The sequence below is a fragment of the Nicotiana tabacum genome, chromosome 24 (genome assembly GCF_000715075.1).
Source record: "Nicotiana tabacum cultivar K326 chromosome 24, ASM71507v2, whole genome shotgun sequence".
NCBI lineage: Eukaryota > Viridiplantae > Streptophyta > Magnoliopsida > Solanales > Solanaceae > Nicotiana > Nicotiana tabacum.
Window position 1 is genome coordinate 20,542,943 of NC_134103.1, and position 72,089 is coordinate 20,615,031.

The window sequence follows — 72,089 nt, forward strand, 5'->3', positions numbered from 1 at the left end:
AAATCAATATATAGAAGATTAAACCCATGACAACATATAGAAGGAAGAATTCTTAATCGCATATAGACATTTGCCAAAAGCACAAAGGACTAGAATCTTCTCCTCCTTTTGTCAATTGTCGTTGACTTAATATTTACTAATCTCTTTTTTTTTCTTTCGCTTATGCAGTTTTGAAGAGATGGTTCATTTCAGAGACTACACATCTCCATTCTCCAAGCGTAAGTATCTCATAATTGATGCTAAGAATGGGGGGGGGGGGGTATAACCAAGATGTTGACTTACCCTCCACTAGTTGGTCGATGTACAAATTTGTGGCCACCTCTACAGAATTCCCTCCATATGGTAGATTGGACTTTAGAGCACAACCAAAAGCCAACCAAAATGTGGTCCCTTCAGACTCCTTACCAACGAAAACTCAATATCGCGAGTACCCTTCCTTGCCTGGGACGGCGTATGATTCAAAGGAAAATACGTTGGGGAGATATTTTGAGAAATGACGGTGAATATCATCATATGCCGGGATATTGGGAATGGTCTAAGGACATACTTGGCAGAAGTCAACGGGCTTTGGAGACAACAAGAATTTATGATGCCGTCTATGCTTCTTTATTTACATATGATTGAAATTCAAACATCTTGCGAGCGTTTCTTGAAGCTCGGTGTCCCACAACAAATACCTTACTTACGTCAGCCAGAGAACTATTAATATCTCTTTGGGATTTACATACGATTGGCGGTTTGCCCATTGGAGATTCTCCCTACGAAGAAGTTGTGCCCAAAGCTATCGAACTCACAGGTGTTAATGAGAAGAATGAAAGATTTACTCCTCGAGCTTGTAGATACCCGTTTACCTCCTTTAACCATCTTAAAGAAGGGGAGAGTCATGATCCAAAGGTCTTATTTAGCAAGTGAATTGAATTTTGGTGCAAGAGAGACTTGAGATATAAACCTGCTCCAACAAGGAGGGAGAAAAGGTCTACCCGTTTGAAGTCAAGCACAACCCCACTGGAGCTATACCAGAAGTAGTTGCATGGTCTAGCGCGGATGAGACGATCTTGGGGTTCGACATGAAAAGAGAGAAGGCACGTATTTGGCAACATTCTTATCTTGTTGGTTATGTGCGTTTGTATTTCCTTCTCAAGATGGCGATTTCATTCGACCCGAGACCTTTAAAACAACGAGCATGATGGCATACAGATGGAAATTCAGCCTTGCAATCCTAGTTCTAGCGAGCATCTACTATGACTTGAACAAGATCTCCAAGTCCTCGCAGCTTGAGCATATCAAAATCTCTTTTTCCATTCATTATGTACACGGTTGGCTTCACGCATATATCCAACCAGGTACAACGGGCAGTTATGAAGAGTGTCACCTAGTAGAAGATCGTCATTTTTGAACATAACGTTTTCCTTGCATGCGTTAACTTCTTGAGGAATTGACTCGATGAGATTTTCTGAAGATCGTGCCAGCGGTAGGTCATCACTCTTTTCTTCCCCTTTCTCAGCATTTCAACAAGAGGTCTCAATACCATCACGAGAAATCTTCATGTAGAACCAACATGGCAAGAAATCCTCCAAGGTCACTGGATGTCGTGGCTTTTGAGGGTGGTGCACCTCCACTTTTTCTTTCTTCAAACGCCTAACTGGATTCTATTTCATTGGTCTTTTTACCATCATTTTCCTTGTTGGTTGTTCTATTGATTCTTTTCGAAGGCTCCTTGTGTGGCGCCAACGACTAGTCACCAACGTCCAACCTTCATCATCATCAGGTTGATTGACTTCAACTTTGTTGTTCTCCAGTAATTCTTCATTTTTACTTTCTTTAAAACCATATAATTAATCCAGATTGAATGAGCCAAAGGTTATAGAGACTTGGTTTGCGCTTGCTTTCTCATCTTCAAGAACGATCTTCTTTTCACGAGCCACGTCCATAACTTTGTCCTTGAAGACAAAACACTTCTCTAGAGGATGACTCACAAGTCGATGGTATTTGCAATAATTTGGGTCGTTTGTTTTACCAGCTTCATTTGGCCGCTTCATCTCCGGAAGCTCAATGAGATTTAACTCGAGGAGTTCTTCAAAAATTGCTGGCACATCAGAATCTATAAATGGGTACTCCTTCTCTTGCATTTCTTTTAGAGTCAACTTCCATCTTGGTTTATCTTGAAAATAAGTGGATTTCAAACTCTGCTTCTTGCTTACTTTCGTTGTGAACTTCACAGGTGATGTGTTGAAACTCATAGATTCTTTGTTTTCAGACCTCAATACAAACTGGCTCCATTTCCTGATTTCTTGCTTGTCGTTCCCATTGCGAGGCTCATAGATAGGCAACCTTTCGTTTCCAGCAGAGGCTATGCTTAACTCCATGTCGTGGGCACGAGTCGCAAGTTCTTCAAATGTTCTAGGCTTGATACCTTGCCGTGATGACCCAAAGTGTCATCTTTAAACTTAATAAGTAATTATGTGTTCTAAGACCTCTAAAAGTACTATTTATCATTCCTCGACTTGTATGCGCAGTCCGTACAATTTTCCGAAAAGGTTTTATGTGAAAAATGGATTAAAATGTGAAATAGATCTTTAAAACTCAACTGAATTGACTTTGGTCAACATTTTGAATAAACAGACTTGGATCAATGTTTTGGCAGTTCTGGTAGGTCCGTATCGTGATTTGGGACTTGGGCGTATGCCCGAAATCAAATTTCGAGGTACCTAGCCTGAGATATGGAATTTTGATAAAAAATTAAAAGTTTGAAAGCTTAATGATTTTAAGAATTGACCGTGAAAAATTAAAAGTTTGAAAGCTTAATGATTTTAAGAATTGACCGATGTTTGGTCTTGTTGATACCATATCTGTATTGTGATTTCGGAGCGTGGTACGGGTCCACTATAATATTTATGACTTGTCTGTCGAATTTGGTGAGAAAAGGAGTTGAATTTGACGTGATTTGGACGTCCGGTTGCGAAAATATAAGTTTTAAAGTTTTCTTAAACATTTCTTTTGAATTTGTGTCTGATTCGTAGTTCTAGTTGTTATTCTGGTGATTTGATCATGCGAGCAAGTTTGTATGATATTTTAAGACTTGGGTACATATTTGGTTTGGAGACCAGAGGGCTCGAGTGAGTTTCGGATAGTTAACGGGTTGAATTTTGGACTTGGAACTCTGCTGCAAAATTTTTTGATGCACTGTCTGGTTTTCTTCTTCGCGTTCGCGATAGAGGAATGACGTTCGCGAAGTGGAACTTGAGACAAATGAAGTTTACTCTTCGCATTCGCGAAGAGCGGGGCATGTTCGCGAAGGGTAGAAGGCGGTGTTCATCGCGAACGCGTGGAAGCGTTCGCATTCGCGTAAAAGGCGAGGCCTGGCTGGGCACCAAGCGATAAAGCTTCATGTTCGCGTAGGGTATATCGCGTTCGCGAAGGCCAAATTTGACAAGGCTTCGTGTTTGTGAAGTTACCTTCGCGTTCGCGAAGAGCAAAGTTTTGGCAGCACAAAATTGTGCTTCGCGAACACGAGGGTACTATCCCGTTCGCGAAGGGTAAAAATCCGAGAAACAGAACTTAAGTTGTGGCAACCATTTTCCATTTTTGAGCTCGGATAAGGCGCATTTTAGGCGATATTTACGGAAAAACATTGGGCTAAGTGTTCCTTATCCTATGTTGATTATATATCATGATTCCATACTTATTTATATCATGAATCCGTGAAATTGTAGGAGAAAAATCAGATTTTTATAAAATCTTCCGAAAATAAAAATTTAAGATTTGAAGGTCCATTTGACATCGGAATTTGATAATTGTTGTAATGTTGGACTCGTTTCGAAATGGGTGTTAGCATTTCGTAAGTTTTTCTGAGATTTGAGATGTGGGCCCCACTATCAATATTTAAAGTAAATTTTGGATTTAATCCGAAAAATTAGTAAATTCATATGGAATTAATTCCTATGATTCGTATTGAGTATATCGAATTGTTTATGAATAGATTTGAAACTTTTGGAGATAAATTTAAAAGGAAAAGATGTGGTCGAGTAATTGATTGAAATTGCAAAGCGAGGCAAGTGTCGTGGTTAACCTTGACTTGATGGAATAGAACCCTTAAATTATTTGTTATGAGAAATGCATGTGAACGACGTATAGGCGAGGTGACGAGTGTCTATACGTCGTCAAATTAATTGTTTGCATAATTATTTAAAAATCCTAAATTTGTTTTAATACATGAATTAATTGTTATGATAATTGTTTCTCTCATATTCTTTGTCAAATATTAATTCTTGAATTCCTGCAATAATTGTTACATGCTAATTTTATTTATGTGAATTAATTGTTACTTGACATTTAGCATATTAAATAGTAAACTACCTATTTTCTCCCTGATTTCCATAATAAATTGCTATTTGTCATTGTTTGTTTCATAATTGAATCATTATTATTGTATGCTTGTTGTCTTAAAATTTTTATATTAATTATTGCATTTATTGGTGCAATTTCTTCTACAAGAATTGGTAAATAGATATATTGGAGGAGCGGGTTGCACGTTGCAACAAACTTATTAAAAGTCGATATTGGGGGATCGGGTTGCACGTCGCAGCAAACTTATTAAAAGTCGATATTGGGGGATCGGGTTGCATGCCGTAACAAACTTATTAAAAGTCCATATTGGGGGATCGGGTTGCAAGTCGCAACAGACTTATTAAAAGTCCATATTGGGGGATCGGGTTGCACGCCGCAACAGACTTATTAAAAGTCCATATTGTGGGATCGGGTTGCTCGCCACAACAGATCTATTTAAAAGTCTATATAGACTTGATTAAAATAAATATATGGGAGGATTGAAAATGAATATGTTGTAGGAGCGGGATGCACGTTGCAACGGAAATTAATTAAAATAATAATTGGTTATGACTGCTGAGTTGGCTTCAACTATTAGAAGTGAGTTTCTTGATTTAATTCTATTATTATGGTTATTACTATTATTGCGTACATGTTAATGTAAGTGACCTGCCTTAGCCTCGTCACTACTTCGTTAAGGTTAGGCTTGATACTTTCCAGTACATGGGGTCGGTTGTACTGATACTACACTCTACACTTCTTGTGTAGCATTCGGAGTTGGTCCCAGCAGCGTACCATAGACTTTTTCGAATTTCAACTACTAGAGGAGACTTGAGGTATAATTGCACGACGTCCGCAGTTCTGAAGTCCCTGTCTACTTTACTTTAGCTGTGTGTTTGTTTTTAGACAGCTTTATTTTATTCAGACTTTTATTTGTATTATTCTAGAAGCTCGTGCACTTGTGACACCAATTTTGGGATAGTAATTAGAAATCGTTATTTTTATGGATTATTCACTACATTTTAGACTTTACTTCTGCATTTGTTTATTTGTTATTAATAAATTTAAAAATTGTTTTAAAATAGATAATATTATTCTAACGTTGGCTTGCCTAGCAAGTGAAATGTTAGGCACCATCACAGTTCGAAGGTGGGAATTTCGGGTCGTGGCAGTTGGTTTCAGAGCACTAGGTTACATAGGTCTCACAAGTCACGAGCAAGTTTAGTAGAGTCTGAAGGATCGGTACGGAGACGTCTGTACTTATCTCTCAGAGGCCATGAAGTTTAGGAATAATATCACTTCTTTCTTATTCTATCGTGCGAATTTATTCTATCATTGATGATTGAACCATTCTACTCTTATTCTCTCTCAGATGATGAGAACACATAATACATCCACCGATTGACTGGGACTAGAGCCCCCGATGGCAACTATGGCCAGGGGTAGAGGTCAAGGTCAAGGTCGTGCTAGGGGCCGAGGCAGAGGCAGAGGTAGAGATCAGTCTAGAGCTCGGGCTACAACACTTTTTGTAGAACCTGAGGTGGATATTCAGGAGGAGGTTCCCATTCAGACTGCTTCGGTTGGACCAGTTCAGGTCCCGAAAGGATTTATAGCTACTCCAGTGCTTCAGGACGCTTTAGTCCGTTTGGAAAGTCTTATGGAGGGCGTGGCCCATAATGGTATATTTTCAGTGGCACCAGCCGTCTCACAGGTTGGGGGGAGGAGCACAAACTCCCACTACTCCCACTCTTGAGCAGATGGCTCCATAGAATCAGGCTCTAGCAGTCCCGCCAGTTGGGGTAGTTCAGCCAGTTGTTGCGGCACAGACTGATGATAGGCCCGCCATGTCTTTTGAGGCCTTATTGATATTGGATAAGTTTACTAATCTCTTTCCAGTTCACTTCAGTGGTGCACCTTCTGAGTACCCACAGGATTATATTGACCGTTGCCATGAGGTTCTGCGGAACATGGGTATAGTTGAGACCAATGGGGTCGATTTTGTTGTATTTCAGATGACGGGTTCCACCAAGAGGTGTTGGAGAGATTATACATTGACTAGACTAGTTGGATCTCCTCCACTTACCTGGGAGTAGTTGTCTCAGCTATTTCTGGATAAATTCCTTCCTATCACACTAAGAGAGAATTACGGCAAGCAATTTGAGCATCTACAGTAGGGCAGTGTGACTGTTACTCAGTATGAGTCCCGTTTTGTGGATTTGGCCCCTCATGCTCTCCTTTTACTACCTACTGAGGGAGAGAGAGTGATGAGGTTTATTGAGGGACTCACTTACCTTATCAGGCTTTAGATGGCCAAGGAGGCCGGAAGTGAGATTTACTTTCAGGCGGCTGCTAATTTCGCGAGGAGGATCGAGATGGTTCTTGCACAGGAGAAAGGGAAGAGGTCTGATAAGAGGCCTCGTCAGTTCGGTGGTTTTAGTGGTGCCTCGTCTGGAGGCAAGGGTAATTTTGGTAGGGGTCATCCTCCCAGACAATTTTATTCAGTTCTTCATGCATCTCTCGATGCTTCAGGGAGTCACGGTCCTATTGTGCCTTACTCTGGGCAGCCAACATTTAGTGCATATTCAGTTCCTATAAGTGCACCACCACTCCAGAGTCACTACAGCGGTTATCTGGCCCATTCGGGTCAGCTTCAACAGCCATGGTATTAGGATGGGTGTTATGAGTGTGGAAATATTTGTCACATCAGGAGGTATTGCCCTAGGTTGGCGAGTAACATATCTCACCAGGATTCTCGTGCCATCATACTTGCACTGGTTGCTTCACTGCTTGCTTAGCTAACTAGAGGTAGGGGTCGGGCAACTAGAGGTAAGGGTCAGGCAACTAGAGGTGGAGGTCAGGCTATTAGAGGTGGAGGTCAGACCATTAGAGGTGTAGGCCAGCCAGCTAGAGGTTGTCCCAGGGACGCAGTTTAGAGTGGTGGGGGTCAACCCCGATTTTATGCTTTTCCAGCTAGGCCTGAAGCCGAGTCATCTTACGCTGTGATCACAGGTATTATTCGAGTTTTCCATAGAGACGCTTCAGTTCTATTTGATCCAGGATCTACTTATTCCTATGTGTCCTCCTATTTTGCTTCATATTTGGTTGTGCCTTGTGATTCTATGAGTGCTTCTGTGTGTGTATCTATACCGGTGGGAGACTCTGTTGTAGTAGATCATGTCTATCGTTCGTGTGTGGTTACTATTAATAGTCTTGAGACTAGTGTGGATCCTCTACTTCTTGATATGGTAGATTTTGATGTCATCTTGGGTATGGATTGGCTGTCACCTTATCATGCTATATTGGATTGTCATGTCAAGACAGTGACCCTATCCATGCCGGGGTTACCACGGTTAGAGTGGAAAGGAACTTCTGGCCATTCTGCCAGCAGGGTTATTTCTTATATGAAAGCTCGGCGTATGGTCGAGAATGGGTGCCTAACCTATTTGGCTTATATTCGCGATCCCAGCGCGGATATTCCTTCTATGGACTCAGTACCAGTGGTTCGTGAATTTCCAGATATATTTCTTGCAGATTTGCCGGGAATGCCACCCGACATAGATATTGACTTCTGTATTGATTTGGCTCCGGGCACTCAGTCCATTTCTATCCCACCATATCGTATGGCCCCGCCGGAGTTGAAAGATTTGAAGGAGCAGTTACATGACTTGCTTGATCAGGGATTCATTAGACCCAGTGTGTCACCTTGGGGTGCACCAGTACTATTTGTGAAGAAGAAAGATGGCTCTATGCGGATGTTTATAGATTATCGATAGCTGAACAAGGCCACTATCAAAAACAAATATCCGATGCGAAAAATCGATGACTTATTTGATCAGCTTCAGGGTGCCAAGGTATTTTCGAAGATCGATTTGAGGTCTGGTTACCATCAGTTGAAGATTAGGGCATCTAATGTCCTTAAGATAGATTTTCGGACTCGATATGGGCATTACAAATTCCTAATGATGTCATTTGGGTTGACAAGTGACCCAGTATCATTTATGAATTTGATAAATCAGGTGTTCAAGCCCTATTTGGATTCTTTTGTAGTTGTATTCATTGATGATATCTTGATTTGCTCCAGCAGTCGAGAGGAGCATGAGCAGCATCTTCAGAGTGAGCTTCAGACTTTGAAAAATAATCAGTTATTTGTTATGTGAAATGCATATGAATGACGTATAGGCGAGGTGACGAGTGTCTATACGTCGTCAAATTAATTGTTTGCATAATTATTAGAAAATCCTAAATTCAATTTAATACACGAATTAATTGTTATGATAATTGTTTCTCTCTTATTCTTTGTCAAATATTAATTCTTGAATTCCTGCAATAATTGCTACATGCTGATTTGATTTATGTGCATGAATTGCTACTTGACATTTAGCATATTAAATAGTAAACTACCTATTTTCTCCCTGATTTCCATAATAAATTGATATTTGTCATTGTTTGTTTCATAATTAAATCATAATTATTGTATGCTTGTTGTTTTAAAAATTTTATATTAATTGTTGCATTTATTGGCGCAGTTTCTTCTATAAGAATTGGTAAATGGATATATTGGAGTAGCGGGTTGCACGCCGCAACAGACTTATTAAAAGTCCATATTGGGGGATCGGGTTGCACGCCGCAGCAGACCTATTTAAAGTCCATATTGGGGAATCGGGATGCACGCCGCAACAGACTTATTAAAAGTCCATATTGAGGGATCGGGTTGCACGCCTAAATAGATTTATTAAAAGTCCATATTGGGGGATCGAGTTGTACGTCGCATCAGACTTGTTTAAAAGTCCATATTGGGGGATCGGGTTGCTAGCCGAAACAGACTTATTTAAAAGTCTATATATACTTGATTAAAATAAATATAAGGGAGGATTGAAAATGAATATGTTGTGGGAGCGGGTTTCACGGTGCAACGGAAATTAATTGAAATAATAATTGGTTATGACTGCTGAGTTGGCTTCAACTATTAGAAATGAGTGCCCGATTTGATTCTATTGTTGTGGTTATTACTATTATTGCGTACAGGTTAATGTAAGTGACCTGTCTTAGCCTCGTCACTACTTCGTCGCGGTTAGGCTCGGCACTTACCAGTACATGGGGTCGGTTGTACTGATATTACACTCTGCACTTGTGCAGATTTCAGAGTTGGTTCCAGTAGCATACCATAGACTTGCTCGGATTTCAGCTACTAGAGGAGACTTGAGGTAAAACTGCACGGCGTCCACAGATCTGAAGTCCCCGTCTACTTTACTTTAGCTGTGTATTTGTTTTCAGACAGCTTTATTTTATTCAGGCCTTTATTTGTATTATTCTAGAAGCTCGTGTACATGTGACACCAATTCTGGGATAGTAATTAGACACCGTTATTTTTATGGATTATTCACTACATTTCATACTTTACTTCCGCATTTGTTTCTTTGTTATTAATAAATTTAAAAATTGTTTTAAAATGGATAATATTATTCTAACGTTGGCTTGCCTAGCAAGTGAAATGTTAAGCGCCATCACGGTCCGAAAGTGGGAATTTTGGGTCATGACAGTTGGTATCAGAGCACTAGGTTACATAGGTCTCACGAGTCACGAGCAAACTTAGTAGAGTCTGAAAGATCGGTACAGAGATGTCTGTACTTATCTCTCAGAGGCTATGACATTTAGGAACGATATCACTCCTTTTTTATTGTGTCGTGCGAATTTATTCTATCATCGATGACTGAACCATTCTACTCTTATTCTCTCGCAGATGGTGAGAATGCGTAATACATCCATCGATGGACAGGAACCAGAACTCCCGGTGGTAACTATGGCCAGGGGTAGAGGTCGACTCTGAGGTCGTGCTAGGGGCTGAGGCAGAGGCAGAGGTAGAGCTCAGTCTAGAGCTCGAGAAACAACACCTGTTGCAGAACCTCAGGTGGATATTTAGGAGGAGGTTCCCGTTCAGACTGTTCCGGTTGGACCAGTTCAGGTCCCGAAAGAATTTTTAACTACTCTAGTGATTCAGGACACTCTGGTCCGTTTGGTATATCTTATGGAGGGCGTGGCCCATAATGGTACATTTCCAGTGGCACCAGCCGTCTCACAGGCTGAGGGAGGAGCACAAACTCCCACTACTCCCGCTCCAGATCAGATGGCCCCCCAGAATCAAGCTCCAACAGTCCCCCCAATTGGGGTAGTTTGGCCAGTTCTTGCGGCACAAACCGGTGATAGGCCCGCCATGTGTTTTTAGGCCTTATTCAGACGGGATAAGTTCACCAAGCTCTTTTCAGTTCACTTCAGTGGTACACCTTCTAAGGACCCACAGGATTATCTTGACCGCTGCCATGAGGTGCTGCGGAACATGGTATAGTTGAGACCAGTGAGGTTGATTTTGCTGTATTTCAGATGACAGGTTCCGCCAAGAGGTGGTGGAGAGATTATATATTGACTAGACCAGTTGGATCGCCGACACTGACCTGGGAGCAGTTCTCTCAGCTATTTCTGGAGAAATTCCTTCCTATCATACTGAGAGAGGATTACCGCAAGCAATTTGAGCGTCTACAGCACGGCAGTATGACTGTTACACAGTATGAGTCCCGTTTTACGGATTTGGCCCGTCATGCTCTCCTTTTACTACCTACTGAGGGAGAGAGAGTGAGGATGTTTATTGAGGGACTCACTCACCCTATCAAGCTTCAGATGGCCAAGGAGACCGGAAGTGAGATTTCCTTTCAGGCGGCTGCTAATGTTGCGAGGAGGATCAAGATGGTTCTTGCACAAGAGAAAGGGCAGAGGTCTGATAAGAGGCCTCGTCAGGTCAGTGGTTTCAGTGGTGCCTCGTCTGGAGGCAGGGGTAATTTTGGTGGGGATCATCCTCCCAGACCATTTTATTCAGCACTTCATGCATCTCCCGGTGCTTCAGGGAATCACGATCCTATTATGCCTTACTCTGGGCAGCCAGTATTTAGTGCACATTCAGCTCCTATCAGTGCACTACCACTCGAGAGTCACTACAATGGCTATCTGGCCCATTCGGGTCAGCTTCAGCAGCCACGGCATTAGGATGAGTGTTATGAGTGTGGGAACATTGGTCACATTAGGAGGTATTGCCCTAGGTTGGCGAGTAATATTTCTCGACAGGATTCTCGTGCCATCATACTGGCACTGATTGCTTCACCGCTTGCTCAGCCAGTTAGAGGTAGGGGTCAGACAGCTAGAGGTGGAGGTCAGGCCATTAGAGATGGAGGTCAGGCCATTAGAGATGGAGGTCAGGCCATTAGAGATGGAGGTCGGACCATTAGAGGTGGAGGCCAGCCAGCCAGAGGCCGTCCTAGGGACGCAATTCAGAGTGGTGGGGCTCAGCCCCGATTTTATGCTTTTCCAGCTAGGCATGAGGCCGAGTCATCTTATGCTGTGATCACAGTATTATTCCAGTTTTCCATAGAAATGCTTCAGTTCTATTTGATCCAGGATCTACTTATTCCTATGTGTTCTCTTATTTTGCTTCATATTTGGTTGTGCCTTGTGATTCTATGAGTGCTTCTGTGTGTGTATCTACACCGGTGGGAGACTCTGTTGTAGTAGATCATGCCTATCGTTCGTGTGTGGTTACTATTGGTAATCTTGAGACTAGTGTGGATCTTCTACTTCTTGATATGGTAGATTTTGATTTCATCTTGGGTATGGATTGGATGCCACTTTATCATGCTATATTGGATTGTCATGCCAAGACAGTGACCCTATCCATGCCGGGGTTACCTCGGTTAGAGTGGAAAGGAACTTCTGGCCATTCTGCTAGTAGGGTTATTTCTTATATGAAAGCTCGACGTATGGTCGAGAAAGGGTGTTTAGCCTATTTGGCTTATATTCGCGATCCCAGCGCGGATGTTCCTTCTATGGACTCAGTACCGGTGGTTCGTGAATTTCCAGAAATATTTCCTGCAGATTTGCCGGGAATGCCACCCGACAGAGATATTAACTTCTGTCTTGATTTGGCTCCGGGCACTCAGCCCATTTCTATCCCACCATACCGTATGGCCCCGCCGGAGTTGAAAGAATTGAATGAGCAGTTACAGGACTTGCTTGATCAGGGATTTATTAGACCTAGTGTCTCGCCCTGGGGTGTACCAGTACTATTTGTAAAGAAGAAAGATGGCTCTCTGTGGATGTGTATAGATTATCGACAGCTAAACAAGGCCACTATCAAAAACAAATATCCGCTGCCAAGAATTGATGACTTATTTGATCAGCTTCAGGGTGCCAAGGTATTTTTGAAGATCGATTTGAGGTCTGATCATCATCAATTGAAGATTAGGGCATCTGATGTCCCTAAGACAGCTCTTCGGACTCGATATGGGCAATACAAATTCCTAGTAATGTCATTTGCGTTGACAAATGCCCCAGCAGCATTTATGGATTTGATGAATCAGATGTTCAAGCCCTATTTGGATTCTTTTGTTGTTGTATTCATTGATGATATCTTGATTTACTCCAGCAGTCAAGATGATCATGAGCAGCATCTTTGGAGTGTGCTTCAAACTTTGAAAAATAATCAGTTATATGCTAAAGTTTTAAAATGTGAATTTTGGTTAGACTTAGTTGCCTTTTTGGGGCATGTTGTATCGGCAGAAGGCATAAAGGTGGATCCTAAGAAGATTGCGGCTGTTTAAAATTGGCCTAGACCTACTTCAGTTGCAGATATCCAAAATTTCCTAGGTTTAGCAGGTTACTATCGTCGGTTCTTAGAAGGATTTTCATCTATAGCAAGCCCATTGACCAGACTGACCCATAAAGGTGTCCCATTCAAATAGTCATACGAGTGTGAGTTGAGCTTTCAGAAGCTCAAGACCGCTTTGACTACAGCGCCAGTGTTAGTATTACCCACAGGTGGATCATATACTGTATATTGTGACGCATCTCACATTGGGCTTGGTGCAGTATTAATGCAAGGCGACAATATGATTGCATATATGTCGCGACAGTTGAAAGTTCACGAGAAGAATTATCTTGTTCATAACTTAGAATTGGCAACTATTGTTCATGCGCTGAAGATTTGGAGGCATTACCTCTAAGGTGTCTCGTGTGAGGTATTTACGGATCATTGTAGCCTTCAGTATCTATTCAAACAAAAAGATCTTAATTTGAGGTAGAGAAGACGGTTGGAATTGTTGAAAGACTATGATATCACCATTTTGTATCACCCCGAAAAAGCCAATATGGTGGCCGATGCTTTGAGTAGAAAGACTGTGAGTATGGGAAATCTTGCGTATATTCCGGTTGGTGAGAGGCCGTTAACTTCAGATGTTCAAACCTTGGCTAATCAGTTCGTGAGGTTAAATGTTTCAAAACCCAGTCGGGTTCTAGCTTGCACAGTCGCTATGTCTTCTTTATATGAGCGCATCAGAGAGCGACAGTATGACGATCCTCATTTACTTGTCCTTAAGGACACGGTGTGGCACAATGATTCCAAATAGGTTGCTATAGGGAAAGATGGAGTTCTGCGAATACAGGGTCGTATTTGTGTGCCTAATATTGACGGGCTTAGTGAATTAATTCTTGAAGAGGCACACAGTTCCAGGTATTCTATTCATCTAGGTACCGTCAAAATGTATCAAGATTTGTGGCAACATTATTGGTGGAGGAGAATGAAAAAGGATATAGTTGCATATGTACATCGGTGTCTGAATTGTCAGCAAGTTAAGTACGAGCATCAGAGACCTAGAGGTTTGCTTCAGAAGTTAGAAATTTCTGAGTGGAAATGGGAGCGTATCACTATGGATTTTTTAGTTGGACTCCCACATACTCAGAGAAAATTTGGCGCAGTTTGGGTCATTGTGGACAGGTTGACCAAGTCAGCACATTTCATTCCAGTGACAGTTACATATTCTTCAGAAAGGTTAGCTAGAATTTACATTCGTGAGATTGTCCGCCTTCACGGTGTGCCCCTGTCTATTATTTCAGATCGAGGTACACAGTTTACCTCAAACTTCTGGAGGGCTGTACAATGTGAGTTAGTCATGCGGGTTGAGTTGAGCACAACATTTCATCCATAGACAGACGGACAGTCAGAGCGCACTATTCAGATATTGGAAGATATGTTTCGCGCTTGTGTTATAGACTTTGGAGGTTCTTAGGATCAGTTCTTGCCACTTGCGGAGTTTGCTTATAATAATAGCTAACATTCGAGCATTCAAATGGCTCCATATAAGGCATTATATGGAAGGCGATGTCATTCGCCAGTTGGCTAGTTTGAACCAAGAGAGGCTTGATTGTTGGGTACCGATTTGGTACAGGATGCCTTGGATAAGGTCAAGATTATTCAGGATCGAATTCGCACAGCTTAGCCTAGGCAAAAGTGTTATGCTGATCGTAAAGTTCGTGATATTGCATTCATGGTTGGAGAAAGAATATTGCTCCGGGTTTCACCTATGAAAGGTGTAATGAGTTTCGGAAAGAAGGGCAAGTTGAGCCTAAGGTATATCGGACCCTTTAAAATTCTTGAAAGGGTAGGTGAAGTAGCATACAGGCTTGCATTACCACCTAGTTTACCAGCGGTTCATCCGATGTTCCATGTGTCTATGCTCCAGAAATATCATGGGGATCCGTCCCATGTGTTAAATTTTAGCTCAGACCAATTGGACAAAGATTTTGACTTATGAGGAGGAGTCGGTGGCTATTCCAGCCCGGCAGGTCCGGCAGTTGAGGTCTAAGAGATATCTTTCAGTTCGGGTGCAATGGAGAGGTCAGCCGGTAGAGGCATCTACCTAGGAGTCTGAGTCGAACATGCGGAGTAAATATCCACACATTTTCTCAATCTCAGGTACTTTTTTTAACTCCGTTCTAGCACGAACGTTTGTTTCAGAAGTGGAGAATATGATGACAAAAAGTGTCATCTTTAAATTTAATAAGTAATTCTGTGTTCTAAGACCTCGAAAAGCAGAATTTATCATTCCTCGACTTGCATGCACAGTCTGTACAATCTTCCGAAAAGTTTTTGTGTGAAAAATGGATTAAAATGTGAAATAGAGCTTTAAGTCTCAGACTTTGGTCAACATTTTAAGAAAATGGACTCGGATCAGTATTCTGACAGTTCTGGCAGGTCCGTATCATGATTTGGGACTTGGCGTATGCCCTAAATCAAATTCCGAGGTCCCCGGCTCGAGAGATAATGAATTGTGATGAAAAATTAAAAGTTTTAAAACTTAATGATTTTAAGAATTGACCGATGTTTGGTCTTATTGATACCGGGTCCGTATTGTGGTTCCGGAGGCCAGTACAGGTCCACTAAAATATTTATGACTTTTTTGTATAATTTTGTGAGAAAAGGAGTTGATTTGACGTGATTCGGACATCCGGTTGCGAAAATATAAGTTTTAAAGTTTTCTTGAAAATTTTATTTGATTTGGTGTCCGATTCGTAGTTCTAGGTGTTATTTTGGCGATTTGATCGCGCGAGCAAGTTCGTATGATGTTTTAAGACTTGGGTGCATGTTTTGTTTAGAGCCCCGAGGGCTCGGGTAGTTTCTGATGGTTAACGAGTTGAAGTTTGGACTTGGAACTCTGTTGGAAAATTTTCTGATGCACTGTCTGGTTTCCTTCTTCGTGTTCGCGATAGCGGAATCGCATTCGCAAAGTGGAACTTGAGGCAGGTGAAGTTTATTCTTCGCGTTTGTGGAGAGGGGGCCGCATTCACGAAGGGTAGAGGGAAGTGTTCATCGCGAACGCATGAAAGCATTCGCGTTCGCATAGAAGGCGAGGCCTGGCCGGGCACCAAGCGATAAAGCTTCGCGTTCGCGTAGGGTATATCGCGTTCGCGTAGGGTATATCGCGTTCGCGTAGAGAAAAGTTTTGGCATCACAAAAATGTGCTTTGCGAACGCAAGGGTGCTATCGCGTTCGCGAAGGGTAAAAATCCGAGAAATAGAACTTTAGTTCTAGAAAATGGGATTCATCCCATTTTCAACCATTTTCCATTTTTGAGCACGGATAAGGCGATATTTGGGCGATTTTTAGAGGAAAATATTGGAGTAAGTGTTCCATATCCTATATTGATTATATTTCATGATTCCATGCTTATTTATATCATGAATCCGTGAAATGTTGGGAGAAAAATCAGATTGTTATAAAATCTTCTAAAAATAAAAATTTAAGATTTGAAGGTCCATTTGACATCGGAATTTGATAATTTTTATATGGTTGGACTCGTCTCGGAATGGGTGTTCGGATTCATAAGTTTTTTCGAGATTTGAGACGTGGGCCCCACTGTCAATTTTTAAAGTGAATTTCGGATTTAATCCGGAAAATTAGTAAATTCATATGGAATTAATTCCTATAATTCGTATTGAGTATATCGAATTGTTTGTTAATAGATTTGAAGCTTTTGGAGACAAATTTAAAAGGAAAAGATGTGGTCGAGTAATTGATTGAAATTGCAAAGCGAGGTAAGTGTCGTGGTTAACCTTGACTTGAGGAAATAGAACACTTAAATTATTTGTTATGTGAAATGCATGTGAACGACGTATAGGCGAGGTGACGAGGATTTATACGTCGTCAAATTAATTGTTTGCATAATTATTTGAAAATCCTAAGTTGTTTTAATACATGAATTAATTATTATGATAATTGTTTCTCTCTTATTCTTAGTCAAATATTAATTCTTGAATTCCTGCAATAGTTCTTACATGCTTATTTGATTTATGTGCATTAATTGCTACTTGACATTTAGCATATTAAATAGTAAACTACCTATTTTCTCCCTGATTTCCATAATACATTGCTATTTGTCATTGTTTGTTTCATAATTAAATCATAATTATTGTATGCATATTGTCTTAAAAAATTATATTAATTGTTGCATTTATTGGGGCAATTTCTTCTATAAGAATTGATAAATGGATATATTGGAGGAGCGGGTTGCACGCTGCAACAGACTTATTAAAAGTCCATATTGGGGGATCGGGTTGCATGCCATAACAGACTTATTAAAAGTCCATATTGGGGGATCGGGTTGCACGCTGCAATGAAAATTGATTGGAATAATAATTGGTTATGACTGGTGAGTTGGCTTCAACTATTAGAAATGAGTTGCCTCATTTAATTCTATTATTGTGGTTATTACTATTATTGCGTACAGGTTAATGTAAGTGACCTACCTTAGCCTCGTCACTACTTCGTCGAGGTTAAGCTCGGCACTTACTAGTACATGGGGTCGATTGTACTGATACTACACTCTGCACTTCTTGTGCAGATTTCGGAGTTGGTCCCATCGGCGTGCCATAGACTTGCTCGGATTTCAGCTACTAGAGGAGACTTGAGGTATAACTGCACGGCGTCCGCAGTTCTAAAGTCCCCGTCTACTTTACTTTAGCTGTGTATTTTTTTTCTGATAGCTGTATTTTATTCAGACCTTTATTTGTATTATTCTAGAAGCTCGTGCACTTGTGACACCAATTCTGGGATAGTAATTAGACACCGTTATTTTTATGGATTATTCACTACATTTTAGACTTTACTTCTGCATTTGTTTCTTTGTTATTAATAAATTTAAAAATTATTTTAAAATGGATAATATTATTCTAATGTTGGCTTGCCTAGCAAGTGAAATGTTAGGTGTCATCACGGTCTGAAGGTGAAAAATTCGGGAAGTGACACTTGTAAGATGTAGCGGAGTCCCCAATGAATGCCTTGGATGCACATCTCTATGCCAGAAGCTTCACTAAGCCTCTCTTTGCCGTTGAGGCTTGCATTCCTCCAATGATTGATAAAGTTAATAACTGGTTCACCCTTTCGTTGACGAGTATTTGTAAGTTCTATCATACTTACAGTACGTCTCGTGCTATAAAAGCAATTGAGGAACTCTTGCTCTAATTGATCCCAGCTATCAATAGATCCAGTCTCGAGCATTTTCTTTTAGCGAGCAGACAAAATGCTTGACGAGGTAATCTCCATAAGTCCCAGCATTGTTGCATGTCTCAACGAAATACGCCACATGTCGCTTTAGATTACATTTACCATCAAACTGTTGAAACTTTGGAGGTCTATAACCAGCAGGCATCTTCAACATATCGACCCTTGCAGTGTATGGCTTTGAATATGTAAGGGAGGACTTGACAGCAACTTCATACTTGTTCTTAATGGTTCCTTTAATGAACTCCTTCAGTTGATCGATTGGAATCATCCCTTCATATGAGACAAGGATAGCTTTAGCGGATGCTACTTGTCTTGGGAGAGAATCACTCTCTGGAACTTCTAGGAGCTCGTCAGGTGCGTGGGTGGATTCTTCTTCCATCAAGATTCCCACCCTATCTTTAGCTTGTTGATTCTAGCATTTTGATTTTGCATGCACTTGGTCAAGCCAGCGATTGCTTCCGCCAAGTTTTCCAACTGCTCCTCCACAGATGAAGTGTTTGTCTCCATGGCTTGCATAATTATCGTGGACGATGGATAGTAGCATGTATTTTCACATAGATTGATCCTTGATTGGCTTACGCTATGTGGTGTAAGTAGGCAGGATCCATCACTTGAAGCATCATCATTTTCCTTCACAGCAGAGTGCTTGGATCCAGAGAGGTCAAGAAGAGCAAGAGTTTTCTTGATCTTTTCAGCAACATCTCTTCCTCCTTCGGGTGCGTTTGTGGAAGATCTTGCTCCTTTTGAGGGAAGATCCGAAAACAGAGGTTGATGCGGACGACACTTGGGGTGATTATTGTCCTAACAAGCTTGCTTTGCTCCTCGTAACTAGTCCAAAGCTTCCAAACGTAACATCGAGGATGCTTTCCACATCAGCATAGAACCTGGAATTAGCAGCCTTGGTGGAAATTGAACTGGAGTTGATTTTCTTTGAAGCCATTTCAATGTGCTTGAACTTTGGTGATTGAAAAGTTGAGATGAGAGGTAGAGATTGTCCCACCGGACGTGCCAGAATTTGTAGACAATAAATTTGCGTCAAGAAAATAAAATCAAGACCAAAAAATATTGCAACAATCGTAGTATTTGACTTCAAGTAATATGATTGTTACAATCTCTTTGATTCCCCTGATTCTACTCTTCTAATATAAATTCAAGGGCCTTTGAGCTTGATCTTGAATTTGAATTTGATTTATCATTCGCGAACACTTTAATTGTTGCCACGAATTGTATCACGAACAAGTAGCCTCGATCTTGAACGCCTTGTATTTGATTTGACTTCGTTCTTGATCTTGAATACTTGAAATTTGTGTTGAAGTGCTTGAATGCTTGAACACTTGCAGTTTGCAGAGAATTGTGGCCTTTGATCTACGAGCTCCCTTGTATTTTCTTGTTGTAACTTTTGTCCCTTTTTTGGGTTATGAAAACCCTTATTTATAGTTGGTAGTGTGTACGCAGGCCTCACCCCTACCCCGATAGAGTAGGGAGGCTATTTTCGATAGATCCTCGGCTCAAGAAGACAAGCAGTAATGGCATACCGATAAAAATAACAAAATACGCTCACAAAGATATTCAAGAAAAATATTAAAGGTTTTAATTACCCTTTTATCCTTTCTAAAAAGTTCTCTGACTTGGCTTTCTTCCTGCAATATTCAAGCAACAGGTCATGAATGCGACATGCCTATATCTTACCAGCAGAACTCTTTTTAGCAACAGTCACTAGGTTTCTATCAATAAGACTTCGTAGATAATCTTTTGCTATATCCTCCAGCAGCTTCTCTGTTTGAGTTGTCACAAAACCTTCGGATATCCACAACCAAGTTAACTTTGAGACTTGAATTTCTCTATCCTCTAGAAATACTCCAAAATACAGAAAGCATAGTTTCAAATGATGAGGTAAATTTTTGTAACTAAGATTTATTGTGCCTTCTGATTGAGTCTGAATTTGTTGACCTAAATTTGTAGCCAATTGTTCCAAACAATATTTTTTCTTCTCCATTCTTGCGAGGATACCTGCTAACAGAACAATTGAAAGAGGTAGCCCTCCACACTTTTGTGCTATTCTTTCACCAATATCCTGTAAGGCTCGGGGGCAGATATCTTCATTGAACACCTTATTCTTTAATAGCATCCAACTTTCAGCATTAGACAGCAATCGAAGAACAAGGGGATCTGTATCATGTGCATGAGAGGCATGTTAGGATCGGGAACCTTGGTAGCGCGAAATTTAGCCAAACAACGGTATAATGACAATAACAAAGACAATGGAAGTTGATAATAATGGCAATTAAAGAATATAAAGAAGACACAAATTTAACGTGGTTCGGTCAAGGTGACCTACGTCCACAAGCGGAGAGGAGCAATTTCACTATACCAACAAGAGTACAAAAGAGAGTACAAAATTAGAGTAAATACTCTAATTAATCCCAAATACCCCAAGAGAAAAACCTCAGAAGATCACTCTAAAGAAAGAGTTCACACAAGTATTTCTCAACACTCACTCTCTTACAAAATACTCTATAATGAAATAAAGGAGGAGAAAGAAAGAATATTATATCATGACAAATGTCATGATCCAAAAATTTGTTATAATGGATATTATGTCATGGCAAATGTCATGAACCACAAATTTGTTATAATGGATATTATATCATGGCAAATGTCATGAAAATTTGGCCATATTACAAATCTCCACCTTGGCCTAATTTCGGCTTATATATAGTAAATTTGCTCCACCTTTTCCGCAAAAACCCCAATGGGAAAAATCATTCTTCATAAATGCCAATCAAGTTCAGGCAGAGCTTGAACTTGGACACTGGAAGAGGTTTTGTGAACATGTCAGCAGGATTGTCTCTAGTGTTGATCTTCTGAACAGAGACTTTTCTTTCAGCAATGGTTTCTCGGATGAAATGATATTTTATATCAATGTATTTCGTCCTCTCATGATACATTTGATCTTTAGTCAAGTGAATGACACTTTGACTATCACAGAAAATGATAATACCACTTTGGTGTAAACTGAGTTCCGCAAATAGACCCTTCAACCATAAAGCTTCTTTGATCGCCTCGGTCACTGCCATATATTCTGCTTCGGTAGTAGATAAAGCTACTACATGTTGTAATGTAGCTTTCCAATTAATAGTGCAACCACCGATGCAAAATACATAGCCTGTCAGTATCTTCTTTTGTCAAGATCACCTGCATAATCTGAGTCTACAAAACCAACCAAAGTGTTAGTATTTCTCCCAAACTCCAAACATGTGTTTGGAGTACCTCGCAAGTATCTGAGAATCCATTTCACAGCATGCCAATTTGCTTTACCAGGGCAAGCCATATACTGGTTTACCACGCTAACTGCTTGTGAAATGTCTGGACGTGTACAAACCATTGCATACATAATACTGCCGACTGCACTGGAATAAGGAACTTGTGCCATGTACCTCTCTTCTTCCTCTGACTGTGGGGACTGAGCAGCTGATAACTTAAAATGAGCAGCAAGAGAGGTACTAACTGGTTTAGCATCTTTCATGCCAAACCTCTCCAAGACTTTCTCCAAGTACTTCTTCTAGGTCAGAAATAGCCTGTTGGCTTTTCGATCTCTTTTGATCTCCATGCCAAGGATTTTCTTAGCTGCTCCCAAATCTTTCATTTTAAATTCACATTTCAGCTGACTTTTCAAGTTGTGAATTTCTGTTAAATCCTTAGCAGCAATGAGCATGTCATCAACATATAATAATAGGTACACAAATGAACCATCATTTAACTTCCGGAAGTAAACACAACTATCATACATGCTCCTCGAATAACCATGACCCAACATAAAGGAATCAAACCTTTTATACCATTGTCTTGGAGACTGTTTTAATCCGTACAAGGATTTCATCAACAAGCAAACATGATCTTCTTTTCCTTCAATTTCAAATCCTTCGGGTTGATGCATATATATTTGTTCCTTAAGTTCGCCATGTAATAAAGTTGTCTTAACATCAAGTTGTTCGAATTCCAAATCATAAATGGCAACGAAGGCAAGCAAGACACGAATAGAGCTATGTTTAACAACAGGTGAGAAAATATCATTAAAATCAACTCCTTATACATGACTATAGCCCTTTGAAACTAATCGTGCCTTATGCCTCGCATCTTCAACCCCTGGTATGCCATCCTTTTTCTTGAAGACCCATTTGCAACCAACAATTCTTTTTCCTGATGGCGGCTTCACAAGAGACCAAGTACCATTCTTGTGGAGAGACTCAATTTCTTCATTCATTGCAATCAGCCACTTGGCTGAGTCAGCACCAGAAATTGCTTCTAAATATTTTGATGGTTCTCCAATTTCTTCAGTTTCCTGTGCAACTGAAAAAGCAAATGCAACATAATCTCCAAACCTTAATGGTTGTTTACCTTTTCTTCTTGGTCTATGTTTGGCTATAGAATACTCCTCTTCTTCTGGTTCAACTTCAGGAGTCTCAACTTCAGGAATTTCAGCTTCTGTCTCAACTTCAGGAGTTTCAATTGTATTTTGCTCCAAAGTTGATGAGCTTGGCTCAGAAGGAATGCCAATCTCAATCTCCACCTGATTCTGTGTACTCTTTCCTTTATCTGTATTACAAGAACTAAAAGGCTCTTTTCTAGAATGTAACATAGAGGATTCATCAAAGGTTATATCTCTGCTAATTATAAATTTTGGTGCCATGGGATCAGGATACCATAGTCAGTATCCTTTCATCCCAGATGCATACCCAAGGAAAATGCACTTTTTAGCCCTTGGCTCTAATTTTTCATCATTTACATGCATATATGCAGGGCAACCAAATATCTTTAAATCAGAATAATTAGCAGGAGTACCTGACCACATTTCCTCTGGAGTTTTAAAGTTCAAAGGTGCAGAAGGAGCTCGGTTGGCAATATAACAAGCTGTAGAGATAGTTTCTGCCCAAAAGGCGTTTGTCAACCCAGCATTTGAAATCATGCAACGAGCCCTTTCCAAAAGAGTTCTATTCATCCTTTCTGCCACACTATTTTGTTGAGGTGTCATTCTCACAGTACGATGTCGAACAATTCCTTCATTCTTGCAAAATTCGTTGAATTCATCATTAAAAAATTTCAAGCCATTATTTGTTCTAAGCCGCTTAACCTGTTTTCCTGTTTGCTTCTCAATCAAAACTTTCCATTGTTTGAAATTTAAGAAAACATCACTTTTATTTTTCAGGAAATAAACCCAAACTTTCCTTGAATAATCATCAATGAAAGTTAACATATACCTAGCACCACCTTTTGATGCGGTACGTGAAGGACCCCAAAGATCTGAATAAATGTAATCCAAAGTACCTTTTGTTCTATGAATCGCTGGAGATTTGAAGCTGACTCTTTTCTGCTTCCCGAACACACAATGTTCACAGAACTCCATATTTTCGCTACTTTGGCCACATAAGAGACCTCTTTTACTGAGGATGGAAAGACCTTTTTCACTCATATGCCCCAATCGCATATGCCACAATTTGGTGATGTCAGAATCTGATTTATCTGATATTGAAACTGCAGCAGCACCTGTAACAGTAGATCGCAAAAGAGTATATAACGTACCAGATTTGCGTGCTTTCATGATCACAAGAGCACCATGAGAAATTTTCAGAACTCCACCTTCACCTGTGTACTTGCACCCAAGAGATTCTAGAGTGCCCAAAGAGATGAGATTTTTATTCAAGTCAGGAACATGTCTAACATCAGTGATAGTTCTCACCACTCCATCGTGCATTTTGATTCGGACTGTACCTTTTCCAATAACTTTGCAGGCAGCATTGTTGCCCATCAAGACAACTCCACCTCCAATAAATTCATATGTGGTAAATAAATCCTGACTGGGACACATATGATAAGAACAACCTGAATCTAAAATCCACTCATTGTTAGATTTGAAACTATTATTAGTTACTAAAAAAATAGTTCTCTCAGTCTCATCAGCAGCTACACTTGCTTTGGCAGTGTCAGTATTTTTGTGCTCATTTTACTTTTCTGTATGCTTTTTTTGTTTTTCAATTTAAAGCATTCAAAAATAATGTGACCTTTCTTATGACAATATTTGCATATGACATTTCTGTATCTGGATTTTGACCTTGATTTATGTTTCTCACTACTTGAATCTTTCTTATTGGATCTACCTCTTATGAATAAGCCTTCCCCTTGGTTCCCACTAGTTTTTCCGGTAATATCTCTATCTATTTGTTCTTTTGATTTCAAAATAGATTTGATATCTTTATAAGAGATATTATCATTTCCATAAAGCATAGTATCTCTTATATGTTTAAACGACTGGGGTAAGGAAACAAGCAATAACACAGCTTGATCCTCATCTTTGATTTCCGCATCTATGTTACTTAAATCTATAAGAAGAGATTCAAAAGTATCAAGATGAGTAAGTATAGAGGTACCTTCAGCCATACGAAAAGTGTAGAGTTTTTGCTTTAGGTAAAACCTGTTTTCTACTGTTCTTTTCATATATATGGTGTTAAGCTTTTTTCATATGCCTCTGGCTGAGCTTTCTGCTGCAACTTCACGCAAAACCTCATTTAAAAGATTTAAAATAATACCAGTTTTTGCCTTTTTGTCTATGACGACAAACTACTCGTCCGTCATTTTATCCGGCATCTTCTCCTTTCCTTGCAGTGCCAAATCTAAGCCATCCTGAATTAGGATAGCTTACATCTTTAATTGTCACATTCCGAAGTTTGCACTTCGGTCAAATTTCTCAACATAAGACTTTGTTAGAGTCATTTTGGCTATTTAAAATAACTCGGTTAGATCTAGCTCTGATACCAATTTGTTAGGATCGGGAACCCGGGTAGTGCGAAATTTAGCCAAACAACGGTATAATGACAATAACAAAGACAATGGAAGTTGATAATAACGACAATTAAAGAATATAAAGAAGACACAAATTTAACGTGGTTCGGTCAAGGTGACCTACGTCTACAAGCGGAGAGGAGTAATTTTACTATACCAATAAGAGTACAAAAGAGAGTACAAAATTAGAGTAAATACTCTAATTAATCCCAAATACCCCAAGAGAATAACCTCACAAGATCACTCCAAAGAAAGGGTTCACACAAGTGTTTCCCAACACTCACTCTCTTATAAAATACTCTATAATGAAATAAAGGAGGAGAAAGAAAGACAAGAGTGAAAAGCTCTTGAATTGGTATGTTTGCAAATGAGGAGAAACTCCTCTATTTATAGCAAGAAATTCTTGGCCTAATAATGGATATTATGTCATGGCAAATGTCATGATCCACAAATTTGTTATAATGAATATTATGTCATGGCAAATGTCATGAAAATTTGGCCATATTACAAGGCAACATCACAATTCCGAGTCGTCAGAATAATTCTACTTCCCTTGTTGTCATCTGGGAAGCATAAATGTAAATCATCCCATGCATTAGTATGCCAGATATCATCAATGACGATAAGGTATCTTGTGCGTATTAATTTCTTCCGAAGTTTATATGCTAATACATTTTCAGCCTGTTTCTCAAGTTCAGCCGTCTCACCAACAAGATCACCTAGAATGGTTAATAATATGTCCTTTCGTGTATATTCTTGTGAGACACACATTTGGGCACGTATATCAAAAGGAGAGACAACTGACTGATCAAAGTATAGTCTGTTTGCCAAAGTTGTCTTTCCCACTCCAGGCATCCCAGCAATAGAGATGACATCAATCTTTGAAGATCCTTTAGTTAGTTTATGTCTTAGTTCGTCCATCACATCCTTACGGCCAACCAATTCTTCGTTCATGCCAGGAATCCTAGCAAAATGTGAATAAGTATCTGCATTGGTAGCATCTGTGGTGTTATGCAAAGCAAAGTCAAATGCATTCTTTTCTTGAACCTCTGCCACCTCTGCCATGAGCATTCTAATGTCCTCTCCGACATTCAAGATCCAGATAAGAAGACACCAGCCAGGAATATCTTTTTTCTTACAAGCATCAAATATATATTCTACCTCATACACCAAACCAATCACCTGTGTTGCAAAATGTTGAAGTCCGCCATGCTGTTTTACAACAGCTTGAAAGCACATAAGTTCTTTCTGGATTGTCTGAAGTTGGCTCTTCACAGACTCTACTGAATTTGAATAGAGGCTTAAAAACGTCTCCTTGTTGTCTAAAATGAAATCAGCAGAGCCTACTCCATCAATTCCAGGTAAGTTGAGCTGAAGGAGAAATGTTTTTCTGGTGATGAGGTAGATCATTGCTTGCATATTCTGAATTTTACCTTGGAGATCAAGAACTAGTACGTTGTTCGTTTCCCCCACAGCCGTGTCTTCCTTATCCTTCTCCTTTACAATTAATGAGTAAACCGGAAGTCCTGCATCAACAATCACAGAGTCGATATCTTGAAAATGAAACTCAAGGGCCTGTAGTTTGGTGAGATTGTCTCTCAAGAAGCTGAGCATCTCCTGAAGTTGTTTTATTGCTACGTTATTACTAGAAATTGATAGTTCTTCCAAATTGTGTAAGAGAGTCTCGAGAAATCCAACTTCACAATCGACTACATACTTAATCCTGATAACGGGATACCATCGTGACTGTACTATCTTTAGAGCTTGCAGGACATCAATATAGATCATGCAGATAGTGTTGAAATTGTCAAAAGTCCCACATCGGTGGATGACAATTTTGAATGGAAATTTCACCCTATAAAAGGAGGCCTAATGTTTAGGATTTAAACACACCTCTCATTTGCCTTTTATCTTCTTAAGGCATTTGTATCTTCTCTCTTTAGTATTATTTCACTTGTAATTTTGGAGTGGAATAAAATATTGATTGTGTCCGAGGAAGTAGGCAAAATTGGCCGAACCTCGTAAATTCTGGTGTTCTTTTATCGTTGTCTTATTGTCTTGTTTATTATTTAGCGGTTGTCATAATCTTTGGTATAGTAGTTGTGACTCATTCACACTATATACATTTTGCTTCCGCAACAATTGGTATCAGAGCCAAGGTACTGTCTAAGTATGCTCTGTGGTTGCAGCATAGTCTGATCTTCCACATCAGAAAAGATCTATCTTGGTAATTGAGTCAAGGTTCTGTCTGAGTATGCTCTGTGGTTGCAGCTTAGTCTAATCTTCCACACCAGAAAGGAAATAATCTTAATTTGTGTCGTCAGCTACTAAATAATATTTGTGTCAAAATGGAAGACAATAAACAAGAAGAATCTACATCAAGTGTCAATAATACGTCATCGTTGGCATCTTCGCTTATGACAAGAATTGTGTCAAATGTGAAATTTGCGGTAGAAATTTTTGACGGGTCAGGACATTTTGGGATGTGGCAAGGCGAGGTTCTAGATGTTCTTTTTAAACAAGGGCTAGATCTTGCCATTGAAGAAAAGAAGCCAGATGTTATTGGAGAAGAAGATTGGAAAATTATCAATCGTGTTGCTTGCGGTACCATTCGATTCTACCTTGCTAGAGAGCAGAAATATCCATACACAAAGGAAACTTCTGCAAGCAAATTATGGAAAGCATTGGAGGATAAATTTTTGAAGAAAAACAGTCAAAATAAATTGTATATGAAAAAGAGACTGTTTCGCTTCACCTATGTTCCTGGTACCACAATGAATGAACATATCACCAGTTTCAATAAGTTGGTCACAGATTTGTAAAATATGGATGCAACTTTTGATGATGGTGACTTGGCCTTGATGTTGTTGGGGTCACTTCCTAATGAGTACGAGCACCTTGAAACTACTCTACTCCATGGAAATGACGAAATTTCTCTCAGAGAAGTTTGTTCGGCTTTGTACAGCTATGAACAAAGAAAGGGAGAAAAACAGAAGGGCGGAGAAGGAGAAGCACTAATTGTGAGGGGTCATCCTCAAAATCAAACGAGGACTAAGAAGGGAAGATCCAAGTCGAGATCTAGACCCAGCAAAGATGAATGTGCCTTTTGTCGAGAAAAGTGGCACTGGAAGAAAGACTGTCCGAAGTTGAAGAATAAGGCCAGACATAACAATGGAAAGGCCATTATGGATTCAAATGTAGCTGATTGTGATGATTCAGACTTCTCATTAGTTACAACAGAGTTATCAACATCATCAGACATATGGTTGATGGACTCGGCTTGTAGCTTTCATATATGTCCCAACAAGGACTGGTTCGTGAATTTTCAAGAAGGAGAATATGGAGTCATCCACACAGCGGATAACAGCCCTCTTACCTCATATGGCATTGGTTCAATAAGATTAAGAAGCCATGATGGAATGATCAGAACATTAACAGATGTTCGATATGTACCGGGTTTGAAGAAGAATCTCATCTCTGTGGGAGCCCTAGAATCAAAAGGGTTCAAAATCATTGCAGAAAATGGAGTGATGAGAATATGCTCTGGTGCACTAGTGGTAATGAAGGCCAATCGGAAGAACAATAACATGTACCGCTATCGTGGTAGTACAGTTATTGGGACAGCGACAGTGACATCCAGTGATGACAAAGAGGCAGAAGCAACCAGGCTATGGCACATGCGCTTGGGACATGCTGGAGGGAAATCCTTGAAAGCTCTATCTGATCAAGGATTGTTAAAAGGCGTAAAGACTTGCAACTTGGAGTTTTGCGAGCATTGTGTCAAAGGGAAACAGACAAGGGTTAAATTTGGTACAGCGATCCATAATACTAAAGGCATTTTGGATTATGTACACTCTGATGTTTGGGGTTCTTCCAAAACACCTTCATTGGGTGGGAAGCACTATTTTGTAACCTTTGTTGATGATTTTTCCCGAAGAGTATGGGTGTATACAATGAAGAGGAAAGATGAAGTGTTGGGAATTTATCTCAAATGGAAGACGATGGTGGAGAATCAAACAGACAGGAGGATCAAGTGTATTCGCACAGACAATGGAGGTGAATACAAAAATGATCATTTCAATAAGGTCTGTGAAAATGATGGCATCGTCCGACACTTCACTGTCAGACATACACCACAACAGAATGGAGTGGCAGAACGTATGAACCGGACTTTACTGGAGAAGGTACGGTGTATGTTGTCCAATGCTGGCTTGGGCAAAGAATTTTGGGCTGAAGCAATTACATATGCATGCCACCTCATTAATCGTCTACCATCTGCTGCTATTGATGGCAAGATACCATTTGAAAAATGGTATGGAAAACCTGCTGTAGATTATGACTCTTTGCACGTGTTTGGCTCAATTGCATACTATCATGTGAAAGAGTCAAAATTGGATCCGAGAGCAAAGAAGGCTATATTTATGGGGATTACTTCTGGAGTCAAAGGATACCGCTTATGGTGTCCAAAGACAAGGAATATTATATTCAGCAGAGATGTTACCTTTGATGAATCTGCCATAACAGATAGGGTGACAGTTGAAGATGTCAAACAAACTGGTGGTGCATCAAAGCAGGTGGAGTGTGAGGGAAAATTTATTTTTCCTACACAAGAAGCAGAGGAGGAAACTCATGAAGATTATCCTCTGGAAGAAGAGCCAGTAGAGAGGGAGATTCCAACTCAGGAACCTCGACAACAACTTGAATCAATAGCAACCAGCAGGCCAAAAAGGACAATAACGAAGCTTGTTCGTCTCATAGAGACGGTTGCTTGCGCAACCTCAATTGTAGCTGATGGTGTTCCTACCACTTATAAAGACGCAATCCAAAGTTCAGAAGAAGATAAGTGGAGGATTGCCATGAATGAAGAAATGCAGTCCCTTCATCAGAATCATACATGGAAATTGGCCAATCTCCCGAAGGGAAAGAAAACAATTGGGTGCAAATGAGTATTTGCAAAGAAAGAAGGATTTCCTAACCAAGAAGATGTTCGCTACAAAGCAAGATTGGTGGCCAAAGGATATGCTCAGAAGGAGGGAATTGATTACAATGAAGTATTTTCTCCAGTTGTAAAACATTCCTCCATTAGAATTATGTTGGCTTTGGTAGCACAATTGGATTTGGAACTAGTTCAGATGGATGTAAAAACTGCATTTTTACATGGAAACTTGGAGGAGGAAATCTACATGAATCAGCCAGAAGGATTCAAAGTTGCTGGAAAAGAAAATATGGTATGCAAACTTGAAAAATCATTGTACGGATTGAAACAATCTTCTAGACAATGGTACAAACGATTTGACAAGTTTATGTTGCGCCAAGGGTACAAGAGAAGCAAATACGATCATTGTGTGTATTTGCGCAAACTTAATGATGGTTCCTTTGTATATCTTCTCCTATATGTTGATGATATGTTGATAACTTCCAAGAATTCAGAAGAAATTGATAAGTTGAAGATTCAACTGAAGGAGGAGTTCGAGATGAAGGATCTGGGTGAGGCAAAGAAAATTCTTGGCATGGAGATAATAAGATATAGACGTTCAAAGAAACTCTGTTTATCTCAGAAAGAATATTTGAAGAGAGTACTACAGCGTTTTGGCATAGATAAGAAGACTAAGCCAATTAGTACGCCACTTGCTCCCCATTTTAAGCTAAGTACTACTATGTCGCCAAGGGATGAAACTGAACAGGAGTATATGTCAAGGGTACCATACGCAAATGCTGTTGGTAGCTTGATGTATGCAATGGTTTGTACGAGACCTGACATTTCACAAGCCGTTGGAGTTATTAGCAGATATATGCATAATCCAGGAAAGGAGCATTGGCAAGCTGTGAAATGGATTCTACGGTATATTCATAGTACTGTAGATGTTGGGTTAGTTTTTGAGCAGGAAGGCAATCGGTCTGTAGTTGGATATTGTGACTCAGATTTTGCGGGTGATCTGGACAAACGAAGGTCAACTACTGGTTATGTGTTTACTTTTGCAAAGGCACCAGTTAGTTGGAAGTCTACTTTGCAGTCAACAGTTGCTTTGTCTACAACAGAGGCAGAGTACATGGCTATTACAAAGGCTGTAAAGGAGGCAATTTGGCTTCAGGGGTTGCTAAAGGAGCTTGGTATTGAACAAAAAAATATTACAATTTTTTGTGATAGTCAAAGTGCTATTCAATTAGCGAAGAACCAAGTTTATCATGCAAGGACGAAGCACATTGATGTTCGGTATCATTTTGTACGAGAAATCATAGAAGAAGGTGGAGTCACGGTGAAGAAAATTCATACTACGGAGAACCCTGCTGATATGCTGACAAAAGTGGTGACTGCGGTCAAGTTTCAACATTGTTTGGATTTGATCAACATTGTTGAACACTAAAGATTGAAGATGAAGACACAACCAAAATTTGTTATTGAGAGAAAATTGAAGATGTGGAATTTTGCCAAGGTGGAGATTTGTTGAAATTGTCAAAAGTCCCACATCGGTGGATGACAATTTTGAATGGAAATTTCACCCTATAAAAGGAGGCCTAATGTTTAGGATTTAAACACACCTCTCATTTGCCTTTTATCTTCTTAAGGCATTTGTATCTTCTCTCTTTAGTATTATTTCACTTGTAATTTTGGAGTGGAATAAAATATTGATTGTGTCTGAGGAAGTAGGCAAAATTGGCCGAACCTCGTAAATTCTGGTGTTCTTTTATCGTTGTCTTATTGTCTTGTTTATTATTTAGCGGTTGTCATAATCTTTGGTATAGTAGTTGTGACTCATTCACACTATATACATTTTGCTTCCGCAACAGATAGTTGGCTCAATAGGCTTAAATTTGCTTCCAAGTATATTAGAAAACAAGGAATTCATTTCATCTAGAGCTGAATCCTCACATTCGTATTCATTACTCGGAAAATACAACCAGGTAAACATTATTGTGTGCCAAGCTACTTCTAAAACGTGAGCGAAAAAGTTGAGTTGGCTCCGAGGCTCTATGCTAATGTCTGAAACAAAGCAGACAAAAGTTTTAAGGAATTTCAACTCCTTTAAAGCCTTTTCAATTTGACACATGAGTCCCCCAACACAAACTGGTGAACTTGGATCATTAAATTTCAGTAAATCACTGAGATTGTCTGCGACAGTACCAATGAATTCCATGACAAAATTGGGAACAACAAAACCATCTTTGTTGGCTGGAAGTTGTAATGCTCTTTATTCCATCTAATTATATATTGCAGACAATTCATAACATAAGTAAACAGTTTACTCCATGGCCTTATTTTCTTATAGGATAACTCTCTGAGATCAGCTGCAGCATATTGAAACAAGGTTTGGAGATTATACGAGTCATTTATGAAGCACTGCAGTTTGAGAGTAATATCTAAGAATTTGAGATCCTTTTTAAGGTACATAAAATCATCCTTTGTATTCAGATATGAATGTTGAAACTCATAGAATGAACCCCATTCCTCTTCAATCCGCAGCATAGTTTCAAAGAAATGAGATTCCTTTGAAGACAGATATTCTTGTTTAAACACATGGAACGAACCACATTTCTCCTCAATCTGCTGCAGAGTTTCAAAGGTATCAGATTCCTCCAAAATCATAAAGAAAGAACGACATGCCACTTCAATCCATTGATTAATTTCAAGGGGATGGGATTCCTCTGAAGACAAACGGAACGAACCCCATTGTTGTTCAATCTGCTGCAGATTTTTAAGGAGATGAGATATCTTTGGAGACAGATATTTCTTCCTTGAAGACATCTCCTTAATCATTCCGGAGAAATTATGATAACAGAAGCTATTATGGAATTGAACTTCAACTAAGCTTTTAGATCAGACATTTGACTTAGCCTCTTAAAACAACATTAAAATCCTTCAGAGGTTTGTCATCTTACTGCTACACACATACTTTATTAGTTGCTTCAAATTTGACCAGCCTGATTGTGACCCTCAATGAATTACTATAACTAAAATATGATATTGACTCTTCTAAGATTCAAAAGACAGCACAAAACTGTGTAGTAGATGATTTTCACCCTGCTTAATTTTTCAGATGAATTTTATTAGTGAATTCGAGAAGAAATATATGGACACAAAATTACCATTATCTGGAGCTTCATACTTGATATTTCATACCATTGTGTTAGAAATATGGATACAAAATTACACATACAAGAGGAAAAATAACAACAACAACAACAACAAAAAACTCAGTATAATCCCACAAGTGGGTTCTGGAGAGGGTAGCGTGTACGCAGACCTTACCCCTACGTTCAAGAAGGCAGAGAGGTTGTTTCCGGAAGACACTCGACTTAGGATAAGTAAAGGGAAGGGCAACAACAAGCATAACAATTAGAAAACCGAAGCAAAACTATAAAACTAAATACACTAAGTACTGCAGTCAAAAAGCCGATAAGAAAGTAACAACAAGAATCCAAGTCAAGGAAACAAGAGGAAAAATAAGTTACTCATATTTATTCCTCCATTGTTCTTTATCAGTAAATATATATATCAAGGACAGTTGACTTTATGCTACAATTGTATCTGGTCATATCACATGGATTTAATAGATCAAGACGTATTTGATAAAGTAAGATAAATGTCTGGAATAACTGAAAACAGCTCATTTTGCCATTGTTTAAACGGAGATCAGACGTAGAACTAAAGCAAATTTAATCTGGTAATCTATTTGTTTAATTCGTCCAAACATCTTTCAAATTTAACAACGGACAGACTTTATAGTGTTTTTATTTGTAATTGTTGGGCTAAATTAGTCTAAAAGATATTTTTAACATGATGTGACAATATTCATTTTGGGCTAAACTCCCACCATTTTGACTCTGGTTCTTTGTAATGTTCTAGGGCCCTATTAGCAATCCATAAATACTTGTTAACTTCTTTCAAAGTTACTAATCTTTTCTTCTTTTTGTCGTACATCTTATAAAAACATAAAGTCTTTAACTAAGAACCTTATTGTTCTTTTTAGGAAAAATAGGATGCCAAAGAAAAGCTCAAATTACTGTGGTCAGCAATAATAAGAGAGTGAAAGGGACTTTAGGGACAATAGGGTACACTAAAGAAAGTTTATTGTCAAGCCTTGCAGGTGTTGACCTGAGTTGCAATATTTGTTTATCATTGTTCTCTTTTTGGTAGGCCCTAAGCTAAAGATTTTACACTAACAAATTAATGTCAGATGGCTCCATAAAATAAGGTTAACTACCCTGTCTAATGACACTTCAACTGTTGATTTCGACTACCTTTGTCTAGTGACACTCCAACTGTTGATTCCAACTATTGATTCCTCCTAACTTGTCTGTTCACATTCCAACTATATATTGACTCCTCAACATTTTTAAAGTTACTAATCTTTTCTTCTTTTTTGTCTCATTCTTTTTTCTGATTGCTTCTGCTATAGGCTACAATTTTGTTCCCTATCCTAGAAGATGAGAAATTAGAACAGGACCTTTCTTGGGTTTCTTTATCTTGCTTTCTTTTTGAGAACTGAAACCCGGCCTGAATACACTGAAAGAATTTCAGGAAGTGCTGGTGATGTTTTGGAAGATAATCCAATAGGAAGGTTAAAAGTTTGTGTGTATGAACTTTCCAGCAAATATAACAAGAAAACTCTTCAGAGAGATTCGAGATGCCTCAATTACATGCTTGCAGCCGAGATATATATGCATCGTTTCCTGTTATCCAGTCCTGTTCGAACTCTTAATCCAGAGGACGCGGATTGGTTTTATACTCCAGTTTACACAACTTGTGAGTACTTGACACCACATGGTCATCCTTTACCTTTCAAGTCACCTCTTATGATGAGAAGCGCGATTCAGCTTATTGCTTCTACCTGGCCATACTGGAATAGGACACAAGGCGTGGATCACTTCTTTATTGTACCACATGATTGTTGGGATTTTAAGCTTGTGTAGCTTAAAGAGTGTGAATCAGAAATGGAAGGAAAATGAAATATTTGAGTTTCCTTTAGAAAAGAGACATTGTCCCATATCGGAGTAAGAAAGGGCTTTTGATGGGTATATATATAATTGCTCTTCTTCTAGCTCTTAAAAAGTTAAGGAGAAGGCAAGCCTCGCGCCGTCGTCGTCGCTCGGCTTCGGCTTCGGTTTCGGTCAAAGATTGATTGATTAATCTTTTTGGACAAAATTTCTTTCAATTATTTAATTAAATAATTAACGAAAAATTCAATCCGGAATAACCCGTGACCCGCGACCTGGTTCGGTCAGGCCCATTTTCTTTTCCGGATTATTTTAAATACATTTTTCTCGCAATATTTCAAACACCCCTTATAAATAGAGTTTGAATCCCAGAATCTTTCCTTACGAAATTTTCTGAGCTTCTTCTTCTTCTTCTTCTGCACAATATTTTCCAGTGTGTTTTACGACCATTGAGTGGTTCGCAGTTCATCAGAGTTTTTGGTACCAATACACTGGTGAGTTAAATCGTTCTATCCTGGGAGGATATATTCCAGCACCTCGGGTACTTGAGGGGAATAATTTTCTTAAGGACACACTGTGTATTCAGTGGGCTCGATTTATTCCTATACTGTTTTTTCCAGAATTTATTTCGTTAAACAAGTATTACTAGCTTTCTGTTTTGTTTTTTCAGAAAGTTTAATTGTTTATTACAGCAATACAGAATTATAACATTCTTAAGGAAATTATTTTTTTTTATATTCTGTATTTTGTTTGTGGAGATTAAAACCTGCGTGGTTTTCTACTCCTTCTGAATTTTATTATTCTGATTTGAAGATATAAAAACTTCATCAAAGTATTGAAATTCGTAAAATGATTTGAAGAACATAAAAACTTCATCGTTTTTCTGTAAAACAGTATATAAAAACTCCGGTTTTATTTATTATACATACTGTTTTTGTTAATAACAGTATTGTTTACTGTTCTGATTTTGCCATTAATTGAACTCTTCTGTTGTTTACAGTGAGAAATGACAATTGATAACGGAAATTCTTCTGCGACTATTGCGGCAACGACGATAGCCTAGTCAAGCCGGACTGCTGTTCCACCGGCAGAGAAACCGGAGAAATTTTTCGGAGCCAACTTCAAAGGATGGCAGCAAAGGGTGTTCTTCTGGCTTACCACACTTGGTATGCAGAAATTCACTAGTGAAGAACCTCCAGTGCCTGCTGTGGACATGCCGGACAACGAGAAATTCATGATTGTTGAGGCGTGGAAGCAGGCAGATTTTCTTTGCAAAGGCTATATCTTAAGCGCTTTAGAGGATGACTTGTACAATGTGTACAGTGCGATAAATACTTCGAAAGAATTATGGGACGCACTTGAGAAGAAGTACAAGACTGAAGATGCATGCTTGAAGAAGTTCGTGGTTGCCAAGTTTCTAGACTATAAAATGATAGACAGCAAAACTGTTGAAACCCAAGTTCAGGAGCTTCAACTTATTTTTCATGACCTTATTGCTGAAGGTATAGTCGTGAATGAAGCATTTCAAGTGGCTGCAATGATTGAAAAATTGCCTCCTTCGTGGAGAGATTTCAAGAACTATCTTAAGCACAAACTCAAAGAAATGAAGTTGGAAGATCTTGTCATTCGTCTCAAGATTGAGGAAGACAACAAAACAGCCGAGAAGAACTCTCGTGTAAATTCAACGATCATGGGAGCTAATATCGTTGAGGAGACTGCTCCAAAAAGTAAGAAGAGAAAGAGGTCTTCTGGACAGACTAAGGAGCAGAACAAAAAGAAATTCAAGGGCAGCTGCTACAATTATGAAAGAACCGATCACAAAACCCCTGATTGTCGTCTCCCGAAAAAGTATAAGAAGAAGGGACAGGCTAACATAGTGGAGAAGAATGATGACATTGATGATCTGTGTGCAATACTTTCGGAATGCAACCTAGTTGAAAATCCGAATGAGTGGTGGATTGACTCTGGAGCCACTCGACATGTTTGTGTTGTCAAGGAAGCATTTGCGACTTACTCTACTGCTGGTCCCGAAGAAGAACTTTCCATGGGAAATACTGCAAAAGCTAAGATTGAAGGTTATGGGAAGATATTCCTGAAGATGACTTCCGGCAAGGTGTTAACGCTCAACAACGTTCTTCATGTTCCTACTATTAGGAAGAATTTAGTTTCTACATCTTCGCTTGTTAAGAATGGATTTAAATGTGTATTTATTTCTGATAAAGTTGTTGTAAGCAAGAATAAAATGTATGTTGGAAAGGGCTACCTCACAGAGGGCCTCTTCAAACTAAATATAATGGTTGTTGACAGTATGAATAAAATTACAGCTTCTTCTTATTTATTGGAGTCAAATGATTTATGGCATATTCGTTTAGGACATGTCAATTACAAAACCTTGCGGAAGTTAATTAATTTAGAAGTGTCGCCTAAATTCGAGTGTAATAAATTAAAATGTCAAATATGTGTTGAGTCTAAGTTTGTAAAATATCCTTATAAGTCTATTGAAAGGAATTCAAATCCTTTAGACTTAATTCATACTGACACTTGTGATATGAAGTCGACACCATCTCGAGGTGGGAAAAAGTATTTTATTACTTTTATTGACGACTGCACTCGATATTATTATGTTTATTTGCTTAATAGTAAGGATGAAGCAATTGAAGCATTTAAGCAATACAAGAATGAAGTGGAGAATCAATTGAATAAAAAGATCAAAATAATTAGAAGTGATCGGGGTGGAGAATATGAATTTCCATTTGCAGAAATATGTTCGGAATATGGAATTATCCATCAAACTACTGCACCTTACACACCTCAATCCAATGGAATTGCAGAAAGGAAAAATCGGACATTAAAGGAAAATGATGAATTCTTTATTAATAAGTTCTGGATTACCGCAGAGTTTGTGGGGCGAAACTATCCTTACAGCTAACCGAATACTCAACAGAGTACCCCACAGCAAAACGCAATCTATTCCATATGAAAAATAAAAAGGTAGAAAACCCAACTTGAAATATTTCAAAGTGTGGGAGTGTCTAGCAAAGGTACAAGTTCCTTTACCTAAAAGGGTTAAAATCAGACCAAAAACTATTGATTGCGTTTTCATTGGATATTCTACAAACAGTAAAGCATGTCGGTTTTTGGTTCATAAATCCGATAATCCCGAAATTCACATTAATACGGTAATGGAATCAGATAATGCTGAATTCTTTGAAAACATCTATCCGTATAAAACTGAATGTGAGTCGTTAAGTGAAAGACCTAAACGACCTCGGGAAGAACCAAAGGAAAATACTCCATGTATAGAAGATCCAAGGCGTAGCAAACGTCAAAGAACATCTACTTCCTTTGGACCAGATTTTGTGACATTCTTGCTTGAAAATAAGCCTCAAACTTTTAAAGCAGCTATGTCATCTTCTGATTCAGCATTTTGGAAAAAGGCAGTCAATAGTGAGATTCAATCATTTTGGATAACCATACATGGAAATTGGTAGATCTTCCTCCGAAAAATAAGCCTTTAGGTTCGAAATGGATCATTAAACGGAAAGTGAAAGCTGATGGCACTATTGACAAATATAAGGCAAGACTTGTCATCAAAGGTTATAGACAAAAGGAAGGCCTTGATTACTTTGACACTTACTCTCCAGTAACGAGGATAACATCTATTAGGGTGTTAGTGGCACTAGCGGCTGTGTATGGTCTTGAAATCCATCAAATGGATGTTAAAACAGCTTTCTTAAATAGAGAATTAGAGGAAGAGATTTACATGGAACAACCTGAGGGTTTTGTGATAACTGGTAAAGAAAAGAAAGTGTGCAAACTTGTTAAGTCACTTTATGGACTTAAACAAGCACCCAAACAATGGCATGCCAAATTTGACCAAACAATATTGGCAAATGGGTTTAAAATCAACAAGTGCGACAAATGTGTTTACATTAAAAACACTCCAGGTCATGAAGTCATTGTTTGTTTATATGTTGATGACATATTGATAATGAACAAAAACATGGCAGATATAAATGCTACTAAGCGCGTGTTGGCCAGCAAATTCGATATGAAAGACTTAGGAGTTGCTGATGTGATCTTAGGAATCAGAATTCACAAGACTCCACAAGGTCTAGCATTATCACAGTCTCACTACATTGAAAAGATACTTGACAAGTTCAAGTATTTGGATTTCAAAATTCCCAAGACTCCAATTGACGTGAGTTATACACTTCAAAAGAATGAAGGTGAAAGTGACTCACAACTGGATTATGCAAGAGTATTGGGAAGTTTGATGTATATCATGAATTGTACACGACCAGATATAGCATGTGCTATTAGTAAACTGAGTCGGTTTACAAGTAATCCCAATCACATACATTTGATGACAATGAAACGAGTTTTGGGGTATCTCAAATATACCCAAAATTATGCTTTGCATTATAACAAATATCCCTCCGTGATCGAGGGATTGAGTGATGCAAATTGGATCACTGGATCATCTGAAGTTAAATCCACGAGTGGATATGTTTTCACAATTGGGGGTGGAGCAGTGCCTTGGAAATCATCCAAACAAACGTGCATCGCCCGTTCTACAATGGAATCTGAATTCATAGCTTTAGATAAGGCCGGTGAAGAAGCTGAATGGCTCCGGAATTTCTTGGAAAATATTCCATTTTGGCCCAAACCTTTGGCACCTATTTGTATACATTGTGATAGTCAAGCGGCAATAGGCAGGGCAGGGAGCGTTATGTATAACGAAAAATCTCGTCATATACGACGGAGACACAATACCGTTAGACAACTACTCTCTAGTGGTGTTATCACAATTGACTACATAAAGTCAAGAGATAACGTGTCAGATCCACTTACAAAAGGCCTATCTAGAGAGGCAGTTGAAAGATCATCAAAGGGAATGGGGTTAAGGTCTAGGACAAGTCATCATGACGGTAACTCTACCTAGCAGACTGGAGATCCCACGAGCTAGGTTCAAAGAGATCAAACAAAGTTATGAATGACAGTTCAACATTGTCAAATAACTCAACCCATTCTCGTGATGAAGACAATGTTCAGAAATCGAGGTAAAGCATTAAGGCTTTTTGATGAGTCAACAAAGCTTAAAGATTTTTTAATGATTTGCTAAGTCTGGCAGGATATGACCAGATAGTGTGTCTACAGGATTACACGTTTAGAAATCACTTATGTGAGTGTGAAGTGTAAGCCGCTTCAAGGGGAATGAAAGTAAAGGTCCATTCTCTAAGCACTCATGAAACCAGGCGGTGTTCATGGCTGAAACGAACACAACCGTGAGAACCATAGATGGTTAAGGATTGATTGTGTGACTTATGTTGTCTACGTATACAACAAAGCTCGACGGTTCAAAGATATCAAAAATCTACAGATTAACCGAATATATCCGATATAAGTTCACCACGGAAAGTTCAAAGGGAAGCCTACTTATCCAGATGCAATTAATTCTTGCATGTAAAACACATACGCGTCCGTGCATTCCTTTATTTTATATCCATTCCCCATTCATGTGGGGGATTGTTGGGATTTTAAGCTTGTGTAGCTTAAAGAGGGTGAATAAGAAATGGAGGAAAAGTGAAATATTTGAGTTTCCCTTGGAAAAGGGACATTGTCCCATATCGGAGGAAGAAAAGGCTTTTGATGGGTATATATATAATTGCTCTTCTTCTAGCTCTTAAAGAGTTAAGAAGAAGGCAAGCCTCGCGCCGTCGTCGTCGTCGCTCGCTCGGCTCGGCTTCGGCTTCGGATTTGGTCAAAGATTGATTGATTAATCTTTTTGGACAAAATTTCTTTCAATTATTTAATTAATTAATTAAATAATTAACGAAAAATTCAATCCGGAATAACCCATGACCCGTGATCCGGTTCGGTCAGGCCCGTTTTCTTTCCCGAATTATTTTAAATATATTTTTCCCGCAATATTTCAAATACCCCTTTTCCAACAGCCATGGCTGTTTCTGAAAGGTTGCAAACCTTTTCAGAAACAATGCCAGCAACTCTATAAATAGAGTTTGAGTCCCAGAATCTTTCTTTACGAAATTTTCTGAGCTGCTTCTTCTTCTTCTTCTTCTTCTTCTTCTTCTTCTTCTGCACAATATTTTCCAGTGTGTTTTACGACCATTGAGTGGTTCGCAGTTCATCAGAGTTTTTGGTACCAATACACTGGTGAGTTAAATCGTTCTATCCTGGGAGGATATATTCCAGCACCTCGGGTACTTGAGGGGAATAATTTTCTTAAGGACACACTGTGTATTCAGTGGGCTCGATTTATTCCTATACTGTTTTTTCCAGAATTTATTTCGTTAAACAAGTATCACTAACTTTCTGTTTTGTTTTTCCAGAAAGTTTAATTGTTTATTACAGCAATACAGAATTATAACAATGATTTTGGTGCATGTTTTCACTTTCAAGAAGAGAAAGCTAGTGAAAGAGGAATTCTTCCGTTGCTGCAGCATGCTACCTTGATTCAAACATTCGGGCAACGAGGCGGGTACTACGCAAGAGGAGCTCGAGCAGCAGTTTGAGAGAACTTTAAGAACAATCCTCTCTTTGATATTTCTACAGATCATCCAACTACATACTACGAAGACATGCAACGAGCTATCTTTTGCTTGTGCCCTCTCGGATGGGCTCCGTGGAGTCCAAGACTGGTTGAAGCTGTTATATTCGGATGCATCCCCGTTATAATAGCAGATGACATCGTGTTACCATTTGCTGATGCAATTCCTTGGGAAGATATCGGATTGTTTGTAGAAGAGAAGGATATTCCCTATTTGGATAACATTCTCACTACTGTTCCACCACAAGAAATATTGAGGAAGCAGAGATTGCTTGCCAATCCTACAATGAAGAAGGCAATGTTATTTCTACAACCTGCTCAACCAAGTGATGCTTTCCACCAAATTTTGAATGAACTTGCTCGTAAATTACCTCATCACAAGACAATATACGGCGACAACATCTTCTTAAACTGGACTGCTGGTCCAGTTGGGTGATCTAAAACCTTGGTAGGATCGAGCTGCTTATGGATAGGTGATTGCTTTCATTCCTTAGTCTCAGCTTCGAACTTTTATTCTGTATCAGAGGTGATGAATTTCATCACAAGTGCAAATTTATATTATGTGAGAGATCCACCAGTTATCATATCCACATTCTGAGACCTAACCGTTTTACCTATCATAGACTAATCCATCTATATTAGGACAGATTTGATCTGAAAGATTAATTCTTCTTCATATTCAATTAGGACTGGTTCTGTACTGTAGGATGGTGAGAGAACTTGACATTACTGAACAGACCTGGGAATCCGTATGTCCATCTAAAAAATGTAAAACGAAGGAAGAATAGTAATTTGGTATCTTTTCAGATGTAAGTTTAGACCAACCTAATGTCTTATTCATTTTGTTAGAATAGCCGAGACGGAAAAAACTCAAAACTAACCACAACACGATAAAGAGGAAATAACAAAATTATTAATGAACGATAAATAAAAAATTGACACCATGCTTTTATAATATCTATTGATCATTCAAGCAATCTCAATCCATAAAAAGTAAAGAAAGCCGTAAATTTTAGATTGGACAACTGATACTATATCAATCTGTAAAATTAGTTGGGCGCGACATCGTAAGTTGTGGTTTAAACGAAAATATGATCATTCAAAAACAGCTTAACTTGATGGCCAACTGATACTATTTCAATAAAGTTGCTTATTTTTTATCTACTGCAATAACATTCACTCAGTAGTCCTGACGGAGTTGATTATAAAGACGGAAAATTAGCATTTCAGCGTCCAACCATCAATACTCTGTCATGAGTTGAATATATGAAGCTAATTGGTCTGAGCAGAGAATAGTTATTAGCAATGTGGGCTTCCTAAATTTTAGATTTAACAAAAGGACTCTTAGATTTAGTCCACCTTTGACTGGTTGTTGCATCATCATAATTTGAAGGTAAAAGAGCCAAATATACTTCTCTACTTTCATATATTGTTACGTTTAACTTCTTTTATACTATCGAGCCAAATTTACCCCTACTGTTATATTATCGGACTGGATTTACCCCTACAATCAGCAAACTTTAAAATATACCCCTTGACCTGTTAAGTAATCCAAAATCTCCCAAATTTCTTTTATTTAAATCACTTGTTGTTCTTCTTGGTCCACTATTTTTGAAATAATTGGCATTTACCTGCTTTATGAATTAGAGAAAAAAAATAAGAGAAAAAAATATTAAATAATACAACCGAATAAATAAAGTATAGTAAATTGAAAAATCTAAATTAAGTAGCTTTTCTAAATTCTAAAAGTATTTACAACATCCGAATTTTAATGAATTCGTTGCACCAAATGTATAGAAACTTTGCAAGTATTAGTGATTGAAGTTGAAGTTTATCGGAGACTTTACATTATCTAATTCAACTTTGCTTTAATTAAAAGCATACACATTGTGCACTCTTAAGTTTGTCGATCGGACTCTATACTAACCGGGCAATGATAAAATATATTTGAATATACATGTACATACACGATGATCAGCCGCACACAATAAATAGACCCACTAAATTCTACGGCGTGCATATGATTGAAAAATAAATAAAATTTTAAACTAATTTTATTTATTAAAAAAAGAGAAATTGGTGCATTGGTAATTAAAAAAATTATGAATAATTTGTATAGTCTAGTAGCTTTAGCATTCACATCAATGGTAATTTTTAAAAATAGTGGACCAAGAAGAACAACAAGTGATTTAAAAATAAAAGGAATTTTGGAGATTTTAGATTACTTAACAGATCAAGGAGTATTTTTTAAAGTTTGCTGATTGTAGGGGTAACTCTGTCATGAGTTGAATATATGAAGCTAATTGGCCTGAGCAGAGAATAGTTATTAGCAATGTGGGCTTCCTAAATTTAGATTTGACAAAAGGACTCTTAGATGTAGTCCACCTTTGACTGGTAGAGCTGAAAGCATCATCATAATTTGAATGATCGTTCTACCATTTCATAATGAGAAGTAAGTTAGTGTAGCAGAAGAAGTTTTAAGCTCGAACAGGGCGTCAAAACGAATACTCAATAAGCTACTGTTGCACTGGATCAACAACGTGCCCTATTCTTTTGCTGCTTGTGGATGAAGACCTCGAAACCAGAAGTTCCCGAATTTTCAATAGATATTTCCCTGACGGCCTTGACTGACTTGGCAAGTGATTCATTGCATGATATTATCTCAACTGATTTCAAAGAGGTGGTATCCTCAAAACAAGAAGCAATCGCCTTAAGATGCCGACATCTTTTCAGTACCAAGTATTCAAGGCGTGGAAAGGCATTATCTGAGGCATCCCATTCTGAAAAAGAAGGATTTTCTAGTTTCAAGAATTTGAGTTGAAGGAACTGCGCATCATTCACTTCCCATACATTAGAACTAATGGTAACTCCTAGCAGCTTGAGCACCTCGAGTTTTGGATGGTTTGCAACTTCAGTAAGATGTATGTGAAGATTGGATAGTGTCAACTTCTTCAAGCTTGACGGCAACTTTAACTGATTGATCCAAGTCAATCTAGTACCGGAAGAAATCTTGAGCATTTCAAGCTTTGTAAGGTTGTTAAAGGTAGGAAACGAGCCATCAATTTTCAAAACATCACATCTCAGCTTTTGAAGATTTGGTGTCATTGCCAAGATCTTATTAGCATTGTCCACACTAGAAAAATATACCGAGGAAAAAGATTGCAAATCATCCATTTTCGAGGGGCTTTCTAATTCTTTTGCACCACCTAAAGTGAAAGATGCTTTCTGGTATATGTGTAGATGTCGCAACTTAACACTCTCCCAAATGGTATCTGGTACTGATACTCGTCCTCCAATTCCTTGAACTATCAATGTTTCAAGGTATCGAAGATTGACCGGGAGTGATAATGCATCTTCTGCAGTCCGAAAAGCAAGATACTTCAAAAGGGTTAATTCTTGTGGGATAGAATCAATCGTGGTGAATTCAAAGTCTAATACCCTTAGAAACTTGAACCTTTTAAAAGTATTTGAAACAGAGTCTATTGAAGAGCATGCAATATTTCTAGCCTCTCTGAACTGAAAAGATTTCACATGGGAGAAAAACAAACACCATTTTGGAAGATTTTCACTTTGAGAATAAAGGTATAAGCGGCGTGTAGCATTGCACATTGGAAGGAAAAATTGAGAAGGATGTGAATCTCTGTCCCTGTTAATGGAGAAATAGGTATAATTAGAAGAAGCCTTATAGATTGAAAAGATAAAATTAATTAGTGTTTTTATTACCTTATCCTTTCTAAAAAGTTCTCCAACTTTGCTTTCTTCCTGCAAAATTCAAGCACCAGGTCATGAATGCGACATGTCTTGATCATTCCATCAGAGCTCTTTTTAGCAACCATCACTAGGTTTCTCCCAATAAGATTTTCCAAGTAAAATTTTGCTACATCCTCAGAAAGCTTCTCCGTGTGCGTGTTAATCAAACCTTCCGCTATCCACAACCATGTTAATTTTGAGACTCGAATCTCTCTGTCCTCTGGAAATACTCCCATATATAAAAAACACGGTTTCAAATAATGTGGTAGATTCTGATAACTCAGATTTAGTGTGCCCTCCGATTGAGCCTGAATATTTGGACCTAAGTTTGTTGATACTTGTTCCCAGCAATGTTTTTCCTTCTTCATTCTTGTGAGGATACCTGCTACCAGAACCATTGAAAGAGGAAGCCCTCCACACTTTTGTGCTATGCTTTTGCCGACAACCTCTAAGACCTTGGGACATCTTTCTTTGTTGAACACCTTATTCTGTAATAACGTCCAACTTTCATCAATACTGAAAAATCGAAGCTTATGGGGATCACTAATGTGTTTAGCATAAGATGCAACTTCATAATGCCGAGTTGTTAGAATAATTCTACTTCCTTTGTTATTTTCAGGGAAGCATGACTGTAAATCATCCCATGCACTCATTTTCCAGACATCATCAACGAGGACAAGGTATCTCTTGGGCTTTAAAAGTTTCTGAAGCTTGTCTGCTAATTCATTTTCAGTCTCTCTATCAAGTTTAGCTGTATCATCAGTAACATCACGTAGAAGGGCTAGTAACAAGTCCTTCCGTTTATATTCTTGAGAGACACAACAGTGAGCACGGATATCAAAATAAGAGACAACTAACTCATCAAAATATAGTTCGTGCGCCAGAGTTGTCTTGCCTAATCCAGGCATTCCAACAATTGAAACGACATCAAGATTTACTGATCCTTTGACTAGTTTGGCTCTTAGTTCGTTCATCACATCCTTGAAGCCCACCATCTCTTCATTCGTGCTTGGATTGCTGGCAAATCTTGAAGAAGTATGTGTAGGGGCAGCATCTGTGATGTTATGCAATACCAAGTCAAACGCGGTATTTTCTTGAACCTCTGCTACCTCTGCCATGAGCATTCTAATATCCTCTCCAATGTTCAAGATCCATAGAAATAAACACCAATCAGGAACATCTTTTTTCTTACAAGCATCAAATACATATTCTACCTCATACACCAAACCATTTGTATGTGTTACAAAATGTTGAAGTCCGACTTGTGTTTCTACAACAGCTTGAAAGCACTTGAGTTCTTTCTGAATTGTCTGAAGTTGGCTCTTGACAGAAACAACTGAATTTGAATAGAGGCTTAGAAACTTCTCCATGTTGTCTAAAATTAAATCAGCAGAGCCCACTCTATCAATTCCAGACAAGTTGGACTGAAGGAGAAATGTCTTTCTTGCGATGAGATAGATCATTGCTTGCAGATTCTGAACTTTGACTCTGAAATCAAGATCACCCTTCTCCTTTATGTTTAATGAGTAAACAAGAATTCCTGCATCAACAATCACAGAATCTATATCTTGAAGATAAAATTCAGAGACCTGTATTAGTAGACGGGCTCTCAAGAAGTTGAGCATCTCCTTTATCTCTAGTCCACTTAAAATGAATGGTAACTCTTCCAAATTGTGTAGGAGAGTCTCCACAAATCCAACTTCACAGTCTACCACATACTTAATTTGGATAACGGGATACCATTGTGACTGCTGTAACTTTATAGCTTTCAGGACATCAATATAGATCTTGGAGATGCTTGGCTCAATAGGCTGAATTTTGCTTCGCAGTAGATCAGAAAACAAAGGATACCCTTCAGCTGGAGTAGAGTCTGGATCTGGACATCCGCCGGCATGGCTTGGAAGATACAACCAGGTAACCACTATTGTGAGCCAGGCCACTTCTAAAACATGAGTGAAGAAAGTACGCTGGACCTCAGGCTCTACGCATCTGTCTGAAACAAAGGAGACAAAACTAAAAAGGAACTTCAACTCCTTCAAAACCTTTTCAACTTGATCCACGAGTCCCTCAACATGAAGGGGTGAACTTGAATCATCAAGTTTCAGTAGATCATTGAGATTCTCTATCACGGTATCAATGAATTCCATAACAGAATTTGGAGTAACAGTACCATCATTGTTGGCTAAAAGTTGAAATGATATTTCCGGGAAGGAGTATTTAGCTCTGATTTCCAACTTAGTCTGCCAAAACTCATTTTGCAAGTCGGAGACACAGTGGCTCTCTGGTATTACTTGCGAGCGGTAGATGGGGAAGAGATAAACTGTAGCAACTTGAAACAGAGCTTGGAATTTTCTTATGAGATCTGGTTCACCTATTAAGATCTGCAAGTTGAGAACGATATCCAACAACTTGAAATCCCTTTTAAGGAAGTTGAAATTCCTTTCAAGGAGCTTAAATTCATCAAATGCAAACAGATCTCGTTCGAGATAATCACATTCATCTTTGATCCTCTGCAGAGTTTCAAAGGGGAAAGATTCCAGATATTTCTCTGAAAATATAAGTAAAGAACAGCATTCCTCTAAAGTCTGCCAAAGATTGTCTTGGACACGACGTATCTTGTGCTGCAGAGTGGCAAGGGAATCAGATTCCTCTGAGAGAAATACAATAGGGAATGAGCTGCATTCATCTTCAGTCTGCTTCAGAGTTTCACGTAAATGAGATAACTTTGACAGATACTCGTCTGAGAACTCAAGGAATGAGCCCCAATCCTCTTCAATCCTGTGCAGTGTGTCAAGGGAACAAGATCCCTCTGAAAATTGATATCCGTCCAAAACCATATAGAGTGAACGACATTCCTCTGCAATCCGTTTCAGAGTTGTAGGAATATGAGCATAGGAACTCCATTTCTGTTCAATACGCTGCAGCGTTTCAAGGGGATTAGGTATGTCCGAAGACGTTGATGTGGATGAGACGAACGAATTACCACAGCAGAGCTTGTAGATCATATGCTTGATTAAACCTCTCATAACGAACACTAACAGTACGTCTTCAGAGGTTTCTTTCTTCTCTTCTTCTTTCTGGATTGATAGGACGTGGCCAATTGTTTGACAAGCATTTCTTTCTGTATAACGAGACTATGTACTTCTTCAGAAACAAACCTGTTTCCAAAAACAGTTGAGTTTTCATTTCTTGTTTTTTTTTTTTTATTTATTTTTTTTTTTATTTTTTTTATTAAGAGTGTTTTGTACTAGAGTTAGTGTTGGGAAGCACTTGTGTGAATCCTTTCTTTGGAGTGATCTTGTGAGATTATTCTTTTAGGGTATTTGAGATTAATTAGAGTATTTACCCCTTTCCGCTTGTGAACGTAGGTCACTTTGACCGAACCACGTTAAATTTGTGTCTTCTTTATCTACTTTAATTGTCGTTGTTATCAACTTCCATTGTCTTTGTTATTGCCATTATAACGTTGTTTGGCTATATTCCGCACTACCCGAATTCCCGATCATAATAACTTCAAAATTTGACGTATTCATTCCGACAGAAACAACTACCAAAATTAAAATGGTCTCCACTGTTCCTTCATTATTTTATCAGCCAATTAATGACAAGATTTTTTACTTTTCCAAGTTATAGAGACCAACAACAACAAACCTAGCTAGAGGAGATAGCAGAGAGATCAATGATGGGGGTGACGTGTGATATGTTAAATTACTCATTGACTTGGAGGACCAAAAACATATGGAGCAATTTCTTTTTCTAGAGACGTCCAAATACTGTATATTCTTTTAGCTGTTAGTAACTCGTTTTGTATTTATTTCTTGAGCTTAACTAAGTTTTGGCGTGGATTAGGTGAATTTACGTGCCAAAATATTTTAGAAAATTATCTAAAGTTACATGTGTGATTTAAATATGGTTTAAAATTACTCGCCTATATATTTTGGTTAAAGTCCAACCTGAAGCTCGTTAAGGTCAAGGACAAATATACGATCATTTGACTTTTGCTGACAATAAGGTTATGAATTGCCACAATCCACAAAGTATACGACAACAACAACTCAGTATAATTTTATTAGTGGGGTCTGGAGAGGGTAGTGTCTTGCTCTTGGGGTGACTCGAACTCACAACCTCTTGATTGAAAGTGGAGGGTGCCCACCACTAGAGCAACCCACTCTTATCCAATCCACAAAGTATACCGGATGATAAAATTAAGATATTTCTGATTATTTTTTAACCTTTTTTTTCTTTTTCTGTAAAGGTAGTGTTCGAGTTGGACCAATTTGTCTTTCCCCAATTATTCCACTAAATACTTGTGATTCACCTTTTTTCTCTACTAGATTTGAACTTTAGCCTTTTATAATTTTCGCAAACTTCATTAATCGTTAGGTCACACTCTTCCTTGAGTGCAACAAATAACACATTCATCTTATACCCAATAATATTTTTTTCTTTTTTGAATTTGGTATTTTAAATTGTAAACCCTTAACTCCCCTCGAAACGCCAAAATTTTATGTAGCAATTTGCTCACATCAATTACCATATCAGGAAATTGTGTACAGTTATAATGCACCATTTATTTAGAAATCATGTAAATACCTTGACATTGGTAAATGCTTGTAAAAATGTTTTTTTTTTAACCATTGACACAATTTTAATGCATAGAAGTAAAGAAAAACGCCAAAGTAATCCATAAATGCTTGCCAAAATAGTAATACAACAGGAATTCAACTAATATACATGTCATACATATTATAAAAATACATGAAGTCTTCTTAAAATTCAAGATTTTCCGAATTGCTCCGGCTAATGTAAAATTCCTCAATATACAACAACAACAACATATCTAGTAATATCTCACACCGTGAGGTCTGGGGAGGATATTGTGTACACAGACCTTACCTCTACCTTGTGAGGATAGAGATGTTGTTTGACCATCGGCTTAGGAACAATATCAGTAAATAAAAAACAAATTAAATTAGTACGCGGGAACCTCGTGAGTTATGGTTGAGGTAAAAATAATTTCATTCACAAAAGCTTAATTTCATGGTACAATTGAAGCAATGCTAGTACTATTGCAAATAATTAATGTTGCTTAATATTTATTAGCTATTATATAACATTAATTCAGTAATTTCGGTTAAGTTGAGAAGTTATGTAACATTAACATTTGTTCCCACTATTACTTCTCTAACTAGTGTACTTTGCCCGCGCGAATATCAAAATTTAAAATATAGCTAAACATTATCAATGTTTAAATAAAAAAAACTAATCTACTATTTAAATATCTTTTTATCTTTTTTAATAGCTTGAATAAAATTCTTTAACAAAAAGAAGTATGTGAGAAGCATTCCAAGTTAATAGAAATGACAGAATGAGTTCCAAACCTGTTGTAACAATCAAAAGTGTCACATCAAAAATAAATTACAGCTATGACTTCTCCATAATCCGAAATGAATGTTTGCCTTTTTCATCATCGAGTAAATTTTTACACAAATTTATTGTGAGACAATTGCCCAATTTATGAGAAAACTAATGTTAGTTTTTGAAAATTTGCTCTTTAATTGCATTTTTTACTATTCTACATTATTGTACCTCCCTTTTACTATAAATTGGTTCGATCCGAAAAGTCGAGTTTTTCGGTTTCCCTCCTCATGTGGTCGGCTTTCTTACCAGTCTGTTTCCTTTCACTTGACGGAATATATCAATACACGATTTTGAAAATTATTTATGTGTCCAAGTCAATTAGAGGCTCGACTTTCTTCCCTACCTTTTAGCCTCCTAGACCCCTGGAAAACAAATAAAGAAAATTGAAATCAAAAATTAAAAAAAAAGAAATTGGGCCATCTTTCCCGAGAGAGGCAATGTACCAATTGTCTTTCATTATACTTATTCCTTTTATTTGTTATGGACTTTTAAAAAAATATGCAAGCAACAAGAAGGTTGAAAATAGGATTAAAAAACTGTCTCTAAAATTTTATTAATCTTAAGGCTTTAAATAGCCGAATAAATAAAGTAGTATACTCCTCCTACAACTAAATTACTAAACTCTTACTATAACTAAAATTCTGAATCTTCTAGCAGACTCCTCCTAAAACTAAACAACTAATTATTCTAGAAAACAGTAGCAGTAACAGATGCAAAATCCAACACTCCTCCTTGCTTCTGTTGCTGCAGTCTAAAGAAGGCCATCCTCAATTCCTTCTTCTGCTATTAGTGCTTGTGCATGAGTATCTTTGAACTTGCACACTTTTGTAACATGACCTTTTTATTTGCAATTTTCACATAATACATCAGGTCTCCACCAACAAAATTATTTTAAGTGTGTTTTCTTTTTGCAATAAGGATAATCGACTTTTTCTTTTTGGTATTTCGCATAAAAAATACTCTCAGTAACTTTGTCTTGTCTGAAGGCCCTTCTTTGCTCTTGTGCTTGAAGAGCACTTATTAATTTTGCAACAGAGATGGTAGAAAGATCTTTAGACTCTTCCAGAGAGGAAATTTTGGATTCAAATCTCTCGGAAATTTTCACAAGAATTTTTCAGCTATCCTGTCATCTTTAAAATCCTCGCCAAGTAACCTGATTTTATTGACAATTAAATAAATTCGGTCAGAATACTTAGCGATGGTCTCATCATCTTGCATTCTAAGAGATTCAAAATCTCTTTTCAAATTTAAAATCTGATTTTGTCTGCCTCGTTCACTTCCTTAATACTCCTGTTTGAGTGTTTTCCAAGCTTCTTTTGTTGTCTCACATGCAATAATTTTAGAGAAGATTGAATCTGCAATTGAATTTTGAATTATAGTTTTAGCTTTGTATTTTTTGATTTTCTCATCTGAATGAGCTTTGATTTAGGCAAGGGTAGGATTTGCAGGAAGTGGTTGTATAAGTTTGTCTTCCATTACAACTTCCCATAGATCATAAGCTTCAAGATAAGATTTCATCTTCACTGACCAAATCTGATAGTTTTTAACAGTGAAAGTTTGTGGGGTATTCAAAGAGAGACCGCTGCTTGCCATTGTTAAAAAATTGGTTAAAAATTGGTATGGGTAAAAATGCGTATGGTTTAAAAGTGGTTGAAATTGATTGTTTTTCAGCGAATTCAGAGATCTGTCAAGATCAATGGAGGCTATGATACCACTGTTATAGATTTTAGAAAAAATATGCAAGCAGCAAGAAGGTTGAAAACATGATTGAAAAATTATCTCTAAAATTTTATTAATCATAGGGCTTTAAATAGCCAAATAAATAAAGTAGTAGACCTCTCCTACAACTAAATTACTAAACTCTTACTATAATTAAAATTCTGAATCTTCTAGCAGACTCCTCCTAAAACTAAACAACTAATTATTCTAGAAACAGTAGCAGTAACAGATGCAAAATCCAACATTATTCTCCTTCCACTTAGCAATGAACTAACATGATTAAATCTATAATTAGGAAAATAAGAAAAAGATAAGTGTTGTGTAGTATTTTTCCATATGTTGTATACTTATAGACTTGCAGTCACACTTGTGAATTGTTCTTTGTTCTCATGGTTTCCTTTCCGGCTGTCCTCGCACCATAAATTAGCACAAAGAATTATGGATTCTCATTCTTTAATGAAATGAAGAAGAGAAAAATAAGACAGACTATAATTTTCTTCACATGTGTAACTTACCTAGATGAAATATTAAGAAAGAATAAAAAGTCACACTCTAGCACACATTAGAAAGCATTTTAACTCGCTTATAAGAATAAAACAAAATTAGAGGAAAAGTAAAAACAGAAAAAGGAGAAAATAAATTTTGAAATCAGAAATTAAAATTCTAAGATGACAAACATGAATTATCAAAGAGATTTCTTACCTTGGAGTCACACTATACTAATTCTTTTCTTTTGGTTGGGACATTATATAACTTACCTTATTCTCATCGCCCTATGTTATTAATTTCAACTTTTTTTCATAATTATCCTCCTATTTTATCTTTGTACTAAATTGTCCTTCAGATATTTTACCAAACATTTCAAAGAATTTAAAATATGATCTACAAAAAATCCTAATGTGTGTAGGCCTTCTATTCGCTATCAGCAGTTAACCAACTAACTAACCATCCTTCATAATTTAATTAGTTTCTAACAGATATTCTATTGTTTTAGTGTGTGTAGAAAGTGTGATGGTAGGGAACGTGCTTGTTAAAGCAATTCAGTATAAGTATTGACTAACTGAGAGCGTTCACAAATGTTAAAATGTGGCCACTGGGTTATCTTTAGTCTTAGGGGAAGAAACGGTTGTGTAACTCTAGTAGAGTAGTAGTAATGACCGTTGGAGTTATTTTTCATCACTGAAGGGACATGACTTTTGGACTTGTAACGTAAATTGGAATGACAAAAATTTGAGAGGAAAAAAAGGGGAAAAAGTTGGGGAAAAGATAAAATCAATTTTTGATCAATGAGACTTACCATATAACAGGAAGAATCCACAATTATGCATATATAGATAGATGGATGGACTGATTTTTTTGTTGTTATAAGTAAACTAAATGTATATTAATCCTTGTTCCGTAGGTAAAAGATTTACCAAAAAAATGCTAGTATTTTATAACTCAAAGAAATAGAAGTTACAAAGAAAAAGGACAATAAAAGGAAATATGAACAAACCGCAGATTAGTTAGCCTTGAACCTCCGTGAAGGGCATCTGAAAACATAGAAAATCAAAAAAGTTAAATACCATAAACACAAAGTAAAATAATAATTGCCATAGCCGCCTCACAGTATTATTTTTAGAGAACAAAGTTGATAATTTAACATGATCAGGAAAAAAAATCAAGCATATGTTTTGGTGAGTGAGTTAATGAAAATGAGAAAGAATCTAGGGAGTTTAAGAGAAAGAAACCTCCACTTTGGGAAGACGTAACCCTTTGAAAAGAAAGTAACTCCTCTAAAAACTTTCATCCCATACTCACAGTTGCCTCAATCTCATATTTACACACCACCACTTTTAGTTTGAATAGAGACATAACTCATACGTTACATTCCTTCGGGGTTACATCCGTTATGTCTTTTGGTATAGCCAACCGTTTATTTACATTTTTTACCCTCTGATTTTGTAGAAAAATGATAGTAAAAGGCCAAAAAATTGACAAAAAGATAAATACCTTTCCAAGGCAAAGAGAGGTGTCAAGTCAACATTTTTTTCCCTCTTATATATATATATATATATATATAGAGAGATTTAATTTAATAAGCGAAGCCAAAAACTTTGGTTTGCCAATTAATATAGTAGTACTAATCATTTTTCTGTGATGATTGACAAAAAGACATAGCTAAGCCTAAGACATTCCATTTTTGAAAAAGAAGGATCTTGCCGTTTCAAAAATTTGAGGTGAGGGTAGCAACTCGATCAAGATCATACATGTGACTATTGAATAGTGATAATTTCTTGAGACTCAGTGGGAAGTTTGGCGCAGTGGCCCAATCGCAAGAAAGTTTGAGCATATAAGCTTAGTAAGATTGTTAAATGCTGGAAACAAGTCATCAAATTTCCAAACTTCACATCTCAGTTTTCGAAGATTAGGTGTCTTTGCCAAGATGTTATCCGCCGAGGAAAGTTTGCAGATCACATCCATTTCTGAGGAGCCGGCTCTCTAGAAACTCTTGAACTCCGTGCGAAGTGAATATAGCATGTTTGTATATGTGTAGATGTTGCAGCTTGACCTTCTTTCCAAAGGGTGTCTAGTAATGTTACTCGTCCTCCAAGTCCTTTTATGATCAAAGTTTCATCGTTCCAAAGACTGGCCGAGTATGATAGTGAAGAATCTTCAGCAACTCCAACAACAACATATCTCAAGCAAGTTGACGCTTCTGGGAAAGAATCAATTACAGTGAATTTCAAATCTAACACCTTCAGAAGCTTAAAGTCATGTTAACTTTCTGAGATCTGTTATATCCTCTGACATAGCTTGGATATGTGCCTAAATACATCGCTACATGTTCCCAACAATTTTTCCCCTTCCCATTGTTAGCATCACTAACAAGTTTAGCATGGGTGGAAACATCAGCATGTCAAGTTGTAGAATAATTCTACTCCCATTGTTAGCATCACGAACATCCCATGCACTAGTTTCCTAGACATGATCAACGAGGATAAGGTATCTCCGGAACAATCAGCCAATAAATTCTGGTGCTCTTTTATTGTTGTCTTATTGTCTTGTTTATTATTTAGTGGTTGTCATAATTTTTGGTATAGTAGTTGTGACTCATTCACACTATATACATTTGGCTTCCGCAACAATTGGTATCAGAGCCAAGGTACTGTCTAAGTATGCTCTGTGGTTGCAGCATAGTCTGATCTTTCACATCAAAAAAGATTTATCTTGGTAACTGAGTCAAGGTTCTGTCTGAGTATGCTCTGTGGTTGCAGCTTAGTCTGATCTTCCACACCAGAAAAGAAATAATCTTGATTTGTGTCGTCAGCTACTAAATAATATTTGTGTCAAAATGGGAGACAGTAAACAAGAAGAATCTACATCAAGTGTCAATAATACGTCATCGTTGGCATCTTCGCTTATGACAAGAATTGTGTCAAATGCAAAATTTGCGGTAGAAATTTTTGATGGGTCAGGACATTTTGGGATATGGCAAGGCGAGGTTCTAGATGTTCTTTTTCAACAAGGGCTAGATCTTGCCATTGAAGAAAAGAAGTCAGATGTTATTGGAGAAGAAGATTGGAAAATTATCAATCGTGTTGTTTGCAGTACCATTCGATCCTACCTTGCTAGAGAGCAAAAATATCCATACACAAAGGAAACATCTGCAAGTAAATTATGGAAAGCACTGGAGGATAAATTTTTGAAGAAAAACAGTCAAAATAAATTGTACATGAAGAAGAGACTGTTTCGCTTCACCTATGTTCCTGGTACCACAATGAATGAATATATCACCAGTTTTAATAAGTTGGTCACAGATTTACAAAATATGGATGCAACTTTTGATGATGGTGACTTGGCCTTGATGTTGTTGGGGTCACTTCCTAATGAGTACGAGCACCTTGAAACTACTCTACTCCATGAAAATGACGAAATTTCTCTCAGAGAAGTTTGTTCGGCTTTGTACAGCTATGAACAAAGAAAGGGAGAAAAATAGAAGGGCGGAGAAGGAGAAGCACTAATTGTGAGGGGTCGTCCTCAAAATCAAACGAGGACTAAGAAGGGAAGATCCAAGTCGAGATCTAGACCCAGCAAAGATGAATGTGCCTTTTGTCGAGAAAAGGGGCACTGGAAGAAAGACTGTCCGAAGTTGAAGAATAAGGCCAGACATAACAATGGAAAGGCCATTATGGATTCAAATGTAGTTGATTGTGATGATTCAGACTTCTCATTAGTTACAACAGAGTTATTAACATCATCAGACATATGGTTGATGGACTCGGCTTGTAGCTATCATATGTGTCCCAACAAGGACTGGTTCGTAAATTTTCAAGAAGGAGAATATGGAGTCATCCACACAGCGGATAACAGCCCTCTTACCTCATATGGCATTGGTTCAATAAGATTAAGGAGCCATGATGGAATGATCAAAACATTAACAGATGTTCGATATGTACCGGGTTTGAAGAAGAATCTCATCTCTGTGGGAGCCCTAGAATCAAAAGGGTTCAAAATCATTGCAGAAAATGGAGTGATGAGAATATGCTCCGGTGCACTAGTGGTAATGAAGGCCAATCGGAAGAACAATAACATGTACCGCTATCTTGGTAGTACAGTTATTGGGACAGCAACAATGACATCCAGTGATGACAAAGAGGCAGAAGCAACCAGGCTATGGCACATGCACTTGGGACATGCTGGAGGGAAATCCTTGAAAGCTCTATCTAATCAAGGATTGTTAAAAGGCGTAAAGACTTGCAACTTGGAGTTTTGCGAGCATTGTGTCAAAGGAAAACAGACAAGGGTTAAATTTGGTACAGCGATCCATAATACTAAAGGCATTTTGGATTATGTACACTCTGATGTTTGGGGTGCTTCCAAAACACCTTCATTGGGTGGGGAGCACTATTTTGTAACCTTTGTTGATGATTTTTCCCGAAGAGTGTGGGTGTATACAATGAAGAGGAAAGATGAAGTGTTGGGAATTTTTCTCAAATGGAAAACGATGGTGGAGAATCAAACAGGCAGGAGGATCAAGTGTATTCGCACAGACAATGGAGGTGAATACAAAAATGATCATTTCAATAAGGTCTGTGAAAATGATGGCATCGTCCGACACTTCACTATCAGACATACACCACAACAGAATGGAGTGGCAGAACGTATGAACCGGACTTTACTGGAGAAGGTACGGTGTATGTTGTCCAATGCTGGCTTGGACAAAGAATTTTGGGCTGAGGCAATTACATATGCATGCCACCTCATTAATCGTCTACCATCTGCTACTATTGATGGCAAGACACCATTTGAAAAATGGTATGGAAAACCTGCTGTAGATTATGACTTTTTGCACGTGTTTGGCTCAATTGCATACTATCATGTGAAAGAGTCAAAATTAGATTCGAGAGCAAAGAAGGCTATATTTATGGGGATTACTTCTGGAGTCAAAGGATACCGCTTATGGTGTCCAGAGACAAGGAATATTATATTCAGCAGAGATGTTACCTTTGATGAATCTGCCATAACAGATAAGGTGACAGTTGAAGATGTCAAACAAACTGGTGGTGCATCAAAGCAGGTGGAGTTTGAGGGAAAATTTATTTTTCCTACACAAGAAGCAGAGGAGGAAACTCATGAAGATTACCCTATGGAAGAAGAGCCAGTAGAGAGGGAGATTCCAACTCAGGAACCTCGACAACAACTTGAATCAGTAGCAACCAGCAGGCCAAAAAGGACAATAATGAAACCTGTTCGTCTCATAGAGACGGTTGCTTGTGCAACCTCAATTGTAGTTGATGGTGTTCCGACCACTTATAAAGACGCAATCCAAAGTTCAGAAGAAGATAAGTGGAGGATTTCCATGAATGAAGAAATACAGTCCCTTCATCAGAATCATACATGGAAATTGGCCAATCTCCCGAAGGGAAAGAAAGCAATTGGGTGCAAATGTGTATTTGCAAAGAAAGAATGATTTCCTAACCAAGAAGATGTTCGCTACAAAGCAAGATTGGTGGCCAAAGGATATGCTCAAAAGGAGGGAATTGATTACAATGAAGTATTTTCTCCAGTTGTAAAATATTCCTCCATTAGAATTATGTTGGCTTTGGTAGCACAGTTGGATTTGGAACTAATTCAGATGGATGTAAAAACTGCGTTTTTACATGGAAACTTGGAGGAGGAAATCTACATGACTCAGCCAGAAAGATTCAAAGTTGCTGGAAAAGAAAATATGGTATGCAAACTTGAAAAATCATTGTACAGATTGAAACAATCTTCTAGACAATAGTACAAGCGATTTGACAAGTTTATGTTGCGGCAAGGGTACAAGAGAAGCAAATACGATCATTGTGTGTATTTGCGCAAACTTAATGATGGTTCCTTTGTATATCTTCTCCTGTATGTTGATGATATGTTGATAACTTCCAAGAATTCGGAAGAAATTGATAAGTTGAAGATTCAACTGAAGGAGGAGTTCGAGATGAAGGATCTGGGTTAGGCAAAGAAAATTCTTGGCATGGAGATAATAAGAGATAGACGTTCAAAGAAACTCTGTTTATCTCAGAAAGAATATTTGAAGAGAGTACTACAGCGTTTTGGCATAGATAAGAAGACTAAGCCAATTAGTACGCCACTTGCTCCCCATTTTAAGCTAAGTACTACTATGTCGCCAAAGGATGAAACTGAACAGGAGTATATGTCAAGGGTACCATACGCAAATGCTGTTGGTAGCTTGATGTATGCAATGGTTTGTACGAGACCTGACATTTCACAAGCCGTTGGAGTTATTAGCAGATATATGCATAATCCAGGAAAGGAGCATTGGCAAGCTGTGAAATGGATTCTACGGTATATTCATAGTACTGTAGATGTTGGGTTAGTTTTTGAGCAGGAAGGCAATCGGTCTATAGTTGGATATTGTGACTCAGATTTTGCGGGTGATTTGGACAAACGAAGGTCAACTACTGGTTATGTATTTACTTTTGCAAAGGCACCAGTTAGTTGGAAGTCTACTTTGCAGTCAACAGTTGCTTTGTCTACAACAGAGGCAGAGTACATGGCTATTACAGAGGCTGTGAAGGAGGCAATTTGGCTTCAGGGGTTGCTAAAGGAGCTTGGTATTGAACAAAAAAATATTACAATTTTTTGTGATAGTCAAAGTGCTATTCAATTAGCGAAGAACCAAGTTTATCATGCAAGGACGAAGCACATTGATGTTCGGTATCATTTCATACGAGAAATCATAGAAGAAGGTGGAGTCACGGTGAAGAAAATTCATACTACGGAGAACCCTGCTGATATGCTGACAAAAGTGGTGACTGCGGTCAAGTTTCAACATTGTTTGGATTTGATCAACATTGTTGAACACTAAAGATTGAAGATGAAGACACAACCAAAATTTGTTATTGAGAGAAAATTGAAGATGTGGAATTTTGCCAAGGTGGAGATTTGTTGAAATTGGCAAAAGTCCCACATCGGTGGATGACAATTTTAAATGGGAATTTCACCCTATAAAAGGAGGCCTAATGTTTAGGATTTAAACACACCTCTCATTTGCCTTTTATCTTCTTAAGGCATTTGTATCTTCTCTCTTTAGTATTATTTCACTTGTAATTTTGGAGTGGAATAAAATATTGATTGTGTCCGAGGAAGTAGGCAAAATTGGCTGAACCTCGTAAATTCTGGTGCTCTTTTATTGTTATCTTATTGTCTTGTTTATTATTTAGTGGTTGTCATAATTTTTGGTATAGTAGTTGTGACTCATTCACACTATATACATTTGGCTTCCGCAACAAGTCCATCTATCACATCCATAAGGCCCACCATTTCTTCATTCATGCCAGGATTCCAAGAAAATTGTGAAAAAGTATGTGCAGTGGCAGCATCTTTTTGTATTATGTCAGGATTCCTAGCATCTTCTTTTTCTTGAATCTCTGCTATCTCTGCCGTGAGTACTCTAATATCTTCTTCAATGTTCAAGATCCAGAGAAAAAGACACCAGTCAGGAACATTAGGTTTCTTAGAAGCATCACATATATATTCTACCTCAGACACCAATCCCTACCTCAGCAAGCATAGAGTCGATTTCGTGAAGATGAAATTCGAGGGCTTGTAATTTTCTGAGACTCTCTCTCAAGAGATATAGCATCTCCGAAAGGTTTCCTTTTATTGCTACGGCATCACTAGAAGTTGGTGGCTGTAACAGTTTGTATAGGAGAGTGTCTAGAAGTCCAAGTTCACAATCTACCACATACAGAATTCGGATAATGGAATACCATTGTGACTCTACTGACTTTAGAGCTTGCAGTACATCAATATAGATCTTGTTAATGCTTGGTTCAGTGCGCTGTATTTTGCTTCGAAGGAAATCAGAAAATAAAGGATTCTCTTCATCTAGAGCAGAGTCTGGATATCTGTTTTCATTGCTTGGAAAATATAACCAGGTAACCATTGTTGTGTGCTTGTTGGCTCTGAGGCTATGCATCTGTCTGAAATAAAGCAGACAAAGGTTTTTAGGAATTTCAATTCCATTTTAGCCTTCCTAATTTGACTCATGAGTTCCCGAACACAACGCAGGGAACTCGATTCACTAAATTTTGGTAAATCACTGAGATTCTTTGCAACAGTATCAATGTATTCCATTACAAAATTGGGAATAACAAAACCATCCTTGTTGGCTGAAAGTATTTCATTTCGGGAAAGGAGTATATAGCTCTGATTTTCAACTTAATCAGCAGAATTATGTATTGAATGCGATTTATAACGTAAGGAAATTGTGCACTCCACGGCCTTGCTTGCTTAAAGGAGAACTTGCCGAGATCAGCTGCAGCATCTTGCAAAAGAGTTTGGATATACTTTATGATATTTGAGTCATTTATGAAGCTCTGCAATTTGAGAATAATATCCAAGAATTTGATATCCCTCTTACGGACCTTAAAATCATCCTTCGTAGTTAAATATGCACGTTGGAACCTGCAAAATGCAGCATAGTTTCAAAGAAATGAGATTCATCTGAAGACAAATATTCTTGTTTAAACACACGGAACGAACCACATTTCTCCTCAATCTGCTGCAAAGTTTCAAAGTTATCAGATTCCTCCAAAAACATAAAGAAAGAACCACATGCCACTTCAATCCATTGATGAATTTCAAGGGGATGGAATTTCAATCTGCTGCAGATTTTTAAGGAGATGAGATATCTTTGGAGACAGATATTTCTTCCTTGAAGACATCTCCTTAATGATAACAGAAGCTATTATGGAATTGAACTTCAACTGAGCTTTTAGATCAGACATTTGACTTAGCCTCTTAAAACTACATTAAAATCCTTGAGAGGTTTCTGTCATGTTACTGCTACACACACTTTATTAGTTGCTTCAAATTTGACCAGCCTGATTGCACTAATATTTTATACGTCAATACCACACAAGAGTGGGTGATTTGTATAGTGTCTAATTTTTCGCGTGCACAGATTATAGAAGGACCTGGTTCTTCTATGTGTTCCAACTACTACTTTTGCGGAATAATAAGTACAGAAAATAAAGAACACAAGTATTTTACGTGGAAAACACCTGGCTCAAAAGGTGAAAAACCATGACCTACTTCCCAGTAGTATTTTTTCAAACTCTCCACTAAATCACTGAGCCAAAAACTGCATTTACAAAACACTTTTGTAAACCTAGGATTAACTCTAATCCTGTTGTGGCAACCAACCTCTAACTGCTGCAACAACTTCAAGTTAACTCTAACTTGAATACTCTAAGTACCTATTACAATTGCCTCTAGATAAAGCTGAAGGTACAATATGAAAACACCTACTACAATTGAACTAGAATAAAAGACAAACACTTGGAACTGGTTCTTATATCTGGTTCATGTAGCTTCAGATTCGCACACTTGAATCACACACGAACTGCTTGCAAAATACCTTGCTATTTTGCTCTCAATTCACGTTTAACTTCTACTTTTGTGCGTCCCTGTTTAAAATGAGAACTTCCTGCGATTTATAGAGTTAGTAGAATAGAAAGAAACTAGAGTTCTAATGCTACTCTTCCGTGGTGGAAGAATTCTAGTTGATCTCAAACTCTAACTCCTCCCTTATCTTGGATAGTGTTCTCTTTGATTAAGGAGTCCTTCTCCTTATCAATTATGCAACCCTTTTTCGATCAGGAGATATCTATTATTATGCCAGATTTCGTCCCTGAGTTCCTTTGAATCTGCCCGTGTCTATGCCTACTAGTGATGGACCTGGTTCATCCCTGAGTTCCTTTGTCAATCTTCAAAACTATCCTTTACTTGGGCCAACAAATTCCCCCTTTTTGATGATGACAAACTCTATGCTTCCATAAGCTTCGGCCTTATTTCAACTTAGCTCAACATAAACACAATGTTAGAAATATTTTTCCTTTTTATCATTTATCATCAAGGACCAGGTTCATTAGGTTATAAACATCACTGTTCAAAGTGTAAAGCACAACCTTTTTTTCCCTTTTGGCATCATCGAAAAGTTGCATAAAAATGTGAGATAACCTGATTTTAAAACTTACTCATGGTCACTGGGGCTACTTCAAATGCAATCATGAATTAATCATCATAGATAAAGCTAAGAATTTTAACCATCAAAGAAATATAAACAAACAATTAGAGCAAAAACCGTGAATTTCATTGATGATTATACGATTCTTCCACAAAGCATAAAAATAAATAAAAATACTGAAAACATGAACAAACAAAAAACATCCCAAATTGGGTCACTGATTGATCTACACTAGGCTAGGAGCTTAGGGATGGGAAGAACTAGGTGCTTGTTTTTTTTTTTTTTGGCTTGGAGGAGTTTCAGCATATCCTGAAGAATGCCATCATTCTTCTCCTTTTCTCTTGCCAGCTCAGTTCTGAGCGCAACTTTCTCTGTCTCCACCTCAGCCGACCTTTTCTTCAGCCTCTAAATCTCAGCATCCTTAGCCCCACTTTCTTGCACCAAGGCTCGCACCTTGCTATACACTGGTACCTTCTTAGATGAACCAGGTTCTTTAGGAGTGACATGGACTTCATAGTCACAAGCAGGCAACATATTTGCCCCAAAATGATCCTTGCTTGTACCAACCTCCCTTTCTTCTTTGGATTATAACTTTCAGTCACTCTCTTTAGTAGGTCTGCGAGGGTTTCTTGTTCAAATGAAACAGGTTCGTCTATATTTTTTCCAAGTTGAACCAGCCTTTCAGCTTTTCCAGACCCACTTCCCCCTGTTTTCTTTACACTCTCCTCTACTTCAGTAGAATTTTCTCCCCAAATAACCATTGCACATGTGTCTTTGGTTAAACTCACAGGAGTGGGTAAAGAATCAATCACTTTTTTTTACCCTTTCCCTCACAGCACTTCGAACACCCTTGCTTTCTTTCTCTTTTTCTTTTTTTTTTTTTATTTTTACCACCAATTCCTCCAGACTCTGTAGTTTCAACACATGCTTTAGACCCTACTAGTACAAAGCTATTCTCCAAATTTGTTCTCTCCCCGCAACAACCTTGCGAGCAAGAATCTTTACTCTTTTCTTAGAGGTTGGGGTGGTGGAAGGGATGATAGTGGGTGTGGAAGTCTAATCAAACTGAATTTCAGTTTTGAAAAGACTTTGGAGTGTATCCCTAGAATCTAGGTACTTCAATTCGGTTGGGAGTCTTTTGAACAGAACTGGTTCACTTGTAACGAATAAGTCCAAAAGGAGTTTGGAATTTAGTAGGACTCTGCTCATGATCCAAATATTATTATTTCAAATTATGCAGAGTGTAGAAAACATACCGTGTTATCTTGATGAACTAGGTTCTTCACTGATAATTCTCTTGTGTAAGTCAAAATTTGCCAAAACAGAGAAAATATCATTAGAGATTAATGAGTCATTTTAACACATAGCACAAGAGTATACTATTGAAAGTATGAGTCTGAGCAAAAATTAATCTAATTATATACACATTTTCAGATTTTCTAACCAAAACCAACAAAATAAAATCAATTTTTTTCGTTGTGAATTCTGAACTGATCCTTTTAGGCGATCTTAATCATCCCTAATTCTAACCTATTCCTTTCAAAGTGATCTCTACTTAGGGATTTTGTGAAGATGTCAACTATTTGCTTGTCAGTAGCACAAAATTCCACAGTGATCAACCCTTTTTCATAGTTATCCCTCAAAAGGTGATGCCTAACATCTATGTGCTTATTTATCTTGTGATGAACCGGGTTTTTGGTCATACTAATTACACTATTGTTATCACAAAAAATAGGGATACAACCAACATCAATTCCAAAGTCCATTAATTATTGTTTGATCCACAACAATTGAGCACAACATGAAGCAGCAACAATATACTCAGCTTCAGCAGTAGATAAGGCCAGTGAATTTTGCCTTTTGGTGGCCCAAGGCACAAGACATGAGCCAAGAAAGTGTGCCATACCTGAGGTGCTCTTTCTATCCACAAGAAAACCTGCATAATCAGCATCAGCATATCCCACAAGATTGAAATTACTACCTTTTGGATACCAAAGACAAAGATCAGTGATGCCTTTTAGATATCTCAAAATTCTTTTGACAACAGTCAAGTGAGACTCCTTCGGATTTGCTTGAAATCTTGCGCAAAGGCCTACACTGAAAACAATGCTAGGTCTACTAGCAGTGAGATACAACAATGAGCCAATCATTCCCCTATACAACTTCTGATTGACAGATGAACCAGGTTCATCCATATCCAACTTTGTAGCTGTTGCAATAGGAGTGTCAATTTCTTTGGAATCTTCCATTTTAAACCTTTTAACAACTCTTTTACATACTTCTACTGATGGATCATAGTTCCATTTGAATTTTGTTTAATTTGTAAGCCTAAAAAGAAATTAAGCTCACCCATCATGCTCATTTCAAATTCACTCCCCATTAGTTTAGCAAAATCTTTACTTAACTTATCAGTAGTTGCTCCAAAGATTATATTATAAATATGTATCTGAACTACCAAGAGATCTTTACCTTTTTCTTTCAAGAATAAAGTATTGTCAATTTTACCTCTCTTGTAGTCATGCTCAAGCAAAAATTTTGATAATCTTTCTTACCATGCTCTTGGCACCTGCTTGAGCCCATAAAGTGCTTTGTCAAGTTTGTACACATGATCAGGACTCTCCTTGCTTTCAAACCTTGGAGGTTGCTTGACAAACACTTCTTCCTTTAGATAGCCATTGAGGAAGGCACTCTTGACATCCATCTGGTGGGGGGTGAATTCCATATAAGCGGCAAAGGCTATGAGGAGTCTTATTGCTTCCAACCTTGCAACTGGAGCAAAGGTTTCATCATAGTCTATGCCCTCCTCTTGGCTATATCTTTGAGCCACCAATCTTGCCTTGTTCCTTGTAACAGTTTCATCTTCATCAAGTTTGTTTCTGAAGACCCATTTTGTGCCAATTACTGATCTGTCCAAGGGTCTTGGCACCAGATTCCAAACTTGACTCCTTTCAAATTGGTTGAGTTCATCTTGTATTGCATTTACCAAGTCTGCATCCTGCAAAGCCTCAGTAACATTTTGAGGTTCAATAAGATATAAGAAAGCATCAAAAGCACAAAGATTCTTTAATGAAGATCTAGTTTTTATTCCAGAGGTTGGATCAGTAATTATGTTCTCAATGGGATGAGAACTTTGATACTTGTAAGGTTTCACAACTAACTGGTTTCCTTTTGATGTTCCTTCAATGCTTTGTTGCTGTGGAACAGGTTCATGGACCGGTTCCCTTAAGGTTTGAGAATCATTTCCTCTTTGTTCTATACCCCTGTCAGGTTGCCCTGGGTAGAAGGACCTGTTCCATCACCTGTTCCTTCTTCCAGTGCAGCTTCAGTCTGGGCTGTGGTTTCATTTAAGTTTCTTACCAGCCCAATTGCTTCATCATCATGTTCCTATCTTACCAACTCCAATGATTTCACCTTTCTTCCTATTTTCAAAGGAGACATTACCTTCTTTGAGGTCCTCGAGTGAAAGGAACTGGTTCTTGCTTCCTATCATGTGCTTTGAGCAGCCATTATCTATGTACCATATTTGGCTGCTCCCTTTCACTTGGACCTGCAAAAGGAAATCAGGGGTTAGTCTTAGGAACCCAAACTAGTTTGGGTCCCTTTCTATAGGCAAAAAGATAAATCAAATTCTTTTTAGCCCAACTTGGCAACCTATTTTTTCTTTGAACAAACTTTTTATTCTTTTGACTAGCCTTTTCTTTTGCAGTGCATTCACTTTTATAGTGACCAGTCTTACCACATTGTGTGCAAATTTTGTTCTCAGGAAGTGTGAGATACTAGCTTTTGGGATCACATTTAGGTGGCAGATTCCCAAAGCCAATTCCTCTTCTATTTCTACCGTGATGTTCATGTAGCCATGACAGTGCATCGGAGGACCTGTTCTATTTACAAGTTCTGTCTAGTTCATGCTTGACCTTGCCTAGATCCTTTGTCAAAATTCTTACCTGCTCATCATTCTTATACAACTCATCTTTTAGTTTACCTACATTTTCTTCTAGAGTGAGTTGTGTGCAATCAGTTGTCTTTTTACTTGTTCCTAATTTTAGTTTTAGGTTTTCAGATCTAAGTTCTAGGACATTTAATTCAAATGCATGAACCTGGTTCTTTAGTGCAGTATTTTCACTTACAGTTTCACTAACTCTAAGTTCCAGGTTCTTACATTTTGCTTTTAAAATCACACATTCCTTAGACAACTGTTTCTTTTCATTGTTTATATCCTCAGATTCATCAATGAAATCTAGAAGTAACTTAGATAGCCTTCCTTTAGACAAAAACTTAATCTTGTCTTTTAGATGGATTATACTTACTTCAGATTCCTCGTCGGATTCTCCAATTGCCATAATTATTTGTTCATCTTCATCTTCATCATCTGAGTCCTCATCTGAGCTTTCTCCCCAAGCAGTAACCATAGCCTTTGTTGATCCTTTGTTCTTCTTAGGATGAACCTGTTCCTTCTTTCTGTTTCTTCGTTCAGCTCTTTCCTTCTTCCATTCAATTTTCCATTGAGGGCAGTTTTTGATGTGGTGATCAGTCTTACCACACTTGTAGCAGCCCTCATTGGTCTATTTTTCAGGAACCCTTAGTTTGTTGTAGCCTCCACTTCTTGAAGAACCCTTTCCTCTCATTAGGTACTTCTTGAAGTCCTTTGTGATCATAGCCATTTCATCATCTTCTAGATCAGAACCTTCAGTGATTCTGAGTGCCAGGCTCCTTTCCTTCTTGGGTGCATCCATATTCATGGTTTGCCTTCTAAGTTCATAAGCAGTGAAATTTCCAATTAACTCATCCAACCTAAGAGTGGCACTGTTTTTTTGATTCCTGGATAGCAGGTATTTTACTCTCCCATGAGACTGGCATAACCCTTGTCAAAATCTTCTCAACTTTGTCTTCTTCAAGAATAACCCTTCCAAGAGACTTATGTTCATTTGTCAGTGTGGTGAACCTTGTATACATCTCTTGGATGGTTTCTCCTTCCTTCATCGTGAAATTCTCATATTGAGAAAATAGTAGTGTTCCTCTGGACCTCTTCACTTGAGGTGTTCCTTCATAGGCCACTTGCAAAATATCCCAGATTTCCTTAGCAGTAGTGCAGCTTTGGATTCTACTGTACTCATCTGGGCCGAGTCCACAAACAAGCCATTTTTTGGCTTTAGCATTCTTCTCTCACTTCCTCAAGTCGTCAGCATTGCAGTCAGCTCTTGTTTTTGGCCCCTCTTCTCCTTCGGCATTTATCTTCATGGTAGTCAATGGACCATCTGTGACAATGTCCCATAGCTCATAGTCTTCTCCTGTGATGTGGTCTCTCATTCTGTTTTTCCACCAGGAGTAGTACTGGCCATTGAAGAGTGTTGGCCTAGCAGTAGATTGCCCTTCCTAGTTTCCATGTGGTACACTCATCTTGATCTTCTCCTAAGGTGTTAGCCTCTTCAAGGATAACCTGCTCTGATATCAATTAATGTTTTATACGTCAATACCACACAAGAGGGGGGGTGATTTGTGTGGTGTCTAATTTTTCGCGTGCACAGATTATAGAAGGACCTGGTTCTTCTATGTGTTCCAACTACTACTGTTGCGAAAAAATAAGTACAGAAAATAAAAAACACAAGTATTTTACGTGGAAAACACCTGGCTCAAAAGGTGAAAAAATCACGACCTACTTCCCAGTAGGATTTTTCCAAATTCTCCACTAAATCACTGAGCCAAAAACTGCATTTACAAAACACTTTTGTAAACCTAGGATTAACTCTAATCCTGTTGTGGCAGCCAGCCTCTAACTGCTGCGACAACTTCAAATTAACTCTAACTTGAATACTCTGAGTATCTATTATAATTGACTCTAGATAAAGCTGAAAGGTATAATATGAAAACACCTACTACAATTGAACTAGAATAAAAGACAGACACTTGGAACTGGTTCTTCTATCTGGTTCATGTAGTTTCAGGTTCGCACATTTGAATCACACACGAACTGCTTGCAAAATGCCTTGCTATTTTGCTCTCAATTCACGTTTAACTTCTGCTTTTGTGCGTCACTTGTAGAATGAGAACATCCTGTGATTTATAGAGTTAGTAGAGTAGAAAATAACTAGAGTTCTAATGCTACTCTTCCTTGGTGGAAGAGTTCTAGTTGATCTCAACCTCTAACTCCTCCCTTATCTTGGATAGTGTTCTCTTTGATTAAGGAGTCCTTCTCCTTATCAATTATGCAACCCTTTTCGATCAGGAGATATTAATTAGACGAGTCCGTTTATCTCCTACATGTGCATCTCACGTGCTTTGAATCTGTCCGTGTCTATGCCTACCAGTGATAGACCTGATTCATCCCTAAGTTACTTTGTCAATCTTCAAAACCATCCTTTACTTGGGCCAACATTGACCCTCAATGAATTTCTATAACTTAAATATGCTACACAAAGTTGACCAGCCTGATTGTCTTAGAAATATGGACACAAAATTACACGTACAAGAGGAAAAATAAGTTTATATTTATTCCTCCATTGTTCTTTATCAGTAATTATATATATCAAGGACAGTTGACATTAAGCTACAATTGTATCTGGTCATATCACATGGATTTAATAGATTAAAGTAAGATAAATGTCTCGAATAACTGAAGACAACCCATTTGGCCATTGGTCAACTCCAACTTTTTTTCTTCTGCTTCCTTGTTCCTTGAAACAAACGAAAACAGAAAGAGAAACTGTCAACAACTTGGTTCTAAATAGGAAAATTCAAAACTAAAATTAGAAGAACACATGACACAGTTCTTTCTTTTTTTATGGGGTAAAACCATGCGCTACTCGCTGGCCAAGCTAATATGGATTCGCACCGTACATTTAGGGACCATTAAAGGGGAGCACTCCCTACGAAGAGTTTCTCCATTTCTAATGCTCAAATCGAACATCTAGTTAGGAGTGGAGGATCTCATCTATTCCATCGCATCCCTTGTTGGTTGCAGATAATACTTTTCAATTAGTTCACATTTGAAAACAAGCTAACAAAACATATGTTTTGATGTCCACATTTGTATAGTATCTCCTATTGTTTAAACGGAGATCAGACGTAGAACTAAAGCAAATTTAATCTGGTAATCTATTTGTTTGTCCAAACATTTTCAAATCTAACAATGAATAGACTTTATAGTGTTTGTTTATTTGTAATTGTTGGGCTAAACTAGTCCAAAGATATTTTTAACATGGTGTGACTATATTCATTTTGGGCTAAACTCCCATGATTTTGGTTCTGCTTCTTTGTACTGTTCTAGGGCCCTACTAGCAATCCATAAATACTTGTCAAAACAGAAATACAACAAGAATTAAGCTAACAAGTCATACATCTATTCATATTCCAACTATATACTGACTCCTCAACATTCTTTCAAAGTTACTAATCTTTTCTTCTTTTCGTCTCAATCTTTTTTCGGATTGCTTCTGCTATAGGCTATAATTTTGTTCCATATAGTAGAAGATGAGAAATTGGAACAGGACCTTTCTTGGGTTTATTTATCTTCCTTTCTTTTTGAGAATTGAAGCCCGACCTGAATACACTGAAAGAATTTCAGGAATTACTGGTGATGTTTTGGAAGATGATCCAGTAGGAAGGTTAAAAGTTTATGTATATGAGCTTCCCAGCAAATATAACAAGAAAATCGTGCAGACAGATTCGCGATGCCTCAATCACATGTTTGCAGCTGAGATATATATGCATCGTTTCCTGTTATCCAGTCCTGTTCGAACCCTTAATCCAGAGGACGCGGATTGGTTTTAATACATCCTATATAAGCTTCTCGGGTTCACCAACTGCATGACCAGCTTATAAAACTCCTTCAAATCTGTAAAGGAAATAAATAAATTAGTAGGGCGCGACCTCGTAAGTTATGGTTTAAACGAAAATATGATCATTAAAAAAAAAACATAATTTCATAGCACAAACTGATACTATTTCAATTCGAGTTGAAATGAAGTTGCTTATTCTTTATCTATAATAACAAACATTCATTATTCTTGAAAGACTGGACTATAAAGACGACCACTAGAATTTCAGCTTCCAACCATCAGTACTCTGTCATGAATTGAATATTTGAAGCTGATTAATTTGGGATATCGTCATATAAAATTATCAAATTATCTGTGATCTGCCCTGAGCAGAGAATAGCTAATAGCAATGTGGGCTTCCTAGTTTTAGATTTGACAAAAGGACTTTTAGATTTATTCCACCTTTGACCGGTAGAGCTGAAACCATCATCATAATTTGATTGATAATTCTACAGTTCTACCATTTCAAAGTAAAACGTAAGTTCGTGTAACAGAGTGTCAAAGCGAATACTCAATAAGCTAGTGTACAAATAAACACGTTTAACTTCAGTTGCATTGGATCAACAACATACCTGTTTTTTTGCTGCTTGGGGATGAAGAGCTCAAAACCAGAAGTTCCCAACATTCCCTCTAATTCTTCCCTGACGGCCTCGGCTGACTTGACAAGTTCTTCATTGCACGATATTATCTCAACTGATTTCAGGGAAGAGGCATCCCCAAAACGAGAAGGGATCTCCTTAAGATATCGACATTTTTTCAATACCAAGTGTTCAAGGCATGGGAAGGCATCATCTGAAGCATTCCATTCTGAAAAAGAAGGATTTTCTAGTTTCAAGAATTTGAGTTTAGGGAATTTCTCATCATTCACTTCCCATATATTGGAGCTAATGGTAACTCCTAACAGCTTGAGTACCTCAAGTTTTGGAAGAGTTGCAACTTCAGTAAGATGTATGTGAAAATTGGACAGTACCAACTTCTTCAAGCTTGATGGGAACTTCAACTGATCGATCAAGGTCAATTTAGTACCGCAAGAGATCTTGAGCGTTTCAAGCTTAGTAAGATTGCTAAATGCAGGAAACGAGCCAACAAATTTGGAAACTTCACATCTCAGTTTCCGAAGATTTGGTGTCTTTTCCAAGATCTTATTGGCATTATCCACACAAGAAAAACATGCTGAGGAAACAGTTTGCAAATTAACCATTGACGAGGGGCTATTTGAGAATTCTTGTCCACTATTCAAAGTGAAGAATGCTCGATCATAGATATGAAGATGCCGCAACTTAACCATCTTCCAAATGGTATCTGATAATGATACTCGTC

General features: G+C 38.0%; 2 protein-coding genes and 2 pseudogenes across 2 annotated transcripts in view; 1 reads left to right on the forward strand and 3 right to left on the reverse strand.

Moving 5' to 3' along the window:
* Positions 1–19,799: 19,799 nt before the first annotated feature.
* On the reverse strand, positions 19,800–32,786 carry LOC107785782 (late blight resistance protein R1-A-like; annotated as a pseudogene).
* A 1,704-nt stretch (positions 32,787–34,490) lies between these two features.
* LOC107773148 (putative beta-1,4-xylosyltransferase IRX10L) lies at positions 34,491–42,001 on the forward strand (annotated as a pseudogene).
* Positions 42,002–43,964: 1,963 nt separating this feature from the next.
* LOC107773154 (putative late blight resistance protein homolog R1B-23) lies at positions 43,965–48,450 on the reverse strand. Its single transcript, XM_016592606.2, has 2 exons — positions 45,273–48,450; positions 43,965–45,195 (listed from the first exon to the last, which is right to left on the reverse strand). The coding sequence occupies exons 1-2, from the start codon at positions 48,323–48,325 to the stop codon at positions 44,082–44,084; spliced, it is 4,167 nt and encodes a 1,388-aa protein (XP_016448092.1). The 5' UTR covers positions 48,326–48,450; the 3' UTR covers positions 43,965–44,081.
* Positions 48,451–70,076: 21,626 nt separating this feature from the next.
* LOC107798730 (putative late blight resistance protein homolog R1B-23) overlaps positions 70,077–72,089 on the reverse strand; it is a 7,019-nt gene continuing 5,006 nt past the window's right edge. The window contains 2 exon segments of the mRNA XM_075247366.1: positions 70,077–70,786; positions 71,342–72,089. The exon segment at positions 71,342–72,089 is cut by the window's right edge and continues 356 nt beyond it. Coding sequence (XP_075103467.1) covers positions 70,768–70,786; positions 71,342–72,089 — 767 coding nt within the window. The 3' untranslated portion in view covers positions 70,077–70,767.

Excerpts from the sequence above, each read along its gene's own strand:
- LOC107773154 (XM_016592606.2), bottom strand. The coding sequence starts at position 48,325 with ATGAGAGGTTTAATCAAGCATATGATCTACAAGCTCTGCTGTGGTAAT. Across the intron at positions 45,196-45,272 it reads AACTTTTTAGAAAGGATAAG|GGACAGAGATTCACATCCTT; the intron begins GTAATAAAAACA and ends CTCCATTAACAG.